Source organism: Desmodus rotundus, chromosome 3 (assembly GCF_022682495.2).
Source record: "Desmodus rotundus isolate HL8 chromosome 3, HLdesRot8A.1, whole genome shotgun sequence".
Lineage (NCBI taxonomy): Eukaryota > Metazoa > Chordata > Mammalia > Chiroptera > Phyllostomidae > Desmodus > Desmodus rotundus.
The window spans coordinates 151,924,225-151,994,260 of record NC_071389.1 but is presented as its reverse complement, the minus strand read 5'-3'; the positions used below and the strand labels follow the sequence as shown (position 1 = coordinate 151,994,260).

General features: G+C 46.6%; 3 protein-coding genes and 1 long non-coding RNA gene across 6 annotated transcripts; all 4 read right to left on the bottom strand.

The window, feature by feature from the left end:
- Positions 1–8,341: 8,341 nt before the first annotated feature.
- On the bottom strand, positions 8,342–13,703 carry KRT6A (keratin 6A). The gene is made up of 9 exons (XM_024575517.4): positions 13,087–13,703; positions 11,956–12,170; positions 11,548–11,608; positions 11,301–11,396; positions 11,013–11,177; positions 10,404–10,529; positions 9,353–9,573; positions 9,094–9,128; positions 8,342–8,983 (listed from the first exon to the last, which is right to left on the bottom strand). The coding sequence occupies exons 1-9, from the start codon at positions 13,624–13,626 to the stop codon at positions 8,748–8,750; spliced, it is 1,695 nt and encodes a 564-aa protein (XP_024431285.1). The 5' UTR covers positions 13,627–13,703; the 3' UTR covers positions 8,342–8,747.
- Positions 13,704–28,233: 14,530 nt separating this feature from the next.
- On the bottom strand, positions 28,234–34,440 carry KRT5 (keratin 5). 2 transcript variants are annotated; one of them, XM_024575711.3, is made up of 9 exons: positions 33,764–34,440; positions 32,966–33,180; positions 32,103–32,163; positions 31,897–31,992; positions 31,162–31,326; positions 30,646–30,771; positions 30,154–30,374; positions 29,348–29,382; positions 28,234–28,904 (listed from the first exon to the last, which is right to left on the bottom strand). In XM_024575711.3, the coding sequence occupies exons 1-9, from the start codon at positions 34,343–34,345 to the stop codon at positions 28,591–28,593; spliced, it is 1,815 nt and encodes a 604-aa protein (XP_024431479.2). In that variant the 5' UTR covers positions 34,346–34,440; the 3' UTR covers positions 28,234–28,590. The 2 variants fall into 2 exon arrangements, with proteins under 2 accessions (XP_024431479.2, XP_024431478.2); XM_024575710.4 differs by having other exon boundaries at positions 28,234–28,907; positions 33,764–34,439.
- Positions 34,441–36,524: 2,084 nt separating this feature from the next.
- On the bottom strand, positions 36,525–45,700 carry LOC123478190 (uncharacterized). Of its 2 annotated transcripts, none has more exons than XR_008426489.1 (4): positions 45,289–45,700; positions 43,016–43,102; positions 40,798–40,839; positions 36,525–36,900 (listed from the first exon to the last, which is right to left on the bottom strand). It is a non-coding gene; the product is annotated as an uncharacterized lncRNA (long non-coding RNA). The 2 variants fall into 2 exon arrangements; XR_006653336.2 differs by lacking the exon at positions 36,525–36,900 and adding an exon at positions 39,660–39,789.
- Positions 45,701–55,048: 9,348 nt separating this feature from the next.
- On the bottom strand, positions 55,049–64,254 carry KRT71 (keratin 71). The gene is made up of 9 exons (XM_024575546.3): positions 63,759–64,254; positions 61,148–61,362; positions 60,388–60,448; positions 59,809–59,904; positions 59,279–59,443; positions 58,964–59,089; positions 57,357–57,577; positions 56,664–56,698; positions 55,049–55,868 (listed from the first exon to the last, which is right to left on the bottom strand). Exons 1-9 carry the CDS (start codon positions 64,203–64,205, stop codon positions 55,657–55,659), a joined length of 1,578 nt encoding a protein of 525 aa, XP_024431314.1. The 5' UTR covers positions 64,206–64,254; the 3' UTR covers positions 55,049–55,656.
- Between the last annotated feature and the right edge of the window lie 5,782 nt (positions 64,255–70,036).

The following is a 70,036-nucleotide window of genomic DNA, read 5'->3' as shown; positions in this document are numbered from 1 at the left end:
ATTCCCCTCCACCCTGCACCCCTCCTCCTACCAGCATTCCCTCACCTTGGTTCATGTCCTTGGGTTGTACATATAAGTTCTTTGGCTTCTCCATTTCCTGTACTATTCTTAACCTGTCTATTTTGTACCTACCATTTATGCTCCTTAATCCCTGTACCTTTTCCCCCATTCCCCCATTCTCCCCCTCCCCACTAGTAACCCTCCAGGTAATCTCCATTTCTGTGATTCTGTTCCTGTTCTAGTTGTTTGCTTAGTTTGCTTTTGTTTTATTTTTTAGGTCCAGTTGTTGATAGCTGTGAATTTGTTGTTATTTTACTGTTTATAGTTTTGACCTTATTTTTCTTAGATAAGTCCCTTTAACATTTCATATAATAAGGGCTTGGTGATGATGCACTCCTTTAACTTGACCTTATCTGGGAAGCACTTGATCTGCCCTTCCATTCTAAATGATAGCTTTGCTCAACAGAGTAATCTTGGATGTAGGTCCTTGCCTTTCATGACTTGGAATACTTCTTGCCAGCCCCTTCTTACCTGTAAGATTTCTTTTGATAAATCAGCTCATAGTCTTATGGAAACTTCTTTGTAGGTAACTGCCTCCTTTTCTCTTGCTGCTTCTAAGATTCTCTCATTATCTTTGATCTTGGGTAATGTAATTATGATGTCCCTTGGTGTGTGCTTCTTTGGGTCCAACTTCTTTGGGACTCTCTGAGCTTCCTGGACTTCCTGGAAGTCTATTTCCTTTGCCAGATTGGGGAAGTTCTCCATTATTTTTTCAAATAAATTTTCAATTTCTTGGTCTTCCTCTTCTCCTTGCACCCTTATAATTCAGATGTTGGAAGGTTTAAAGTTGTCCCAGAGGTTCCTAAACCTCTCTTCAATTTTTTGAAATTTTGTTTCTTCATTCTGTTCTGGTTGAATGTTTATTTCTTCCTTTTGCTCCAAAATTGTTGATTTGAATCTTGGTTTGCTTCCCTTCACTGTTGGTTCTCCATATATTTTTCTTTATTTCACTTTGCATAAACTTCATGTTTTCTTCTATTTTGCAACCATACTCAACCATTTCTGTGAACATCCTGATTACCAGTGTTTTGAACTGCGCATCTGATAGGTTGGCTATCTCTTCATCACTTAGTTCTATTTTTGGAGTTTTGATCTGTTCTTTCATTTGGGCCATTTTTTTGGTCTTACTGCACCTATTATGTAGTAAGGGGTGGAGCCTTAGTTATTCCGCAGGGCCAGGCAACCCGTGTCGCTACGTTGTGGTGCTGTGTGTAGGGGAGGGATCCAAGAGTGAACAATGTCACTTGCTCAGTTCTCCGCCAGCTTTCAGTCACTTACTCTGCTACCCACCGGCAAATTAGGCCCTTTTGGTGCTGACTCTTAGGTGGGTGGGCTTGTGTATGTTCTAGGACCCCATGGGCCCCTCCAACAAATTCTCATGTGAGGCTGCGAGCTTCTGCTGCAGCTGCAACCTCCACAGATTTTTTCAGTCAGAGGTTTTGAGGCCTCATTTTCCTGGGATGGAACCCCGGGTTGCATGGTCTGTCTTGCTCCCCAGTTGTTCCTCCCCGTTAATCCGCATGCAAATATGGGACCACCAGCTGCCACCTAGCCCACCTGGTGCTCCAGCCACTTCCTTGCTGTGAATCCCCCAGCTGCCGGTCTCCACTCCACCTACCAGTCTGGATGAATGTTTCTTCTTTAACTCCTTGGTTGCTGAACTTCCATACAGTTCAATTTTCTAGCAGTTCTGGTTGTTTTTTGATTTAAATGTGTTGTCCTTCTTTTGGTTGTGCGAGGAGGCAAAGTGTATCTACCTATGCCTCCATCTTAGCCAGAAGTTCTGAATCCTTTACTTCTTTTGCTGAAGTATCTTAAAGGAAATCCAGACATTGGGTCATTTCACTTATAAATATTTCCATGCATGTCTAGGTAATAAGGACTTTTTAATCTAAATTTGAGTGTGAACAGGGATTAGATTTCATTAAGAAAGAACTTTATCATGATAAAATAACTGTTATGCAGTTAGATTAAAAATTGTAGTTAGTGACAAGTATGCCCTAAGTCCAATCAGTCTGTAGTCTGACAAAAATCAGGTTTATTGACTCTTTATAATTAGGGGAATCACAAACAGAGGAAGACACAGAAGTAATGTGCCATTCTCATCACATCATATTAAGGGTACATATTGTCAACATGCCTTGTCACTGATGTCAACCTTAGTCACCTGGCGGAGGAAATGTTTATTAGATTTCTCTACTGTAAAGTTGCTCTTTTATCCCTTCTATCCTTTGCAAGGAAGTCAGTACGCACAGCCCACACTTAGGGGGGAAGAGTTATTCTCTACCTCTTCGAGGTGGGAACACCTATATAAATAATTTGGAGTTCTTCTGCATGAGGGTTTTCTATCATCCCTTATTAGTTATTATTCAATCATTTATTCATATTTGTATGGGCCATAAGTATTTACTTTATACTTTGGATTATAACCCAATAATATGTCAACTATCTTTAATTAATTAATTAATTAATGGCTCAGATTGTTCCAATTTGGTTACTAGGAGCTCTTTCAGTGGGTTTTTTGGCACAGTGCCTTACTTTATGGCACTGAAAGATACTCCTGTATAACCTTATATATTTCCCACCCCATTCCTGGAATCAATAATTTCTCCTTTATTTCTAGTAAATTTCTAATGGTATTATGGTTCTCCAGAGAAATATAATGAATAGAAGATATATATATATATAAAATAAATCTATATATAGAGATATAACATATATATATTTATGATAAGAAATTGGCTTATGTGGTTTTTGGAAGTTGGCAAGTCTAATATCTGTAGAACTGATGTCCCAGTTCAAGTTCAAAGGCTGACAAGTTGTTGAAGAACTAGGAAGTGCCCATGTTCTAGCAGAAAAAGAATTTCGCAAGAAACTCTCTCAAATTTAGCAGAGGGTCAGCCTTTTTTTCCATTTAACTAGGCTTTCAACTGACTGGGTGAGGCCCACCTATATTATGGTGGGCGATCTACTTTACTCAGTCTATCAATTTAGATGTTAATTTCATCTAAAGAAGGGTCTGGCAGAAGTAAGGCTTGCGTGAGTGTGGTTGGTGGGGCACGGGAATGTCCCGCACAAGACAGACAGCAGTTTGAACATTTCACCTACACTGTCATATGCTGTGCTTGAGTGTGGTATTGTTATGTTACAGAATCACATGCTTATGATTCTGTAATAAAACATGTTGTAATAAAAAGGACATTATTTCTGCTGGACCATGTACATCCTCACAGAAACATCCAGAATAATTTTTGACCAAATACATGGGCACCTTGTAACCCAGTCAAGATGACACATAAAATTACTCATCACACTAATTGTTTTAGAAGCCAGGATCTAGGTGCTAGATGTGCTCATTGCCATTAAGTGTCATTGTTTCTAGGCACCATTAGGTGATAGAGAAAAAAGTATGTGTATGTTCTAGCCCCTGTATATGCACACATCTATAAATATTATTCTATGTAACCATCTATGCCTATATTAGACTAAATAAAAATTCATGCTAATGTCACCAACTCTAATTCATTACCGTAAGAATCATTTTAGCTTTCTTCTTTGCTTATCTGTAGCCTCAAATACCAACAGTGATAAAGCTTGCTCCAACCATCTGCCATTCATTTATTTAATTTTTCAGAATTATTAAGCCATATCTCCAATGGAAACAACCCTATCAACTAGAGTGCAGTGTTTATGTACAGTTCCTTTGTGCCTTTAGTCTTGTAGATTTCACTCATTTCCAAAACTTCTAAGGTCAGCTTTTTTTCTCCTCACTCCTTTCAGTGAGGTTGTTCCATATATTTGTTTAAAAAAAAGAGAGAGAGAGAGAGGGAGAGATTCTTTTTTTCACATTCTGCATTCCATCCTGGGATTTCTTAACCTCATAATTTATTATTTTAAACAATTTTCGGTGGGGACAGTGGGAAGAGGGGATTGCAGGAACTATTGTAAAGGACACATGAACAAAATCGGGGAGGATGGTGGAGGTGGGGGAAGGAGGTGGGTTCAGCTGGGGTGGGGTGGAGGGATGGGGAGAAAAGGCATACAACTGTAATTGAATAACAAAAAAAAAAAAGAATAAAAATAAAAACATACATACCAAAAAAACCAACAACACAATTTTCAACATTGAGGTTCACCATGTGCTACAAAATTCTAAGTTTTTACAAATGCATAGTGTTGTGAATTCACCATTACAATTTCATACAGAAGAGAATCATCACCCTAAAAAAAAAAATCCCTCTGTGCTGTGGGGGGAGGGGCTCTGCCCGCAGGGCCGCCCCCTGCCCCACCCCAGCTGCCATGGATGAAAATAAGTCTACCAAGACATGATCTGCTTGGGGAGGAAAGGTGGCAGATCTCTCAAAGGAGAAGGGCCAAGAGCCTTTTCCTCAATGGGCTTTTATTGAGTTCAATTTGCACAGGAATACAGGTAAAGCTCCTCAATCATTGTCAGGCAGTAAGGATCGAAGAATAGATAACAAACAAAGAACTCTGAGGGCTTACTCTGAGTCAGGGTCAGTTAGCTAAAGGGCTATAAGACTTTGGGAAACAAACTCATTTCAGGCTTGGACCCTTATCATTTAAATTGAGGACATTCTTAGCAAAGCAGGTTTCATAGAGTTTTATGTATTTTTTCTTAGGCCTGATCACCCTGGGGAATCCGCCCTTTCCAGCACAGCACTGCACCGCCCTCTGTCATTGTTTCAGGCTTAAATTGAGCAGGGGAAGTAAGGCAACCAAGAGATTAGGAGTCTTCTTGCAGACAGAATGAGGACTCAGGCTATGTCAAAGCCAAGGGGCAAGGGTCCATCACCGCCTTTTTCTATAGCCCCCCAAGTCCTTTCCTGTGGGCTTCTTTGCAACCATGGCTGTCTTAGGTCATCCCTCCTATGAGGAATCTTACCCGTCATTGGCTAACTGGTCAGGCTCAGGGCCAAGCAGGGTAAAGTAAAGTGGGCAGAGATGGCGCCCCTGCCAGGAAAACAAGGTTTGTCTCCTTAATGGCTTATAGTCCCAAGGTCTCTGACTCAGCCTTAGCCATGGGGGTTACAGCTTCTGAAACCAGGCAGGGCGGTTCCCAACAACTGTGCTTCACCTATTTAACATTGCAAGTTCTTTTACCTTTCCAAATACACTTTAGAATCAACTCGAATCTCTAGAATTGACAAAAGAGATTGCTGGAATTTCAACTGACATTGTGTTGAATCTTTAGGCTAGGTTGGGAAAAATTGACATTGTAATGATATTGAGTGTTCCAATTCATGAATAGGTAATATCTCTTCATATGTTTACACCTTTGATTTCCGTCATCAGTATTTTATAATTTTCCACATATAGTTTTTGTGCATATTTTGTTATATTTATGCCTCAGTACTTAATATTTTGGGGTTATTATAAATGGTATTGTTTTTTAGTTTTAATTTTCAGTTCTTCACTGCTGATATATAAGAAATTGGTTTTTATGTAGTAATCTTCGTCCTGCTACTTTGCTATACAGTAGTCTCCACTTAGCCACGATTTCGTTTTCCACGGTTTCAGTTACCCACAGTCAACCATGGTCTTAAACTATTAAATGAAAAATCACAGAAATAATTCATAAGTTTTAAATTGTACTCTGTTCTGAGTAGGCTGATGAGATATCATGCTGTTCCGCTCTGTCCCACCTGGTACGTAAATTATTACTTTCTTCAGTGTAGCTACACTAGATATACTCCTGGTCCATTATTAGCCGTCTCAATTATTAGATCAACTATCAATTAGCCATCTCAATTATTAGATCAACTATCACAATGTCACAGTGCTTGTGCTCAAGTAACCCTTATTTTACTTAATAATAGCCTCAAAACCCAAGAGTAGTGATGCTGGCAATTCAGGTATGCCAATGAGGAGCCATAAAGTGCTTCCTTTAAGTGAAGAGGCGTATGCATAGGAACAAAACATGGTGTGTGTGTGTGTGTGTGTGTGTGTGTGTGTGTGTGTGTGTGTATGGTTTGGTACTGTCCATGGTTTCAGGCATCCACTGAAGGTCTTAGATGTATCCCCATGGGTAAGGGAGGACTACTATATTGGGTTGTTAGGTCTAGGTAGTTTTTGATAAAGTCTTTCAGATTTTCCACATAAGCTATCACGTCATCTGAGAATAAAGACAGTTTTATTTCTTCATTTCTAATCTGTATAACATTTATTTCTTTTTTCCCCATTACTGGACTAGTTATAATATCCAGTACAATGTTGAATAAAAGTGGAGAGAGACCAAATACTTGCCTTGTTCTTGATCTCAAAAGGAAACAGTTCAGCCTCTCTCCAGAAAGTCTGATATTAGCTATAGGGGGTTTTTTTGTATATTCTTTATTAAGATGAGGAAGTTACCCTCTATTCCTTGTTTGCTGAGATTTTAAAAAATCATTGATGATGTCAGATTTTGTTGCATACTTTTCTTGCATTGATTAGTATAACAGATGATTTTTTTCTTCTTTAGCCTTTTGCTATGGTGGATTGCATTGGTTGATTTTGAATGCTGAACCAGCCTTGTATATTGAGAATAAACCTCCCTTGGCGATGGTATATACTCCTTTTTATACATTGTAGTATTTAATTAATAATACATATTTTATTAGGCATTTCATGTCTATGTTCATAAGAGGTATTGGACTATAGTTTTCCTTTCTTGAAATATCTTTATCTGGTTTTGGTTTTACAGTAATGCTGGCCTCATAAAATGAGTTGGTAAGTGTTCCTTCTGCTTCTGTTTCCTAGAAGAGATTGTCAAGAATTGGTACCATTTATTTTTTAAGTGTTTGGTAGAATTAGCCAATGAAGATATCTGGGCCTGGTGCATATTTTTTGGAAGGTTTATTCAATTCCATTAAGAGGCATAGGACTATTCTGATGATCTATTTTTCCTTGTGTAAGTTTTGGTGGTTTTGTATCTTTCAAAGATTTGGCCCATTTTATATAAGTTATCAAATTTGTCACATAGAGTTGTTTGTAATTTTTCTTTATTATAGGTTTTAATGTCCCTATACCATAAGATTTTAATTTAAATTTATATATACATGTACTGTTTTTAAGCCTCCTTTTTGTGTTTTTCTATAAGCTAGATAATTTTCCTTGACAATATTTTTTTAACTTTCCATCATTCCTCATGGGTACATGATAAAATGTGTGGTGAGTGGGCTCAGACTTTGGAGGCCAGTCATCACACATCTGCTGAGGGGAGATTCTGGGCAGAAAGTGAAGAGGTACTGAAGTGAGAGGCTCCCTACGTTACTGTTGCAGTGGTTAGAGTTGAACACAGAGAGATTCTGATACAGCAGGATCCAGAAATTCCCTCCATAAATTAGCTAATTCAAGAAAATTTCTCTCTTGGTATGAGAGTCTGGGGATTGGGGACATGAAAAAAAAGGACTGGAAACATGACTGGCCCTCAGGAAGCAAAAGTTGACAGACCACTGTTGCACTGTATCTGAGTTTTCCTTCCCCACACCTAGAAGTCAAAGCAGGCCAGGGTATACCTGAGAGGATGTGGGACCATCTCTCTGGAGCAACAATGACTTGACTCTTTGAGTCTCTGTGATAAGTTTATAGCATAAGCACATGGGAATTTTCATTCTTGTTTTGCCTTCGCACTTCAAGAAATCAACGTCTGAGTTGTATGTCTGAGTCAACTGGATCCTTAATTTGACCAGCTCTGGTGTTTACAATTTTTTCTGCTGTGAAGATTATTGAGATTCACATCCACGATATATAACTTTCTGCATTTGAACTGTTTACTCTGGTACATCAAAAAGTATAATACCAGATCAGGAGTGTGCATATTTAAATTACTCGTGATATATATGTTATCAGGAAAATTTATTGGTCATGAAGGCAACTGTAAGTATAAATTAAATATATTATTCTCTTGTTGATGTTCTTTTGCTCTAATTGGACAATAATATGTTTCTCTGGGCTTGTGGGTGATGACTGGGGCAGGAAGGGGTAGAGGCTGAGACGCAAGGTCAGAGAAACTGATCCGCTAGTACCTGCTACAGACGGTAAAAACAAACTTAACAATGGCATGGACCAAATTCCTACCACTCCCTGTGACAAACACTGAGATGGAATCTGACCTGGGAGGAATCTTGAACATGAGGGTGCCCAAGTGCTATTTATGGAAGTTCTCTAAAGAAGGGGGATGAACCACATGGGGACAGAGTCTCCTCATTTGTGAAAAGGAATTTGTCAGATGAAAAAGCTCAAAGACCACTGGTAACAAATCAAGGCAACATGAAACATGCACTATGTTATAAATCTGCTTTATTCAGCAATACAAGTGAGCAAGGAGGAGAGGAAGCAAAGCGGGGATACAGACTGTACATTATAGAACTTGTCACTTGTGCTTTCATTACCACTGCAAGGCAGGAACCCACGCTGGGAAATGGGGAATTTCTGGGCCACTGGAAAGCAAGGGGAAGTTGCCTTGTTTTATAGTCGGACCCAAGCAACTGCCTTCTGATAGGGAGCAATGAAGCTCAGATGGAGCAAGTATGGGCAAAGTAGAGTAATAAGGGCACTCAGCAACTTCAGTTCTAACTCAAGGATGAAGAAAACTAGGAAGTAGGAGAGAAGAAGCAACCAGAAGAGAGGGTCATGCATCTGGACAGGGGCCCTGAGACAATCTGGACTGGCCGGCCAAGAGGAGGACTTCAGTGCTTGTAGCTCTTCCTGCTGGAGGATGAGGTGGTGGTGTATCTGACAGTGGAACTGCTGCCACCAACAGAGCTGAGGCCACCACCCAAGCCTCTGCCACTGCCGGAACTGAAGCCACCTGAGAGGCCATGACCACTGCCATAGGAGTAGCCACTGCCTCCGCCCAGGGCTAAGCCGCCGCCAACACCACCAGCGCTGCCATAACCACTGGAGACGGTGGACTGCACCACAGCTGTGGAGGGGAGGGCACAGGACACACAGGCATGGTGAGCTCACTCTGCCAGCCTGAGTGCAGTCAGAGGAACTCAAGGGCAAGGGGAGTTGTCAAGCAACGATACTTACAGATGTTGACTGGTCCAACACCTTCTCCACTCAGCCTAGGAAGGAGGAAACACAGGGGCCATGAGACCTCAGACAGCCACTGCTGGACCAGTGTGGGAAGCCTCCAGGTGAGGACAATCCATGGAGAGACTGCCCTTTCATTGGTTCTCAGGGAGTAGCAATTATGGCCATCACTACAGTGCTTGAAACTCACACTCCCTGGCTGGGCATCATGGAGAAGCAGCCAGGTGACTGACTAAGGAGGCTGTGAATTACCCACCTGCACTCCTCGCCCTCCAGCAGCTTCCTGTAGGTGGCGATCTCCACGTCCAGGGCCAGCTTGACATTCATCAGCTCCTGGTACTCCTTCAACAGCCTGGCCATGTCCTGCTTGGCCTTCTGTAGTGCATCCTCCAACTCGGCTAGCTTATTCTTGGCGTCCTTGAGGGCCAGCTCCCCACGCTGCTCAGCATCAGCGATGGCGGCCTGCAGGTTGGCGCACTGGAGGGGGAGATGGACAGAATGAACTTGTAATCTAGTCCTCCAGAAGGGATTAAGCCTGGTTCCTCTTTCTCAGGGAGGCAGAGATCCAGAGCCCAGACTGCATGGAAAAGGAGCTGGCACCATTTTCCTCCAGACTTTGTCCACTCTGCCAACCTTCTCTAGTTTATGAATCCCTTGAGAAAACCCGTGCCCCTTTGGGCTAGCCACCCTGCATGAGGATGTGGGGGCTGAGTGGTGGAAGACACTACAGCAGGCATAGACCAGGGGACCATGGAAGAAATGGACCCACTAGCTTGTTTTGAATCTTGACAGCTTTGGATAATGTCATCTGGTAGCTACACTAACTTGTACAAAATTACAATATTCTCATCGAGGTGATGAGTTTCTTTCATGTCGCATTTGTAGGTGACACAGGTCTTTGTCCTGTGTCTTTGCCTGACTGGGTTTTTTTTTTTTTTCCACCTTGAACCTGAGTGGATTTGCACCAATCTTGCTCACTTGCTTGTCTGCCTTTTCTTTCCCAGTTCCCTGTGTTACCAAATCAACTGTTCTTCTTATGTAATGTCTCTTCAATGCCTCTGACTATATTTTTACAGCTCTGACAGGGGAAACTGGTTTTGTTCACCTGTATGTCTCATGCCCTTGGGTTAGGATCCATCTCTCCCACCTGTGGGAACTCACTAAGGGTGGAAACTGCATGGTCTCCTCTCCCTGCTCTTCCCTCAATCCCCAGGGAGTTCACCAAACCTGGGGATTGACCAGGTATTGTGATGACCACGTGGTGTTCTGGCACGGAAACGATTTTATTTCCTTCGTCCCCACCATACCTGTTTCTTGACGTGGTCGATCTCGGACCGCAGCCTCTGGATCATGCGGTTGATCTCAGCAATCTCCTGCTTGGTGTTGCGCAGGTCGTCCCCGTGTCTGCCAGCCGTGACCTGCAGCTCTTCATACTGCAGACCACAGAGAGACAAAGTGATGTGTAGGCTTTTCCCATGTTCCCAGTGAAATCAGGCTTTTCATACATTAAACCTAACGTCTTCTCCCGAAGAGATGTTAGGCAATGCCGATGTTTCTAGGTCACTGGAGACTATACACCAATCCCAGACCAACCTTGTTAAGAGACCACTGACTTTCTAGTTCTCTTCAGAACCAGCAACGTCCTGCACTAGGTTTCTGAGACCAGCATCATGGTGAGGCTAAAGCCAAGACCACTGAGTCCTTATCTACATCAGCTTTGCTCCTGCTTGGTTTCTTTGACTTACTAGAATTGCACATAAATTCTGTAAACATCTACTCTCTCAGGGCAGGGCACACGCTCTGAGAGAGGACAGCAGCTTCCAAGGAATGCCTTTTCCGTGGGAAGTCTGGTAGGCTTGCTGGTGTTTAGGGAGTGAGCACAGGGATTCCTCAGCAGCTGCCCACTCACTGCTCACCTTGGTCTGGTACCAGGACTCAGCCTCAGCCCGGCTCCTCTGAGCGATCTCCTCATATTGGGCTTTCACTTCAGCAATGATGCTGTCCAGGTCCAGGTCACGGTTGTTGTCCATGGACAGGACCACAGAAGTGTCCGAGATGTGGGTTTGCATCTGAGCCAGTTCCTGCAGAACATAAGATGGTCAGCTCATTTTCTCCTGTGACTTTCACAGAGCCCCCAACCCCAAGATCTCCCACCCTTGAGCAGAGCCCCATTGGAGGGCATAAAGGAGGGTGGAGGTGCTTACTGCCTCGTAGAAGGCTCTTGTGAAGTTGATCTCATCCATGAGCGCATCTACCCTGGCCTGCAGTTCAACCTTGTTCATGTAGGCAGCATCCACATCCTGGGGAATAAGCCCACAAGCCAGAGTCAGCTGAGCCCTCCTTCCCCATCTGCCCATCCTTGAGCCTCCCCACCTCTTCTGCTCTCAGCTGTGGGCAGGGCTCCAGAGTCCTCCTGCAAAGAAACCTCAACCCTGGTTTTAATCAGCTCACCTTCTTCAGAGTCACAAATTCATTCTCCGCGGCTGTGCGCTTGTTGATTTCATCTTCGTATCTAGAATGAGAAAGGGATAACAGGGAACCGAGTCAGTGGTGAAGATGCTACAGAGAAGGCAGCCTGGGGTGAGGACTTTCTATCGTCCATATATCCAAATTGAGTTCCCTGCCAGTAAGCCTAAGAGATGACTTTTGTGGTTTATTAGTTGTTTCCTTCTTTACTCTCCCTATCCACCTCTATGGCCTTTTTGTTTTGAGGGGTTTGTTTCTAGGCAACATCTGTGAATTTTATTTTCATGGATACGTTTATGCCTCCAGGTCATGCTCACATCTGGACCTGGACACCCCATGGACACTCTTGAAGTGTGTGTTTCAGGAACTGAGCCCACTTCTGCCCTAACTCACTTGTTCTTGAAGTCCTCCACCAGGTCCTGCATGTTCCTCAGCTCCGAGTCCAGGCGTCCTCGCTCCCCGACGATGCTGTCCAGCTGTCTCCTGAGGTTGTTGATGTACTGCTCGAAGAGGGGCTCCAGGTTCTGCCTCACGGTCTTTGTGCCCTGCTCCTGGAGCAGGGTCCACTTGGTGTCCAGGACCTTGTTCTGCTGTTCCAGGAAGCGCACCTGGAGAAACACAAGTGGTTATTTGCCAGACAAAGGAAGGAAGATTCTGGACACGAGAGTTGCCAGGTCCCCAAGCAGGCCTGTGTGGCCACCACAGGGCTGGGCTGCCACAGAGCAGGTACAACAATTTATGCTGAGATCCTACTCCCCCAAACTGTTTTTCTTGACACTCCACACATCTCCCCATGAAGTTCCCCTTTGGTCCTTGAGGTGCTCTCACCCTGTAAGTTATGGAGCCTATCAATGATTCTCAGCATTTCTTCTTCTCTTGACACGTGCGATCACAAATCCACATAAAATAGGATTTCCCTGATATATTGCGTAAAGCTTACTTTTTAAGCTAAGTGGTACTTGTGTTAAAGGAATGTTAAACGTTTGGAATCTGATGCTTAAATTTCAATCTCATTATGATTGGAATTTATCTTTCCATTTAGTGCACAAGTCTTTTCTAAAACAAACTCCCTCAATGGTCATTACCTGGTTGTACAAATTTATTATTTCAATGGATATATAAGTGTTTCTGAGTCTTTTTTTCTAATTCGGGCAGAAATCTTTTTCCCCATTTTTCTGTCATTATTTTCCTCTTGCTCATTGCCCTAGAAAAGTTTTCCACTGTAATTTTATTTCTAATGTTTTAGATTCTTCAGAAGGTACAGCCCACCCCTTCAATTTTCTCATTGCTTTTTCTTTGTTCCATCGTTATCAAAGTTGAGAATTTTTCCTGGACATGAATGAGAGATATTTAAGAGATTCAGTAATTCTTAATGATTTTCATCAGATTCTGCCTTCTATCCTACTGGGAAGCCAGTCCGAGTTCCTTCCTCCCTCGCCCCACTCTCCTCCCAGTAGGACATGTGTGGGTCCTCTAGTCTGGGGACTCTGAATCCCCACTGGAGGTCAGGACCTCTTGGCTCACCTTGTCGATGAAGGAGGCGAACTTGTTGTTGAGGGTCTTGATCTGCTCCCGCTCCTCAGTCCTCACCCGCTGGATGGTGGGGTCGATTTGCAGATTCAGAGGAGTGAGGAGACTCTGGTTGACTGTGACCTCTTGGATGCCTCCAGGGGGGCACACAGGGAAGCCAGCACCCCCATAGCCACCAGAGAAGCCAGCTCCACCACCGAGCCCAAAGCCACTACCAGCTGCACCACCAAAACCAAATCCACTCCCGGCTCCACATCCAAAGCCAAAGCCACCTCCAACTCTGCCACCATATCCTCCACTGACAGCACAGCTGCCACCTCCGATAGAAATCCTCTTGGAGCCCCCCAGGCTATAGAGGCTCCGGCTTCCAAAGCCAGCTCCTCCACACACTCCACCGAAGCCACCACTGCCCCTGGAACGGGACACTGAGACGCTGCTGAAGCCAGAGCGGCTGACCCCAGGGACTTTGGCTGAGCTGGCACTGAAGCCACGCTGGCTGCTGCTTCGGACCCTCATGGTGGATTTGCTAGACATGGTTCCTGAAGATGAGAAGGCTGAAGAAGGCTCGAGAGGCTGGAGGGTAGAGCTGAGAGGAGCAGATGTGTGTGATGAGTTTTCTAGCAGTTTATATATGGTGCAAATGGGCTGGGCTCAATCCTGGAAGGTAGGTGAGTTTGCAGATTGGGAGGGGTTGGGCTTTACAAATAGTGAGGTCACCCCCAGCACCTAGAAAGGTATGAAATATGGAGATTGCATTTTTGGCTTCCTTCATTCAGGGAGCAATTCTCCTGCCTTCCAGCCTTGACTTGATCCCCACACAATAAGTCTGAATGTGAATTCACTGAAGTCATGAGTTAGTCATGTTCTCAAACAAAGGAGACAAGACACTGATCTGTGTAAATTGTCTTTTCCTTCTGCTGACTCAGACGTTCCTCTGTGTGTCCCCTTCCCACACAGGTTTTCTCCTCCACTAGCACCACCCTTCCCTCCAGGGTGGGACTGTCTCTGAGGGCTTACAGGCATTTGCTCAATGCCCTGAGCAAGAAGTGGCCTGCAGTGTTTTTTTCCACCACATTTGAACTTGCCCTTTGGGGGCTCCTGGATGTTGTTCCCAGTGTTCTGGCCATGGGTTACTTTGGGGTTAAAACCTTCCTTTGAAAGGCAAAGAGGACAAAAGAGTGAGTTTTTAGGTACAAGAGCAACAATTACTCTCTGTCCTATCTGATAAGCTGCCCAAGTGGGAGGCTGTCCTCTCATCAGTTTTCTGAGAGAACAGGAGACATCAGCCAAATCTACTGGGCCCAGAGACCTGACTTCTGCAGAGAGGTTCTCTCCATGCCTGCACCTCCCTCCCCAATGTGCTTTTCCACTGAGCTGACAATCAGGTCAACTGTTCTTTACAACTGGAATTCATAGACACCATTCCTTTGCTGTTTTGGAATATTCACTTAAAGCTTAAAGAATCTAAAATGAGTAAGACAAAAATCATTAAGAAATTCACTGAATTTTCATTCCCACAGATTTTGACATTTATTAGAACTCAAGAATCACACATCTTAATGCGTAGAGAAAACTGAGGGGCATATAGAAACAGTGAATCATAAAAATGTGCCCTTACAAGCATGATGATGTCACAGGTAAATTTCAAGTGTATATTTTCAATCTCAGTGCTTGACATCTAAAATTCTTACCTATCTGTTCAGAGGAGAGAAGGCTGTCAAATGAATGTGGTGTTCAGTTTAGAGGGAACGAGGTTCATTTTTTTTCATTCCAGACATTAAGTGCTGAGTGCAAGGAGCATTGAATGTAGGCGTGGTGTTCTATGAGAACAACTGGTTAAATGGGCAGCCAGGAGAAGGAACACAAACTCCCACATTGGGATCACCTGAGGAAAGCTCCTGACAATTTCATAAGCTGTGCCATCTCTCCAATGTTTTGGGGGACACAGAATCCAGGAAGGCAGGGTACTCCCCACCCAAAAGAGGTGCTAACTCAGCGTCTGGCTGGAAAGAGACACCTTCTCAAGACAACGGAAGCAGCTCCCCTCCCTCCACCCTGGTTGCACAATGATTGACCAAGAAATGTGCTGTCACCAAGTTCTGGGAAAGCAGTGTTCCTTCCTGTGGCACTGTGTTCTGATCCACACTACTGTTCTTGGGGTAGAGGCTTCAAGCTCAGCACAGATGGTGTCAGGAGGGGTAGGAGGGGTTGGCAAGTCAGGTGGGAGTAGCATGCATTTGCCCAATGTCTTATGTCCACATAGTGTCCATGGCTGCTCTCACACTATGATGGCAAAGTTGGGTAGTTATAATGGGGAGTGTATGGTTCGCAAAGCCTAAAATATTTACTATTTGGCCCTTTCAAGAAAAAGTTTGCCAACTCCTGTGTAAAAGCATAGGCTCTGGAAACAGTGTTCAGGCTCCCACTTGTCTGTGTGAAAATTACTCATTTTTATAGATGTCAGCTGGAGGTGAAAATAGTACCTACCTCTCAATGTTGTGAGGATTATAGGACATGATTAATGTGAAGGCCTTAGCAGTGTCTGAACATAAGTTCTCAATGAAGATGAACTGATATCATTATTATAATAAGTATGAAAAAACTTGCTGTATTCAGAAACCCACTAGAAGTATCAAGAACTGGAACACAGAGGCAGTGTATGTGCGTTGGTGTGTGTGCACGTGTAGTGAGGGGGGTGAGGTGAAAGAAAATGAAAGCAACATTAGTGAGGACCTAGAAGCTGCACATAGGCAGATGCCTGGGCATCACCTTGCCCAAGTTGCTGGAAGGTAATGGTGGTCAGCAGAGGGATGACCAGAGTCCTTGCTGGGAGCCCAGCAGGCTGTTCCTTCTTTCTTTTGGAGTCAGCCTCCCTGGCACTGTCCTGTGTTGAGTCTGCATCTGTTATCCGGGCTGTGCACAAGGGACAAGGCTGTCATCAACCAGCACAGGTGACCAGATCAGTTCCTTCTTCAGTACTGATTTTATCTGTTTCCAGGGTGGGGGTGGACTCCTCTCTGAATGAAGTACATAATTTAATTGCAACAGGAACCTCACATTCAACCTTTCAGCCTGTCAGAGGATAGTTTAACTTTAACATATTCTCTAATCCCAAACTTGGCTTGCATACCAGACGGCACCAGCAATATAAAGTATCACATTCAATTTCCTGACACAAGTAGTTCTCCTACTGGTAGATTTATAAGACATTCTGTAAGATATGCATTATATATTATATATTATACATAAAGATTATCTTTTTTAAAAAGTTGCCATCACCACCTGCCTGGGAATGATGCCCTGGGAACCAATTCCAGTGACCCTGACCATGAGTGAGTTCTGCTGAGAGGGCTTATGAGAGAGGGTGAGGGCCCCTAAGGCAGAGAAGGAAGAACTGGAGAAAAGGGACCCTGTGGCTGATCCATTTCTGATTCCACTCTTTCCTAGTCCCATCACCCTTGAAAGTTTGGCTTTGTACTTGATTCATTTGCCCTTAATTTTCTATATCTTTCTTTGGGTGTAGGAGACACTCGTGTTTCTTAATTCACTTTTAGACTGACCCCGTGAGCTAAGCTGTACTTCTTTCCTCCTCTAGGGTCCAGCCTTCTGTTCTGGCACCCAGGACTGGGTTGTGTTCACAGGTGGTGGGGTCACCCTGGATGGTTAGAGAACTGACCTCTCAGATGAAATCTTGCCAGTGACCCTGAATCATGTTCTATGGTGGAGCCCAGAGGAGTTATATTTTCCCAGAGGAACAGGGCGGGGAAGGCTGGACCTTCATAATAAGGTTAGAGCAAAGAGTGATAGTTCAGGCAACTATGTGAGAGAAACTGAAGCAAGCAGTGTGAGTAACTCCAGTGACAGCTGGCCTCCTCCCCAGCGGGTTGCTAAACCCAGCCTCTACTCTTCCGGGAGAGCCTCCTTGCAGTCCGGTGCTGTCTCTGATCACCAGGGAATGAGGAAGGCATTTGCCCCAGCATGGCGGAAGGCAGGAAGGAACCCCTGACACCAGAACCCGTGGAAAATCTGCCTCAAGAGGATTTGCCTTGTCTTTTTGCCTCCCTGGGTGGAGCTAGTTGATGAGAATGAAGGAAATAAGCTTTTGTCATCACCTGTCAAAAGCTTAAATGCCTAATCCTGCAAGCCCCAGCACAGGGTGATACTGTTCAGAGGGAATCCCATAGACATAGACCTGTCCCTGTGGAACACTCATTAAAAGAGAAACGTGCAGCCACATGTTTTTAAGGAGCATAGACAGTAGCACCAAAGTTGGAGTGGTAAAGGCAGCCTTCTATGATATACAGAGTGGTTAAGAAAGTATTGAAACTTTCAAAATTGCTTTACATAGTAACTAGGCTGTTTATGACCATGTAGTATGCACTAAATTGTAGCATTTTCCTATATTTCTCACATGGTCCACCCATTTTTTTTCCACAAAACATCATGATGGGGTTGCACCTCTGGACATGATTCCTGAGTGGCTTTGTGTACAGCTGCAAGAAGTTTCTGACAACTCCATTCTCAAGAGGGGCAGGGTGGGGGGGCTCTACTTTAGGCAAATCATAGGGTCTAGAGGTCTTTGAAAGAACACCTTCCACAGTGCTCAGTGAATGACCGGCTCAAAGCATTGTTCTGCTTCTGAAGCAGGTCCCAGGTCTTCAGACGTCACTCCATGTGGCTTCTCGTGTGGGTAAGTCAAGATCCTCATATTTGTCCCACCTCCACCTCATAGCCTGGAAGAGAGGAGGGAAGCATTGTGGCTGCCATTTCAACCAACGACAATATTCAGCAAAAGGTCTGGGATGAATTGAAGTACAATTACTTATTAGCATACAGTATGGAAACATGCCATGTGTGTTGAGGGACACAAATTGAACTATCTTTTGACCCAGAGATTCACTTCTGAGAATATATGCCAAGAATCCCAAAACACCAATTCAAAAGAATATATACAACCCCTCTGTTTACAGCAGTGTTATTTACAAAAGCCAAAAGCAGGAAACAGCCTAAGTGTCCACCAGTAGATGAGCAGATTAAAAAACAAAACAAAACTGTGGTGCATTTACACAATGGAATCGTACACTGCAGTAAAAAAATAAGGAATTCTTACCCTTTAGGACATTGTGGGTGGACCTGGAGACTATTATGCTAAGTGAAATAAGCCAATAAGTGAAAGACAAATATCACATGATCTCACTTATAAGTGGAATCTAATGAACAAAATAAACTAACAAGCAAAATAGAACCAGAGGCATAGAAACATGGAACAGACTGGCAGCTGGGAGAGGGGAGGAGGGAGGAAGGGACTGCTTGAAAGAAGGGGAAGGGATTAGCCAAAGAACATATATGCATGACCCATGGACATGGACAACGGTGTGGGGATTGACTGTGGGAGTGGGGGGATGGGCTGGGTGGAGGGGCTAAAGGGGGAAAATTGGGAAAACTGTAATAGCATAAACAATAAAAATTTTTTTTAAAAAGAACAAGGGTTGAAGAGAGCCAAGCCAGGACTCCAAAGGGGCCAATAAAATCCCCACGAAGAATCACCAGTGAACTGGTGTCTTTTTCTCTCCACTGCCTCCCTCAGATCCCCGCCTCCCTTCTTACTCCTGTCTCTACTTTGACCTTCTGGTTTCTGCCTCCTCACCACTGAAGGTCCACTTCACTCTACTATGTCATTTTTAAAAAGTGTAGTTGGGTGAAAATATACTCCAACAGTCCTCTAATAAGATACACAAGTGCCTGACTTAAATAATTTAAGTGATCGAATGAGCTGTAGGTTTACGACATCTCACTACATTTGATTTCTGGTCAAACTCCCTTTATTTCAGTAAAGGGGAAATATCTGGTTAATTGTGAATGTACTGGATGACTCCCCAAATTCAGGGTGATTTGGAGTAATTTCTACCCTAACAATTCATCTCAAAATCATTTTATTCTTAGAATATGGATATCCTAGAGAATAAACATGTCTCAAACGGTCTCCTCTGAGATTTCTTGACATTGAGTGGCCTGTTAATCCTTCATAATCTCACTTTTAGCCTAGGGTTGGTGTTCGTAACAGACCATTGATAACAGACCCTAGCGCAAGTCTGTGGAACTAATGTTGCAAAGGAGGCCTCAGGGGGATCTAATATGCTTAGCTTCCCTCTGATTTTTTTTCTGGCCTTCCCTCAGCCGATTCTGGGAAATAGCCTGGATTTTTCACATAAGCACAGAAGAACACTCAGTACGGTTAGGGAACATTGCCCCCTGTGGCAGAAACTGTTGATTGGCTAATCTCCATTCCATTCCCAATTAACTTTTTTCTTCTCCATCTCTACTATAGAAACTTGAAAAGCGAAATATTCTTTCCTTTAAAAAAAAATTGCTTATTGATTTATAATGTATATACAGTGAAATCACAGATCTTAAGTGCAGAGCTCCATCCATTTTGACAAATTTATATACTTCTATAATCCATACAATATCAAGACATAGGACACTTTTATTATTCCAGACAATTCCTTTGGGTCCTTTCCCTATGATCCCATTGCTCCCATTGTTTTGATTTTTTTCCACCTTGGATTAATTTATTTGAGAACTTTACATACGTGGAATCGTACACCATATTTTAAATGTGTGTTTGTGGCTTTTTTCACTCAGCAAAATGTTTTTGAGTTTCATCCAGATCGTTGTGAATTTTAGCAGTTTATTCTTTTTTTATTGCCGAGTGGCATGCCATTGTATGAATATACCATAGCTTCTTTGCCCATTCTGACTGATGAGTTTCTAAAATAGTTCCAGGTAGGTGTTACGCCCCATAAAACAGCTATGAACATACTTGTGCATCTTTGTGTGGAGGTAGGCTTTCATTTTGCCCAAATAAATACCTAGGAATAGAGTTGCTGCATGAAGAGTGATGTACAGTCAGCCTGGTCAGACACATCTCACAAAACCAGAGCCGTAATAAATTTCATTTCACACTCACATGCACGCACACACGCACATGCACGCTTATTAGTGTTCTCAAATGGTTACACCATTTAAAAAGTAAATTTTAATTTTTGGAGCTGTTTAGGTTCACAGCAAAATTGAGCAGAAAGTACAGAAAACAGAAAGCTCCCATATATCCCCTCCCCCTGCTCACAACAGCCTCTCCCACTATCCACATCCCATAGCAGAGTGTACGTTTGTCACAGCTGATGAATCCATGCCGCCATAAACATCGCATGGAGGGTTTTGTGTGATCATAAGTTTTCAGCTCATTTGGGTAAATACTAAGGAGCACGATTGCTGGATTGTATGGTAAGAGTATGTTAAGTTTTGTAAGAAACTGCCAAACTATCTTCAGTGTGGCTGTACCATTTTACATTTCCCACCAGCAATTAATGAGAGTTCTTGCTCTACATCCTCACCAGCCTGTGGTGTCAGTTTGGGATTTTCACCATTCTAACAGGTATGTAGTAGTATCTCTCTGTTTTAACCTGCACGTCCCTAATGACATATGATGTGGAGCATCTTTTCATGTGCTTATCTGCCATCTGCATATCTTCTTTGGTGAAATGTCTATTAAAGTGTTTGACCTATTTTCTAACTGGTTTGTTAGTTTTCTTATTGTTGAGCTTTAAGAATTCTTTACATTTTCAGATAGACGTCTTTTTTCTTTTTTACAAATTTTTTATTGTTATTCAATTACAGTTGTATGCCTTTTCTCCCCATCCCTCCACCCCACCCCAGCTGAACCCACCTCCCTCCCCCACCTCCCCCTTGATTTTTCCATGTGTCCTTTATAGTAGTTCCTGTAATCCCCTCTCCTCACTGTCCCCTCCCCGTTTTTATTGGATCTTTCATCTATGTTTTCTCCAGTCACTGGCTTGACTTCTCATACTCTTGATAGTGCTTTTAGCAGAACAGAAGTTTTTGGTTTTTATGAAGTCTAACTTATCAATTATTTCTTTCATGAATTATGCTTTTGGTGTTGTATCTAACAAGTCATTGCCAAACCCAAGGTCCTTTAGATTTTCTCCTATGTTACCTCTAGGAGTTTTATAGTTTTGTAGTTTACGTTTAGGTCTATGATGTATTTTGAGTTAATTTTTTATGAAGGATGTAAGGTCCCTGCTTAGATTCATTTTTTGCATGTGGATGTCCAGTTGTTTCAGGACCATGTATTTAAAAGACTCTCTTTTTTCCATGGTATTGCCTTTGCTCCTTCGTCCAGGACCAGTTGTCTATTTGTGTGGGTCTCCTTCTGGGCTCTCTGCCATATTCCTTTGACTTATTTGTTCTTTCACCAGAACCACACTGTCTTGATACTGTGGCTTTATAGTAAGTCTTGAGGATGAATAATGTCAGTCCTACAACTGTGATTTTCTCCTTCAAAATTGTATTGACTATTCTGGATATTTTTGCTTCTCCATATAAACTTTAGTCAGCATAAACAAAATAATTTGCTATAATTTTGTTTGAGATTGCATGGAATCTATAGATTAAATTGGGAAGAACTGGCATCTTGACAATATCGAGTCTCCCTATTCATGAACATGGAATATCTCTCTATTTATTTAGTGCTTCTTTCATTTTGTTCATCATAGTTCTGTAGTTTTCCTCATATAGAAATTGTACCTATTTTTGTTACATTTATAGTTAAGTATTTTATTTCAGGGGGTGCTAATGTAACTAGTATTGGGTTTTTAACTTCAAATTCCAATGGTTTGTTGCTGGCATATAGCAAAGGGATTGACTCTTAAGTATTAACTTTGCATCCTGCAACCTTGCTGTAATCTCTTATTGGTTCCAGGAGTATTTTTTGGTCAGTTCTTTTGGGTTGTCCACATAAACTGTCAAGTCACTTGTAAATAAAGATAGTTTAATTTCTTTATTCCCAATCTATATATCTTTTATTTCCTTTCCTTGTCTTACTGTATTAGCTAGGAATTCCAGTACAATATTAAAAAGAAGTGGTAAGATGGGACATTCTTGCTTTGTTCCTATCTGAGCAGGAAAACTTCTAGTTTCTCACCATTAAGTATAATGTTAGCTGTAAATTTTTTGAAGACGCTCTTCATCAAGTTGAGAAAATTCTACTTTAATCCTAGTTTGCAAGAGTTTTTATTGTGAAAGGGTGTTAGATTTTGTCAAATGCTTTTCCTGCACCTGTTAGTGTGACCATGTGACTTTTCTTCAATAGCCTATCAATGTGATGAATTATGTTAATTGATTTTTGTATATTGAACCAGCTTCACATACCTGTAATAAACCCTACTTTGTCACAGTGTACAATTCTTTCTATATATTGTTATATTCAATTTACTAATATTTTATGGAGGATTTTTGTACCTATGTTCTTGAGAGACATTGGTCTATAGTTTTCTTTTCTTGTAATGTCTTTGTCTAGTTTTGGGATCAGTGTAATGCTGACCTCATAGAATGAGAAATTATTCTCTCTGCTTCTGCCTTATGAAAGAAATTGTGGAGAATTCATACAATTTCTTCTTTAAATGTTTCATAGAATTCACCAGTGAACCCATCTGGGCCTGTTGTTTTCTGTTTTGGAAGGTTATTAATTATTTATTCAATTTCTTAATAGATATAGGTTTATGGAGATTTTGTATTTTCTCTTGTGTGAATATTGGCAGATTATGTTTTTCAAGGAATTGATTCTCATCGTTTAAGTTATCTAATTTGTGGACGAGTGACAGATGACACTCAGATCAGCAGGAGGTGGCTGTGATGGGGAATATTTTCCGTCGGTGATGAAATATCTACAAACCATTTTCAGTGTAAACATGTATTCAAATTTTGACCAGCAAAAGTAGATTTGAAGGTTCATTCAAATATCAGCATCAGGGTTATATTTTGACTTTTAGACAGAAATGGACTTTTAGGCCATGTTTATACAAGCTTATTCTAGAGTCTAGCTAATCAGACATACCATACCTGTTCTTATTCTGTATGCAAAAGAATAGAAGTAAGGAAAATTTTCACAAGAACAGTAGTAACCATGGGACTATAAAAATATTTTGATAATTTGTGGTTCACTGCCCTAGATTATGAATCAAGTTGCAGTCTAGCCCTTTCCCACGGTTGTTCGCAGGTTGCTAAGGGTCTTGTTGCTGAGGAGGTCACTAGGCAGCAGGTTTGGAGCTGGGGGAGGATATTTTTGAGGATTAGTGACCTCCCTACCCTTCTATTATACAGCTACAGGGTTTGAGACCGAGGGCTTGGTGGAAGCAGATCTTAGGGACTGCCATGCTATCCAAATCCCAAAAGCTAATAAGGAAAATTCCCAGTGACCTAATCTCAGACATTGATTATGTCCCTCCACATGAGAAGCTCCATGAGAGTAGGTTATAGGCCTCTTTCACCACCCTTTAGTGAAGGCCAGGTGAGTACCCATTTCTATAGAGGCCAATTACCTGCCAGCAGGCTTGATACTCAGAGCAGACATCACTACCTCAGTCACCTAAGAATAGGGCCACCCAGGCAAAATAGAGGATTCCCTGTTAAATTTCACATAAAAAATTTTAGTATTAAGCATGTCCTAAATATTGCATGGAACATATTTATGCTAAACAATTATTTTTCATTTCTGGAACATATTTATGCTAAACATGTATTTTCATTTATCTTAAATTCAAATTGAACTGTGCATCTTGCATTTTTATTTGCTAAATCTGGCAACTCCACCTATGAAGTAAGTACAGCTGCCCTCATTTTGAACTACAGACAAGGGCACTGGTGCTCGGGCTGCTTCTTCGAATCTCTGTTGTAAAGGGCAATAAGCAAGGACCAAACTCAAGACACTTTCCTCTAACTATCCCCTCATTAACTAACCCTTGGGTTACTTAAAAGTATTTAGTTTAGTTTCCAAATAAGAAGGATTTTGAGATATTTTGGTTTTTATTTCAAATTTAATGTACTATGGTCATAGATTATACAGTGTATATAACTTTAGTCTTTTGAAATTGGCTTAGCATGTGGTCTCTCTTTGTGACTGTCCCATGTACACTTAAAAACAATGCTGTTGTGGACAGTGTTTTGTAGTTCTTAGGGCATTCTGCATGCAATTTCTTTGAGAGATATATTGCATTGCAAATCTCCTTTCCTTGGTTGGGTTTGCTGTTTTGCTCTCTTCTTGTTGTTTTGTGAGCAGAAGTTCGTACTCTCTTATAGTAAGCAAATTTTTATGGTGTTTAAGAAAGTTTGCCTCCCTGCTGGTCATCATGATATATTCTATTTTCTTCTAAATACATTATTCTTTTACTTTCACAGGTAGGATTATAACACAGCTGAAATGGATTTTTGAGCATGGTATGAATTAGGAGTCATGACCACAGGGTTTTTTTTTTCCCCATGTGGAGATCCAACTGGCCTGACACAATTTGCCGTGCAGAGTTCTCCCTTCGCTCTTGCACGACAATGGCACCATTGTTGTGAATCTAACAAGTCTATCTGTGGTTTGCTTCTAGGTTCTATGTATTGTTCCACTGGCCCACTTTTCAATCATTATCTCAGTACCACATTTTTAAAATTATTATGTCTTTATAATAAGTCTCAATATCTGAAACTGTAAGAACTTTGTTCTTCTTTTTCAGGATTGTTTTGACTGTTTCAGATCTTTTTATTTCCATACAAATTTTAGAAGAGGTATATCAATTTTTGTAAAATACCAGCTGAAATTTGATTGAAATTGCTTTGAATCAATAGTTCAATTAGGGGAAACTGACATGTTTACAAAATAAGTTTTCTAATTCACAAAGATAACACTTAACTATGTAACTGGGATTTTTTATGTTTCTTTATTCATTTTCAATAAGATTTGGTAGTTTTCTGTATGCAAGTCTTTTATATCTTTGGCTACATTTAGTTCTAGGTATCAGATATTTTTCATGCAACTGAAAATGGTATCTTAAATTTTATTTTCTAATTGTTTCTTGCTAGTATACAGAAATACAATTAATTTTATATTGATTTTCTAGTTACCTTGATAAATGTGCTTACTAATTCTGATAGTTTGGAAAACTTTTGATTTTATACATAGGTAATTATGTGATATGTGAGTAACCATATTTCTTTCTTTCTAATTCTTAAGATATTTATTTCTTTGTCTTGTCTTATTGCACTGGCTATAATCATCAGTATAATGCTGAATAATTGTGATTATAGCTATCTTTGCTATCTTCCTGATGTCAATGAGAAACTTTTGATTATCACTTTTAAGTATAATACATGATGTCTGCTTTTGAGGGAAAGATGATCATTTGATTTTTCTTCTTTTAATTTGTTAAAGTTGTGCATTATATGATCAGGGTTTTGTTTTGTTTTTTTTTTTTTTCATGTTAAACCAAACTTACTGTAATGATGTTTGACATTTCAGGACTTGTAAGCTCCACCCCCCTTCCTCTTTAACCCACATCTGAGACAACTCATAAGAAAGCCTGGATAATCTCTTCTTTGAGACTGGTGGGAACTTCAAACCCTGTGTGGGAATCCTCAGCCTGGCCCCACCCCAACCACCATAAAAATTCCACTCTAGTCTCCTTCCTCTGTTCTTTCCCATATTGGGCCAGCTTGGGGACCTGTCTTGCTCTCTTCAGAAAGCTTTATTATCAGAGTAATATACATTTTCATACCATCTTGGTGTGGGTGCCATCATCAGTTTCAATGGCTGAACCAAATTTTAAGTGGAGATTCATCTTGTCTCTGTAGAGTAGTCGCAGTAATTGGTGCCATGAACAGAACGTCTAGGTGATGATTGCTAACGCTCGGGTCTCTCTTTTCTTGCTTTGGCTAACAGTCTCGCTCTGCCGTCTGCTTGTGAGCATGCATTTTGAGCTGCTGCTTTCGGGCTGGTGGGTTCTCTGAGCTGCGTTGCTGCCTGACGTCAGCCTTACACCTTGAGCTGTTCTGCTTTGTGCTACATTTACTGAATTCTACCAAGGTCTCTGTTACAGACTTAACTGACCTGAATCAGAATTTTCAATAGTCACTTAGAGGCAGGAGAATGGGTTGGGGCCCTTCTCAAAGTGACATTGGGTCATGTGTCACAACCCCAACGAATCCATGTGTCTTATATTGAATTATGTTTCTCGGTTCCTCTGTAAGTAATGACTGACACTAAGCTCAAGGGAATAACTCTTACCTTGTGAACACTGGTGTGTGTCTGAAGCAGGTATTGATAACCTGTGCAATATATGGTCCTATCGGGTGATCACTCATGTGGACGATGGGCAGTTACTATGTGGCATGCAGAGGCCACACTCTTAAAGGCAGATGGTTTACTAGGACCCTACAAAATGCCTTTACTACTGCTGCCTATGCCTCTGTTGCGGGGGGGGGGGGGGACCCTCATTCTTAGGGCTCTAGAGGAAAATACATACAGCACCTTAAGGTATAACTAAGGGGTTTATTAAACTATTTTTGTGGAGGAAGCCCCAAAGTCTGATGATACTGATTTAATGTTCTAAAATTTATAGATATGAGTGGGTAGAGAGAATCCCCCTCTCCCACAAGTATCCAGGAACCACAGAAAAGATAAAGGAGAAGCAAGGGAGAAAGGAAAGAAGGAAGGATGAAAGGAAAAAGAAAGAGACAGAAAGGAAAGAAAGAAATAGGGGGAAGAAACAAAACACTAAAACATAATTTCTTGCAATTGGAAATCCAAAACTTATATATCAAAAAGATTTTTTTTAAAAAAGAGATGTGGATTGGCTTTGCATAAGGCCTCTACCATAGAGGTTCTGAATTAATTTTAACATCTGATGAAATACACCAAATGGCAAATTTTCATGGCCTTAATCCATACTGGAGCTTAAATTATACTTATGTCTAGGGATCTCATTAAATTTAAACAAGTTATCCTACAATTTGGGGGGATTGACTGAACACAAAATAGAGAACAAACAACTACTCCTCACTTTAGTTGTCAGAACTATTAATTTAACTACATTTCGCATGATCACACCATCAGTTGTCCCCTAAAATATATTGCAGTGGTCATGGACACTGTGACCCAATGAAAAACAAATGAAAATTAATTAAGGCTTTGACACTTACAAATTGGCTTGACAAAATGGGACTCCATGGACCTCAGCCCAGTTAAAATAGTTAATATGTCCAATGTAAATTAAAACACAGCCTTCAAAGAGTAAAACCTTAATATAGGGGATATATGAAGAGAAGGAGTGATATGTCCACTGTGTCTCCATTTGGCAACTCAATATGACTTGTTCTTAAATTCAGAAAGAATAAAGATGACTCGCAGTGGACTACCACCACCAATGCCATGGGCTCACCTGTTAAGGTTCCCTGCCCAATATTACTGAAATTGCTGACTCTATCCAATTAGCAACTGGTAAATATTTTGCTTTTACGAATTGGGTCAATACACTTTGGTGGCCATTTCAACAAACTGTCAGTCACAGTTTGCCTTTACCTTTGAAGGGGCACAATAAATCTTTACCCAGACACTCCTGGAGTACCTCCACAATGTCACGGTTGCAGAGTCTTTGCAGACAAGATCTTAGGTGCATTTGACTTTCCCTGGGAGTGGAGTGGTGATATTACATTGAGGAGTCCTCTGCCAAAGAGAGTCACTAGACACACTCACTCAGGACAGACGAATATTCACAAAGGAGCCCACTTCCATGGTGCAAGTTCCAGTCAACTCAGTTAAATTCCTGAAATTATCTGGCAGTGTGAAGACCACTCCATCCCTGACACTGTTAAGAAACAGCTATGGGTCCTTTCAGTACCCACAATATTAGAACAGGCCCAACATCATTTAGGCCTTTTTGGGTTCTGGAGATCACATATTTCTTATATAAATTTTACTTAAGATGACTTATGCTATTACTTGCAAACTGGCCCACCTTGAATGGGGACCCCCCCCCCCCAAAAGGCTCTACAATCTGTGCAAATTGCAATCCAATGGACACTCCCATTCATGCCCTGCAGAGATCCCTTCATTCTAGAGGCTTTAGCAACCTTCTTTCATGACTCCTGGAGTTTCCGGACCACTCAGGATGGCCTCCTCCCTTCCAGGTCATTCCATCCTCCCTGAGAGTCATCAAAGGAACCAATCACATCTGGACATACTGAGCCTCAGGAGCTCTCTAGGCTGGTTGTAGACCTTGAATAAACAATTCTATAGAGCAGTTATATTATAAAAGCATTTTATTGAACACACTCTGGAGGTAATCAGAACCAGAACAAAATTGGGGTTTGGGGTGGGAACTGTTTTCATGGTTTGGATACTGGAAAACTTTGGATTTTTCTCTCATCAAGGATCATGCTGTAGAAACTTAAAGGCGGATTTGAAGCAGAACAGAGGATCACGGCATAGACTAGACACTGGGCGTCCGGCCTTTTCCGGGACCGAAGACTGTGGTTCTGCAATCAGCGTGGTCTAGACTACACTCCAGTAAAAGAGAAAACTTGGCTTGACAACCGCCTAGAAGAGGCAGTCACCAGGGGCCGGTTGCTGCCCTTGGGAGGCAGACTTGCAGCAGGCTCTTAACTCTTGTAGCTCTTCCGGGAGGAGGAGGTGGTGGAGACAAATTTGACGCTGGAGCTGCTGCCCCCACCGCCGCTGCCAAAGCCCACCCCCATACCTCGGCCACTGCTAGAACTGAAGCCAGAACCCCCTGCACTGAGCAAACTGCTTGTGCCGGCGCCCCCACTGCTGCTGGAGTGGTAGCTGCCACCTCCGCCGAGACCGCTGCCAAAGCCGCCGCCCATACCGCCGCCAAAGCCGCCGCCCAAACCGCCGCCAAAGCCGCCGCCACCACCACCACTTCCGTAGCCAGAGGAGACGCTGCTCGTGACAACTGCTGCAGAGAAAGGAGGGAGAACTTGGTGAGACCAAACGTCAGATTGATCCTACTCGTCCAATTTATTTGATCCTGCTAGTGTTATCGCGGTACCTGGGCCCTTTTACATACAGAGCAGCAAATGAGGCTCCGAAAAACTAAGTCATTTACTTAAGGTCCCTAATAGAAAGTTGGTGAATATAGTAGACAAGGAATGGTGCTAAGTTGGGGGTGGCGTGCAGGGGGGCAGGGTGCAATAAGTGTAAGATACCCCCACCCTTCAAGAGATAAGACATGAGCCACATTGCTTCCAGTCTCAATCTGTGTCCTTTCCCCTCCTCTGAGTGTATTAAATACCATATAGTGGGACAGGAATGTCTGGAATCTAGAAACAGCAGGATTCTGAGTTGACACCAAATAGCATATATTATCATTGTTCATGTCTGTTTAAAGTTACTTACAGATGTTGACTGGTCCAACTCCTTCTCCACTCAGCCTGAAAGGGGAGCAATTGGAATAAGAGTTAAAAACTCCCCCAAAGACAATGTCTATAGTCATGTTTAAGGCTTGATCTATGAATCAAGGAGCTTGCATACACAAAAAAATATAAATAAATAAAAAATAAAAAATAACCTGCTTAAATGAGAGAAAGAGCTGGCTCTCTGAAGGGACTTTGCAAAGAAGAGGCCCTGACCTAGACACAGGTTATCAAAGGGAGATTATAATTCCCATTCTCCTCCACCCATTATATGGAAAGCAAGAGTAAGAGACTGGGAACTATGAATATGTCTGAAGCAGTTTTTGCCTTGCAGGAGCTTACATTTTATGGGAGGACTTGGCATGGACAGAAACACTGCTAATAGAAAGTAGGCAGTGAGCAGTAGAAGACTGAAGAAAATAGAGTAGTTTGAGAACCCAAAGGCAGGTGAATTTAACTCAGCTGGAGTAATCATGAAAGGCTTCCTGAAGGAAGAGGAACCTGAAGAATGGAGAAGACATGTGTTAAGTCGCCTAGTTGTTTGAAGGAGAGGCAGTATCCAAAAATACTAGTGGTGGGAATAAGGTTAGAAAAGTGAGTTGGGACCATATTATGTAGGTCAGCTGTATGCCCAGGTATCAGATTGACTCCAGATTAATGATAGATAATTATCATGCACAAGATAGTGGTCACTTGTGTGTGTGTTTGACACCTGGTAGTGGAGAAGAAGCTCCACTGATCAAATGTGAGGCCATCCCATACTTGTGACGTCAGCCCTATGTTGCCCACCTGCACTCCTCGCCCTCCAGCAGCTTCCTGTAGGTGGCGATCTCCACGTCCAGGGCCAGCTTGGTGTTCATCAGCTCCTGGTACTCCCGCAGTAGCCGGGCCATATCCTGCTTGGCCTTCTGCAGGGCATCCTCCAGCTCAGCCAGCTTGTTCCTGGCGTCCTTGAGGGCCAGCTCCCCACGCTGCTCAGCTTCAGCAATGGCGTTCTGCAGGTTGGCGCACTACAGAAGGAAAGGAAGAAAAGTCAGGACAGTTTAGCAGTGAGCTTGGCCTGCAATATCTCTTTCTGAATTTCCAGAGAGAAGCCAGAACATTTGTTCTGGCCACTATGGATGGGAAAACATTGAAATGCTGGTACTTGTTTCAGCTTTGTGTGTGTGTGTGCGTGTGTGTGCCTGTTTAGAAGAAGTGAAACAAAGTAGGTCTCCCTTTCAGAGCTCAGCCCCCTCCCACTCACCCCCCACCCCCTGCCTTCTTTTCACTTCTCCTTACCTGCTTCTTGACATTGTCGATCTCTGCTCTCAGCCTCTGGATCATCCGGTTCATCTCAGAGATCTCATGCTTGGTGTTGCGAAGATCATCACCATGCCTGCCAGCTGTCTGCTGCAGCTCCTCGTACTGGGACCAGCAGGAAAGAGGAAGGGTTCCATTTATATGATGATGGAAACACTTTCCCAACATTCACAGGCAGGAGCTACCAAGAGGTGGCAAGTGGTATAGTTATCTGAGGCCTGGGGCTGGTTTTGACTTTGTCAATGTGGACCTGATCTTAGATAATTTCCTATTTAGTGCCTTTGCTGTCCTGGAGACACTGATGTGATATTCAGGGTGAGATTCTCCTTAAGGTTCTTAAATTTATGTGGCAAAGGCACAAGTGAATGTTCTCATAACTCAACCCAAGAGGCTTCCACAGGTTTCATTAGCCCCATCATTAGCATTTTGTTATGGCCTGGAATCCTAGACATGTGCCCATCCCCTCACTCAGGACACATTCACCATGGCACCCACCTTGGTCTGGTACCAGGACTCGGCTTCTGTCCGGCTGCGGTTGGCAATGTCCTCATACTGGGCCTTGACCTCAGCGATGATGCTGTCCAGGTCCAGGCTGCGGTTGTTGTCCATGGAGAGGACCACAGACGTGTCTGAGATGTGCGTGTGCATCTGGGACAGCTCCTGCAGGGAAACCGGAAGTCAGTCATCTGATTCCGTGCTGTCTTATGTCAGGTCCACTCCAATATTCTACTCATGGCGGTATGTCAACTTGAGAAAAAATAATAACCACCTACATCGAATGGTTAATAAATAATCAAAACCATTATTAAATCTATTTTAAAAACTTTAACAATGCTGAACCTCCGTGAAATCCCTATTTTGTAACCTCTCAAATGTGAATCTTCTTGGGTCATAACTTATTTCAAAAGAATCTAGTGGACTGCTCTGCCACGCTGGGGTGAAACAGAGAGGGGAGGTTCAGGAAAGGTGTACTTGCATCTTGAATAACTCACTCTAAACCTCACTCAGCAAAATGACCACTGAAGAAGGCTTCTACTTTAAATCTGACTTTGTATTTTTAGGGATTCGCTTTATAACTAATAAAGTGTGAGTAGTACTAAAGAGATAGGAAAGACGATGATGTGTCCACAGCTTAGGAGCCAGTGGAAGTCATTTCATCCTGGGTACCCTAATCTCTGGTGGTGTCCCAGTGACCGTCTCTCTGGGACCTGAATGGATGGCATTTCTTACCGCCTCAAAGAACATCTTCAAAAAGTTGATTTCATCCATCAGTGCATCAACCTTGGCCTCTAACTCCACTTTGCTCATGTAGGCAGCATCCACATCCTAGAGAAACAGGGATGGTTGGCTCTGTACGCGAGTTCCACCCTGACTTAAATGAACGACACCTTAAGAGAGCATAGCCATAGGCAACAGGTTCTCTTCTACCCACACACCTTTTTCAGCATCACAAACTCATTCTCAGCGGTGGTACGCTTGTTGATTTCATCTTCATACCTGGGATAAAAGGCATAGGAAGTGCATATTAGAAGATGAGGGACAGGTGAGGCCTGGGGTCTTTATTGCATAAAGTCAACTGTGAGCCTACTTTCTCAAGGGGAAGGGGCTTCTCTTCTCACACCATGAAAGAAGAGAGGGAGGTGGCACTGGTGTTGTGAGCCCCTGGGGAAGGTCCTCACTCACTAGGATACTGTGTTCTCTTTAACTGCCCACCAGATAATCATTCTATTATTGCTGTAATTCAGTTGTTTGAAGAATAGTCCTATAGAACCTGTGCTAGTTCTTCCCAACTGCACATCTAGTCTATTTCTCTAATGCTCTTTTTTTTTTTTTTTTTTTTTGGCTTTCACAGCCCTTAAAAAAGGAAAAAAGAAAAAGAAAAACCAACAACCCAGTTGCTGGTTCTTAAGGACTAACGGAATTATTTGAGCCACCAATCTGAGTTCTGTCATCAGTTCCCACTTCAGAGGGAATCCATCAAAAAGCCCATGCTGTGTACTCAGTGCACTGGGGAGGAAAGTCCGAAAGAGCAGGGATTGCACTGCTTAACTATTTCCCCAACTGGTACCAGAGGCATCAAGCTTGTTGCTCTGGCTGGTGGCTAAGGGCCTTGCACAGGGGCTGAGCTTGGGGCTGCAACTTTCTAAACATAAACCTGGATTTTATTTTAGTACTTCAGGGGTCCATGGGAGGCATATGTGTCTAGTCCGTGGGGAAGGCATAAGCAGTAGTCTGGTTATAAAGTACATCTGGGTCCAAGAATATCACCAGCCTCTGTCTCCACTCCACCCCAACTCACTTGTTCTTGAAGTCCTCCACCAGGTCCTGCATGTTCCTCAGCTCCGAGTCCAGGCGGCCTCGCTCCCCCAAGACACTGTCCAGCTGTCTCCTGAGGTTGTTGATGTACTGCTCAAACAGAGGCTCCAGGTTCTGCCTCACGGTCTTGGTGCCCTGCTCTTGGAGCAGGGTCCACTTGGTGTCCAGGACCTTGTTCTGCTGCTCCAGGAAGCGCACCTGGAAGGGACAGAGTTCAAAGATAGGGGAACCTAGATTTCATGTTTTGATAATCATCACCAGTTTTTCTCCCTTCTCATGCTGTCCCCCTAAATCTTTCCCTTGTGCAGTACCTGGCCCTGGGCCCTGGGAGGGGAGGGGAGGTACAGAGTGAAGCACCTAACCTCTCTCTTCTGGGGAGACAGAGCACTTATCCAGAGCACAGATAGCACTGGGCTCAGCTGGGTGGAGTGTGGCCCAGTGTAGTGGCGGCTGCGAAGCCACTCAGGCTACTGCCTGATGAACTCATCCACCTTTCTATGCAATCAGCCCCATTGCATGGAGCACAGAATTCGTCTTTTTGTCCAACAGTAATCAAGGAACCCTTATTGGGTAATCGCTGAACAGGAAGAACTAAGACCTTGTCTTCCAAGCTGCCATTCTAATTAGGAAAGCAGCTGCAAATCTGGGACAGAAACAAATAGAAAAACATTAACTGCAAACTATGATGGTAGTTGCACAAAGTCAGGAAATGTTCCTCTTCCTAACTTTTTGTTATTTGTTCCATGCTCATAGTAGTTTTTCACAAAGGATCATGGCTCACCTTGTCAATGAAGGAGGCGAACTTGTTGTTGAGGCTCTTGATCTGCTCCCGCTCCTCAGTCCGCACTCGCTGGATGGCGGGGTCGATTTGCAGGTTGAGCGGAGTCAGGAGACTCTGGTTGATGGTGACCTCTTGGATGCCTCCAGGAGGACAGACGGGGAAGCCAGGGCCCCCAAAGCCACCTCCAAAGCCAGCACCTCCACCACCAAGCCCAAAGCCAGCACCTCCACCAAGCCCAAAGCCACCACCACCAGCTCCACCGCCTAAGCCAAATCCACTCCCGGCTCCACCTCCAAAGCCATAGCCACCTCCAGCACCGGCACCAAATCGGTTTCTATAGCTGCCACCACCAGTGCTGATGGAGATCCTCTTGGAGCCCCCCAGGTTGTAGAGGCTCCGGCTGCCATAGCCACCTCCTCCACCAGCACACCCAAGGCTGATCCTGCCAAAGCCACCACCACCACCCCCAGATCGGGACACAGAGGTGAAACTGGTGCGAGAGACAGATGGGGTAATTGCAGAGGCAGCGCTGAAGCTACGGCTGCCCCCACTCCGGAAGGACACACTCGACTGGCGAGACATGATGGCTTGTTCCTGGTGGAGCAAGGCGATTGGGAGGTGCTGGAAAGAACAGAGCTCAGCAGGATGCAGAAGGTGGCTCTGTTACCCAGGACCTGCAGTCCCCCCTTTTATCCTCTAGAACAGGGCTGGGCGGGATAGTTGCCGAGCTATGAAGTGATTAAGTGGGCTGGGCACGCCTGGGGGGCAGCTGTGAGCTCACCGTCACACCTGCACAGTGGTGTGGAGTGCAAACACTTTCTTCCTGGCAGGCTCTGATCAGTTAGGAATAACCTTGCCTTGCAGCACTGATGCCTTGGCAGCAATTCACACTTTCCAGTGGGGGCTTAGGGTTGTGAGCAGCCCAAGAAGGATGCCAGGGAGCAAGGGGGCATTTGGCCAATGTCCAGAGGGATCCTTACAGGACGAGGGATGTTATCAATCATCCCAGCACAGTATACACTGTCCGTGAGTGGAAGACAAAGTGAGTCCCTGCTGGCAGTGATCTGCCCTTCTCACTCTTCTAGACAGGCGGTTGCTGCAAAGATTTTGAGTTCTTGGAAGGTAACTAGGGCTTGATAGCTCAGTTATGAACCAGAGGGGAAAATATACCAGTCCTGTACTGCAGAACTTCCTTTCTTGGGGAGGCACAGTTATCCCCAAGACCAGGGGAAGATTCTCCTGCGAGGTTCGGGCCAGAAAGGCTCTCTAAGTCCCAAGCTCCAGAAACAGAGAATGTGGGCACACTCAGCCCCTGGTCTATACCACTCTGCTCTCTGCAGGGGCACACCTATCCTTCCACAGCTCCTCCTAATTCAGCATTTTCTGTGGTGTTTGACCTTTTCTCCTTGCACTTGGGCCTGGGCAGGACCCTGCAGGGATGAGCGAGTCCAGGGGTCCCTGCAATCCCTCCCAAAAGTCCTGAGACTCAACCCGACAGCCCTGTCCCTCTTCAGGGGGAGTTGCTCTGCCCATCCCCCAGCCCCCAGGTGTGTTCCAGCAAGCCCTTGGTTATTCCACTAGACAAGAAATGAGTCATCGTGTATCTGTTGATACAGGCTGAGGGCTGCCACAAACACATACCTGCAGGAGCTTCTAATCTCATCAGGAACGTGTTGAGAATCCACAGGCCTGTTATAACGGAGAACCGCCCGCTCCAAGCAGCGGGAACTGCTGTGTATTCTCTGGGCTCTGGCCCAAAGTTTCCTTCAGGGCCAGGGGAATGGAAAACCGAATCCTAAGTCTATGGATTGGCCTGCCAGCGAGACTAGACAGAGCAGGTTAGGGGGACTGGGGAGCTGGTGTAACAATCTGCCCAGTTGTTTTAGGGAGGCCCCTTGTAAGATCCTCTGCAAAGCTTTCTTGGGTGGGCTGTGATACCAGGTGGAAGAGAGGGGGGTCTGGTCAGGCTTTGGCAAATGTCTGCTCTAAACCTCACCTCCTCTTCTTGGCTGCAGACTTGAGTAGAGTCACCTCTTTACCTCCCCCAAAAAAGGAGCAAGACTCTCAAGCAGCACTTGAGCCATCAAGACCTATGGGAGGCACCCCTGGGCTAGGGCTGGAGGTAAAGGTGGGGTAGGAATGGCTTTGAAGCCTCGGGGCTGAGGGGCTACATTCTCAAGAGTAAAGGAGTGAAAACCCAGCCTGAGCTCTGGGATCTCTAGTCAGGGCCTGTCCTTGGCCTCAAGGAAGCCGCGGCTGTGAGAAAATGACTGGAAGCTGCTGGGGATTTGATTGCTCACCAGAGGCTGTGCTGAGAAAGCAGTGCACAGGTAAATCCAGACAGACAGACAGATTGGTGGCCAGAGCTGGCCTTACAGCTTTTGGGCAATATGGTTTGGGAGGCTTCTGAGACTTTCAGAGATGAATTTTACTGAGTTCACCAATTTTACACTTGATGCCTGTCAGGGAACAGACGTGAGTGTCTTGGGGGCCCCTCTGTTGGGGAACAAACAGATCCAAGCTTGAGGCAGGTGTCTTGGGATTCCTAGCATGAGTTTTCCCTCTCCACTAGAAGATTGACATCAGTGTATGTCCCCTTGCACACAGGGCTGGGGTATAGTCTCCACAGCCCTTGGGAAAGCTCCACCCTTCTTGAGATACTGGGACATTGTCTTCTCTCCAATCCCACTGTGTTGTGGAAGAGAAGGACTTGGTGGAACAGGAATGCATTCTGGCTAGTCTGAGAATCACTAGAGTGTGCCAAGCTCAGATTCAGATGTCAGGGACCATCTGGTGTGTAAGTGGCAAGTAACTGTAGCAAGGAGTGTTTGGGTGCCTTCTAAGGGGGAGCACTCTTCTGTCCAGCTTTGTAGGAACCCTCCCCCAGCAGGCAGGGCAACCCCTCCCACAATGCCAGACCTGGACAGCTATAAACAATAGAGGTGCTTCCCTGGGGGAGCCAGGCACCAGCACGCCACAGTGTGGGAGAGTCCCACCCCAGCCTGGAATGTCACTGTGGCGGGAAGAAAGGGGATCACACAGAATTCACTGAGCGTTTCTACCGAGTACCCACAAAGGGAATTACCAAGACTTGGCAGGACACATTACTCAGCTTCACCGGGCATGGTTTTTCCCATCTGCAAAAATGAATGCAAGGTGAAGTGAGCTGGTGGTCGGCCCTGCTGGTCTCCCTGGCAGAGGGGTGACAGGGAGGACTGCCCTGGCCTCCCTCACAGAGGTGTGCAGGGATGGAGATAGGGACAGTGTTTCTAAACAGGGATGTACCTCCCAGACCAGGCAGGGAGCAAGTGGGGCCAGGTGCCCCTGGGACAAGGATTAGGCAAAACCTGCAGTAAAGCCCAGGGCTCCCTCGTAGGAGCCCCCACAGAAATCTGCATGCCTTAATAGAAGAGCTGTAGAATAGAACATATTCAGTAACACACCTACTTAATAGATGTTTTGCAGATGTCTTCTAGGTCTCACAGGAAAATACATTTCCCAAGGTTAGGAAACATACCCGGCTCACCCTCACATCGCCACACACGCAGCCCAGCCTTGCCCACTGGAGGTGCTCAGCAAACCCTCTTTGAATTAAACTGACAGACATAAGGTCATTTCCCTCTACTCCTTCCTTCCCTAGATCTTTGTGTGAGGCCCTCCCCAGCCGCATGCTGATTTCCAGTCTTGTACCCCTGCTTCTGTCCCTGACTCTATGTCTAGAGGGCAAGTGTCCTGTCCCCTTCAGCCTGGGTACCCTCTGATGACAGAGTTCATGACTCTTTATTCCCTGGACTTCCTTCCATTCCTCTCCCCCACCCCCAACCCTGCACCTGAGCCCACGAGTAGTCCCCATCCCTGTCCCAGCCGCCACGTCTCCCTCCAGGAGAGAAAGAAAGCTGCAGTGCCCTCATCTTTGCAGACTTTTTATTCCGCGTGTTCAGCACGAAAAGTGGGAGCCATAGCTGAGGCATGAGTCATCTGTTCCCTGCGTGATGGTTGGCTGTTCCCCATTCCAGTGTTGAGCCAGGCTCCGCAGAGGGGGAAGGGCAGGTGAAGCAGCTCAGCCCTCTGCAGCTCTTCACAAAGCCCTCGCCCCAGGGAGGAGTTGGGGGAAGAATTCTTCTGCCTCCAACAAACCCAGCGGGAATTCTGCCCACACCCAGCTCTGGGTCCTGGCTTTGATCTCAGCAGGATTCTCAGGGTGTCAGTGACATAGAGAAGACTAGCCCTCTGTGGACTGGGCAACTAGGTACCCCAGCCCTCCCTCATGAACCATGTCTGGCCAAGGTTGCCATGTGATTCTGGGAACCCCATCAGCCTCTCTAGGACTTCGAGACCCATGTCTGAATACAAGACTGGGCAAAAACATAAATATCCACAGTGAAGCAACCTGTGGGGGCCCTGGACACAGCCCAACCTCTCACTGCAGTTTCCCACCCCAGTGCTGAGAGAGAAGCAGTTTGCACATGCAGAAGGAAGGGGCCTGGGCTCATTGAAGGAGGACACTCAAACTGGAATTTTTGTTTGGAGCTGGCTGGGCTTGGGCAGGAAGGGTGGGGTAGACATGCAGGGGGCTGTGTGGAGCAGCCTTGGCCCCCACCCCTCAGATTTATCAGGCGATTGGCACTTGTGGGGCGAGACTGCAGAACAGAACTCTCAGCCTCCCTCCAACAGGTCCGTGCAAGCCTGTGGAATGTTCCTTTCTCATTTGAAGGTGTTTTGCCAATGGCATACCAAAATCTTTGAAAATCCCCCTTGGTTGATTGAAACTACGGGCTGGAAATCAACAAATACTTTAGCCAGAGAGACTTTAAAAAAGGATATACAGCAAATATCTCAGCTCTTTGCTTTCCCTTGGAGGGTGGTTTGATTTTTTTAATTTTTTAATTTAATCTTTATTGTATTTTTCCCCATTACCATTTAGTCCCCTTATACCCCCTGCCCCCAGTAGTCACCACACTGTTGTCCATGTCCATGCACCCTTTTTCCTTTTTGCTCAATCCCTCCACCCCCTAACCTCCTACTCTCCATCTAAGTCTTGCTTATTAGTCTCTCTTTTGCTTATTAGTTCAGTTTGTTCATTAGATTCCACACATGAGTGAAATCATATGGTATTTGTCTTTCTCTGACTGGCTTATTTCACTTAGCATAATGGTCTCCAGGTCCATCCATACTGTTGCAAAGGGTAAAATTTTCTTCTTTTTTATGGCTGAGTAGAATCCCAGTGTGTAAATGTCCCATAGTTGTTTTATCCACTGATCTACTGATGGGTACTTGGGCTGCTTCCATATCTTGGAGATTGTAGGTTTGATTTTTTAAAAATAAACACTTATATAGGACTTGCCACATGCCTAGTTATGTTCTACAGACTCTGCATCTATAAATCTAAAATGGTGAAGAAGCAAAGGGTTTTTACCATTTTCTTGGCATTTGCTTTGTTTCTTAAACATGGTTGTGAGTGTGCCTGGTGCCGTGGTAATTTGCAGCTTTTCCCTACAATGAAGAGGCAGGGACATGATTCATTTATTCCAAGTTTTTATGCTTATGGTGTCGGAGGTAGGCAAGGGAGCACATTTGCATTCTTAGCCTGCTCCTGTTCCTTTCGCTCTGCCCCTTTCTACAGCCACACGAGCCACAACTAGGGATGGGAAGGTGGAGACAGAGACTGGAGCTGCCCTCTCAGAGTCTCTGCTTGGCGTCCCATGTCCTCGTCCTGAGTAGCTAGGACAAGATACAGGGGATGGAGTCTGGTTTCCATCTGACTTTCTTTTCAGCTTTGGGTGAGCTCCAACTCCATGGGGTGAGTCAGTGCAGGCAGTGATGAGACGATGAGGAAGGAAAAGAGGCAACTGCGCTGACCACTCCCAGGACCAGCCTCAGGACACCTGGAGGCAAACGAACAGCTTCCCGGGTTCAGCTGCACCTTCCTCTCCACATCCCATAGGCACGCAGACCACTAGCCTTGCTCACTGTTCACTGGGACCAATAGTCACAGTCGAGGGCTTGTGAAAATAGGTTAGCTTTTTCTAAGAGAGACACAACATCAAAGGCAACTGAGGTAAGAGAGGTGTGTTTTCAGCAATTGTGGAGTGCCAGGCACTGAGCTGCCACAGTGGGGGTACATTAGTGAAGGGGACAAGCCCATGGCAGGTGATGAAGGGTCTGAGGACAGGGCTGGATTTCCTCCTTGATCTCCTTTCCAGTCCCGGCACAGTAACCCACACCATTTGCCCAGTGACGGGGGTGGGCATGCAAAGATTTGTTCTGACTTGGTTTTAGGAAAAAACTCAGTGCCCAAAGCCATCCAAGACAAGCCTTGACCTCTTCCCTATGGGAATCTTCTGATTTTGATTCCTCCCCACCCCCTCCCAGCCATGTCCAGATGTCCCTCAGTGATTCATTCATTGGGAGAAGGCTGAGTTCAGAGAGGTAAAGTCCTAACCCCAAACCCCTCAGCAAGGCAGGGTTAGAGCCAGGACTAGGTCTGGTCCTGTTCTGCACACCATCCATTGCCCTGCAGTGCATGGGCTAGAAAAACCCTTGCCTGGGTTTTTCTAAGCAAGAGCCACTCACGTCCCACTTCAAGGCTGCATGTCTCTGTCACCTTCGGAGAATCATTTCCCGAGGTCTGTGTGTGTCAGGTGGCTGACCAGTGGCTGTCATGGGTGATGTGGTTTCACTGTTCCCCCTCTCCCTGCCCAAAGCCCTGAGAATTTCTGGCATTGACCCAGTCTTTCCAGGGTGGAGACTAGAGTCTGAGGCAAAGTCAGCACCAAAACCCTTTCCTCCAAGATGCTTGCCTATACCAGGCCACCAGGTCCCACCAGGTTGTGGGTGCTGAGACAAGTGGGAAGAGGAATGGGGTGACAGGAATCCTCTTTGCCTTGCCCCTCTCCCCACTCCCTAATCCCACCAATTGATAAAAGGAGTGATAATTGATATGACTCCATTGGCCTCTTTCTGGAGCCCCACCATCAAACCCAAATCCTCTGAAACAGTTTTCAAGGGCTCCCATCATCCCACATTCCACTTACCAGTCCCTGGGTTTTCATGGCTGGTCAGCCTCGGCTCTGCACCTGTAGCCAGAGGGATCTATTCACACCGCCACCCCAGGGCCTGCCCACTCCCTGCTTTCGTGCTGGGCAGGAGGGTGGTTATTCTGAGTGCTGGCTCTGTCTCTCTGTCTGTGTTTCTCACTCTCTGTCTTGGCCTCCCTGCCACAAAACATGAGGCAAAGACCCAGAGGCATTCTCAGGCACTCTCTTCCAAATGGGTGAGGAGGTGTGTCTGACAATGGCTGGACAGGGCACCTCTCTGAAACTCTGGACTTCCGTCTAGTAATCCCAAAGCAGCTTAAGACATGGCATGGGTCAGTGCCCAGCATGTGCTTTGTGGCATGACAGGAGACAGCAACAACAACCATTCTCACGTAGTTCTGACAGTGTGCCAGGCATGGTTCTGGATATACTAACTCATGTAATCTTTACAACCTCATGAAATGGACCTGTTATCATCCCTGTTTTACAGACAAGGAAACTGAGGGCAGAAAGGTTAAGTAGCTGGTAAGTGACAGAGCCTAGAAATGAACCCAGGCAAGTGTGGCTCCAAAAGCCCTTGTCTTCACCATTGTTGACAGTCTGGTTGTGGACCCTTGACCCTGACTTGACCCTGAGGAGAAGGACTTCAGCAGTGGCTCTGGACTCCAGCCAGCCTGGGAGGGCAGCAAACACAGAGGGCTGTGGATGCCATTCAGCATCAGTGTATCTCAGCATCTTCCAGCAACCCTGAGGGACAAGACACTTTACCTTGAGTGAAGATAGGGGGGTGGATCCTTGGGGAGACCTCTCCCCTTTCCAGATGGTCAGAACTCATGGGCTCTGGAGAAAACTCTAGTGGATCGGGGTCATTCTATACTACGTTTCTGGGGGATGAACATTGGGGAACATCTACTGCCACTCCTCTCCCTGCTCTGCTGGCACCACACGCAGGGCAAAGGCCTAGGTGCTTCTTCCAAGTGGCCAAGAAGTATCTGATAACTGCTCCCCCAACACTTCACATGGTCCAGAATCTTGGTTAAGGCTTCAGCTTTTCTTTCTAGTTCTCAGTTTCTAGTTCTCCCCCTATCTCCCCCTTCTAGTTCTCCCCCTCTATGGCCAAGACATCCAGACAGGGCCCCACAGAACTTTGCTCTGGATAAGCAGAGGCCACGAGCAGGAGAAGATGATATGAGATGGCCCAGCCTGAAGGTTATTTGGAAGTTTTGGTCCTTTGGGATGGGCCAAGCTACCCAGTGCCCTCAAAGGGATTAGACCAACTCCTTGCATGAGTTTGCACCCACTCAGAAAAGAAATTAACCCCATTTCATTCATACAGGCAGCCTCATTTTGGGGGTAACATTGGGCCTGATTTTCTCCAGCCCCTCTTTGAAATAAGTGGCTATGGGAGTACTTACTGTGTGCTTGACATTGTGTTCAGGTTTAACATGCATTGTCTTATTTACTACTCATATTAGCCAATGGTAATAATGCATTTTTATTATCCCTATTTTCTGAAGCTCAGAAAGAATGTGTCTTATCTAAAGTCACAGAGCTAATGTGTTGGACCTGATATTTGATCCCAGATCTGGCTGTTCCTAAAGCCTATGTCCTCAACTAGAACATAAGTGGTTGGTGCCCAGGGCACCTTGTGGAACCCAGCACCCCAATAATCTACACCAGCAGCCCACATACCAAAGCCTCCTCAAGCAAACAGACCACCTACATGAGAAGAACAATGTGCTTGCTCCTCTGCAAACCAGCTTTGAAACAGGTCTGCCACTCCATCGCCTCTTTCTAACTAGATCCTAACCTCTAAATCCCAGGCCCTACCCATGAAGAAATTCTGGAGGTATCACTAGGGCCATCAACACCACAATACCCCCCCGCAAGATGGAACTTCATACATCTCCAGATTTCTGAGGCCTGAGTGTTCTCCGCTTAGCCATCAGCCTTCCCAGGCAGGGCATGTACCAAAAAGTGAACAAAAGCTTCATTTACAGTGACCTTCTTCCCACAACCCACCCCCACCTTGCCCTGCTTCCTTCCTCAGCAGCCCAGGGCTCCCAACTGGTTTCTGAGTCTTTCCAAAGGCCTTGTCCCATCCATCAGCCTCCTCACCCTCCAGATCTTCCCCAGAAGAGACAGCCTCACCGTCCAGAGCTAGGAAAACCCTCAGTGGCTATCCATGCTTCACAGCCAAAACATCATGACTTACCCAGCTTCTTGGGCACTCTCCAGCCGCCAGCTGACCTGGGCATCCCTGAGGGCTGGCACGAGCAATGGCCTCCTACAGGTTGGCACACTGCCCCCAGCAGAGAACAATAACACGTTATGGTCTGCGAGACCTCAGACATAACATGGCTTCATTGTTCTGAGTCTGGAAAATGATCTCACATTAACCCTGAGAACTGAGGTTATCTCCAGTCCCTCGGTGAAGCACAGCCTCCCTTTGCTCAAGAACACATAGTAGCTACCTTTTAGTTTTATACTCACCTCTTCATTCCTCTGGGTCCCCATTTCTCACCATCCCTCCTACCATCTATGGTAGCAGAATAATGGCCCCCAAAGATGTCAAAACCTAATTCCCAGAACCTGCGGGTATGTTTTGCTACATGGCAAAGGGAAATTGAGACTGTAGAAAGAATTAAGGTTGCTAATCAGCTGATCTTAATTAAAATAGGGGAATTATCCTAGATTATCTAAGTGGGTCCAGTGTAATCCTAAGGGTCGCAGAGGAGGTCAGAGTAATGCCATGTTTGAAGAACTTGACTGTTGTTGCCAACTTTGAAGAAGGGAGAAAGGGACCATGAGCCAAGGAACGCAGGCAGACTCTAGGAGCTGGGAAAGGCAAGAAAACACATTCTTCCCTAGAGCTTCTAGAAGAAACACAGCCTTGTCAATACCTTGATTTTAGCCCAGTGATATTTGTTTCAAATTCTGATCTCCAGATCTCTGAGATAATAAATTTGTGTTTTTGGTAATTTGTTTGCGCAATACCAGGCAATAAATGCATCATCTCTAACCAGAGTCTGCTTCAGCCAACGGAATCTACTCTGTATCCTCCACACCCAGGTTACTCTCTCCCCATTTTTCTTCCCTGCCTCCTCAACTCAGCCCTGCCTGCCCCTCCGTCTTTCCGAATTCTGCTCCTCACAGCTCCCTTCCAAAAGCTGCTCACTGCAGAGGCTTACCTTCCATCTCATGTATGTGCCCATTCCATATGTTGTACCACCAGTCTCCCTGGACCAGGTCCATGGAACAACAGTGAAGAGGCTACGTTCTCCATCTACTGGGGACCTTCTGCTGGATGCATGTTTTCCTGCCCTAGGGTCTGTATGCATTCTGGGTTTTTGTCCACTGGTCTCAGTGGGAGAGTGTTCACTTTGGATCCGGTCCCTGAGTCCACCTTCCTCAGTACTGACCTTGCCCTCCTGACCCCTCTGAATTTCCCCGCCCCATGGCTCAGCAGGAGCAGTGTCCATTATGAACTGACAGGCCCAGGTGTTCCCTCATTGGCTGAGGGTGGGAAGAACTCATACTGGAATAAGACCCACCATTTGGTTACTACTTGATGACAGTGAGCCATCAAACTCATGCCTGCTCCATCCTGGGGCATGGCCTCTTAGGGGGGACCCAGGCTACTTAACGAAGAGCGCTCCACTTTGCCAGGCCTCATTCTGTTTGTCTAAGGGGACTGGTCTCTTGGTGGCCTCATTCTCTGGCCATTTGACTTCACCCATTGTCACTTTTGTCCACCTTGGGTTCTCCCCCTATTGTTTGTTGTCACCTATAGGTCTTCATGCTGGTGAAGCCAAGAAAGGCAAGATGGTAAGGAATGTTTCCTGAATGTGACACCATGATTTGTGTCTCTCCAAGGACCTTGGCCTGGTGAGCAAATGCTGACACTTCCCAGTGGTCTAGCTTCTTGTGAGTGAGGCAGTAGAAACCAGCCTCACCCTTTCCCCAGACAGTCCCCAGAGGGCTTACCCCAGACAGAATGGGCTCTGTCCATCTTCCTGAAGGCCCATAGCCTCCTTGGTTGGCAAGAACAGAGAGCACCTTTTGTGTTAGAATTTTGACAAGGTCTATTCTTGAAGAGAACAGATACATGCCTAATGGTTTCATCTCATAACGACCTCAGCTGGGAGAACAAACTAAAGACAGCCCTTCACCTAAAAATATCTCTGAGCTGTTCAGGAATTCTGCCCTCCCCTTCACCCTACACCCTCATGAGGATTCCCACGGCCTGTGACCTCTCCACGTCCCTCCAGGGAAATAAGCATGGGTTATGCTCTCTTACTGGCAGTGGACAGCCCCAGCAGGAAGTTGAAGGAGCAGAGTAAGTGATATTTGGGGTTTGCTCCCCAAGAAAACCAATTCAGCATGGATGTTCTAACACCCAAGCATCAGGTTCAGATTAGCCAATGGGGCCCCACCTTGTGAGTCAGTTGGGCAGGCACTCCCAAAGCCTCCAGCTCCATCAATTACCTGTCTCTGTCCTGGTACCAGGATTTCAGATGGGTCTCAGGCTGGATGGGAGGTTGGTCACATTCTTCACTCTTACATGCTCAGATCCAAGCGGTGGTTGTTTTCCATGGACAAGATTCCTGCCATGGTGGAGGCAGGGTTAGCATCTACAAATCTCCTGAGAGCTGAGGGAAGGAGCACCTTCTCTCACCGTTCGGGATCATTCACCCCACTCCTGGCAATCAGAACAGGCCTTCAACTGGACTGTTAAGCATCTTGCCTAGGGCACGTGGTTGGCTCTGGGAGCACTGGCCAGCAGTCATAGACGCCCCTATCAGCCAGTCTCTGAGAACAATAATTGTCTCCCTTCTGCCTTCCCTCAGTAGAAGGTCACACTGCACTTGCTGGGAGGAACCAGACAGGGCTCTCTTCCCCAACCCTACTGGAGGTCAGTGAGGGGAGCTCTTCTCTCCCCAGATGCACCAGCCCATTTTCAGACAGTTCTCATTGGGAGAAACATCTTCCTCATCATGAGTCGAAATCGGCCTCCCTCCAACATTCGCTTCTGAGTCGTGGTTCAGCTCTATGGAGTTATGCAAAAGAAGATCAATTCCTCTTACCCTTTGGCAAAGTTTTCTATGTTTGGGGACATTTCTTAGTCCTGCCCCTTCTCTGACTCAGAGGACACTGACCCTCAGGGAGAATAATGGGGGTATATTCCCAGCCATCCACTCCGCAGCAGCTTGTCCCACCGGCCCTTCTCACAGCCTCCGGAGCTGGCTGCAGGCCTCAAAGCCGGCCCAACCCCAGGCTGGGACTCTGGCTTCTCCACCCAGTGCCTCTTTGCCCCTGACTAACATGGATACAATTCCTTAACTGTTTCCCAAACTATAATCATTCAAGTGCCACCGTCATGATTTTGCCCAAATCTACAAATCACCTGTACTGTTATTTTCTTTAACATTTTTTAATTGGCTTGCGTGTATACCTAACATATTTATTATTACAAGACAACTAAGACAACTTGGTTAACTACTGAATGACATCACTTCAGATGCACATCCATAAAGTGCCGAGACTATAACACAGGCTGTGATAGGGCGTGAAATGACTTCCTGTGCCAGCAGTGCTGGTCGTGTCTGCTTTGGGAAGCGCAGCTTTGGCTCGTCTGCAGGAGTGAGCTGTGTTCCAGGCTCCCTCTCTGCTCACCTGTTCCCCTCTTCAAGCCTCTGCCCCAGACTCCTTCCTCACGTGCCTCCTTCCAGAAGCGTGGGGAATAGAAATAGAGACTGTTTCCTGTCTCCCAGTGTCCATTCTCTAGCCGCAAAACCAGTCCTCGCTCTCCGCTCTCAGACCTCATTTCCCACCACACAGAGCCCCCTCTGCCACACTTAGGAGGGGCAGAAGCAAGGGAAAGGGGCAATACTTGGGCTGTTTTTATCCACATAATATACAGCCACACACCTGACCAACAAGTACACCTGACCCAGAGTCAGGGAGGTGGCAAGTCCATTTCTGTAATTATATCATCAAGTGTCTGGAAACCACAAATAAGCACTTAGAAAGCCAAATTACAGTCCTTAGTGTTGAGTGTAGCAAGCGGCAGCTTCTGACTGGGCAGTCAAAACGACTGGAGCTGTGGGCGGTTTGGCCGAGGTGTGTGTCAGAGAAGAGGAGATAGCTGAGTCCCCCATCCCCACTCCACCTGTGATAGGTAGCACCTACTTAGAGACGTTGAAAACCACTCTCTCTATCCTCAGGCAGGACTTTGGAGAAATTCCTGAAAAGTTCCTCACCTTGAAGTATTGCCCCCTACCCAGTGCACCAGGCTCAGGGCCACACTGGCTACTCCTTAAGGATGGCCATGGCCACATGGACATTTGGACCTTTGAGTGGCCTTGACCTTGTCTGGAAGTCCTGTCCAGTCCACTCTTTGCCCTCCTAGACCCATATCATTGGTCCCACATAGTCTTCAACTTCTCTGGGACACCTCTGCCAATACCAGTGTCTCGGATCTGGCTCCTGAAGACAGAGCCCAGCCTCGAGGAGACACGAGGGAGCACAGCAACATTTCCTCTCCTTCTGCCATGCACTGTACGCCCCACTGTAGGAGAGAATGTGGGGTGGGTGACCATAGTCTCATAGTCTCTCTGGCCCTTAGTTTCCTTATTTATATAGAATGGGGGTCCTAATCAAGTTGTTGACAAGAATTTAATAAGAAACATTAAATTGCCCTGGCCAGGCGGCTCGGTTGGTCGGAGCATTATCCTGTACACCAAAAAGTTTGTGGGCTCCATCCCCTGGTCAGGGTACATACCTAGGTTGTAGGTTTGATTCCTGATCAGGACACGTAGAGGAAGCAACTGATTGATATTTCCCTCTCACGTCGATGTTGCTCTTCTCTCTCTCTCCCTTCTTCTCTCTCTAATATCAATGAATATATACTTGAGTGAGGATTTTTTTAATTTGTAAAGAAATATTAAATTGAAAAATTAACTTAGCCCAAGTTCTGTCATATGGCATAACCTCAATGAATGTAAAATATATCATTAATAGTTTTTATATTGATAACATGTTGAAATCATAACATTTTATATACACATATATTGGGTTAAGTATGATACAATATTAGAAGTAATTTCATCTGTTGTTTCTTAAAATCCTCATCAGAGGATATGTTTATTGGTTCTAGAGAGAGAGGAAAGAGAAGAGAGAGAGAGAGAAATAGAGAGAGAGATTGTTGTGAGAAAGAAACATCAATTGGTTGCCTCCCATACACTCCTTGATCGGGGATTGAACCTGCAATGTAAGTATGTGCCCTAACCAGGAATCGAATCCACAACCTTTTAGTTAACAGGATGATGCCTCAACAGCCAAGCCACTCGGCCAGGGCTCAGCTGGTTTTTTTAAAAATATGGTTACTAGAATATTTAAAATTCTATGTATGTTTGCATTGCATTGTACTTCTGTTGGACAACCTTGGTCTAGATTTAATTAAGTGATGGAGAAAACGTTATGCAGATTAAACTTAAAAGTATGTTGTGTCTGTAGCCAATATATTGTGAACAGGCAAAAGAAAAAAAAAACCACTATTCCTGCATTTGAAAACTATTATCTGATTTAGCAAAGAAGCCACTCACATCACTGAGGAATGAGGGGCGTTCCAACCTCCGTCTTCACTATTTCACTTTCAACTTAATTGTTAGGATGAATATCAGAACCAGCGTTCATGTTGGAGCTGTACTATACTTACTTGTCAGTTGTAACCACAGGCTAGCTATGGCTGTAAAGCTTAGCAAAAATCAGTTGAATGCATTTGTGAGACTCAGTTGGTGTTATAAAGCTTACAATAAAGAGTAGTGTATATTTTATTCTTTGTAAATTGTGAGCTATGAATCTTATATCCAATACAACTTGTAACAAACTTATGTATATGCATATAAATATATGTGCATACATATTTACATCTATGCATATGTATGTGTGTGTTTACACTGTATACAACCATTTTTCAGAGAGCTGATTGCTAAGCATTCACCAGCACACCACTGCCTCTGACCTTCCTGCTGCCCCAGCACACTCCCCAGACCCTAGCCATCCTAGGCGCTAGTTGTCCCTTCCCATCCTTCACTTTCCAAAGCTGCAAACCTCAGAGATGTGGAATAGAGGCCCTCCACCTCCTTTCTTCCCCACCCTTTATTTCACTCAGAAAGGCTTACTTCAGTCCATTTCTCTTCTCACCCATCCTGGCTCGAATCCCAGTTTCCTCACAGCAGCCCTAAACAGTCAGTGTTGGTGGCATGGAAATTCTATTCCTAGGCTTGGCACTGAGCCAGAGCTCCGCCTACCTGCTCTTGCCCCGAGACCCTCGCAGCTAGAAACCAGCTTTGCTGGTGACTACTGGCACATCTGGCCCTCAGGGATATCAGGTGCTCATTCCCAGCTCCATCAAGGGTAGGTCTGAAGGGAGACAGGGATGGCTGAGCCACGGAGAGGGGTTTGGTGTGGGCGAGTGGAGTTCAGAGCGTTGGGTATACAGCTCTGTAGGTTTCTTGTATCCACCGTTATCGACAACCAAGTCAGCATGTGGCAGTTCTGTCCTGAACACCACACAAGAAAGCACCTCCCAGGCTCTGCCTACCAGGGACCCCTGGAGGAAACAACATGTAGACTGAGACTACTGAAAGGCACAGGGACTTGGAGTCAAACTAGCAACTCTGTTTAAAATAAGCCACAGACTTAGCAACATACACATGTCAGGAGCAAGTCATGGATTTAGGAGGAGATTCCAGGGGGTTGGTTCAGGGAAAAGTACAGGGGCTAAAGCTCCACTGTGGTTGGGAGAGACTGAGAAGAAAGCTGTGGTGGGCTCTGAGGATCTGGGAGAGCTCCTTGGAGAAGGCAATTTTAGAAACCTGAACTCAAATATTCCCATTGGGAGTACAAGATGAAGAAAGGGGGTGACAAGCACTCTTGCTGCTGGGAAATCAAATCAGGATCAGAGTCTCCAAGGAACCCCTAAAAATCACTCATGGTTTCCTAGGTGGTTCTTATTGTCTCTAATAACAGAAATAATTATAATACAACAATAATAAAAGCTAACATTTATTATGGGCCTGGTATGTCATGTCTCAACCACAACAATGCCAGGAGGTAATTGCTATTATTCCCACTTTTGCAGAAGAGGAAACACACAGAAAGGATAATGAACTTGCTATAAGGCACAGCCCAGCCAGATGGAGCCTGGGAGCATGTCCTCACCCTTCAGCCCCCATGGCATTGCCCCTGCAGGATCGCCATTACTCCTTCATTCCGTAGCTCATGCTGCGTTTCTTCAGGCTTCCCCTCCACTGTTCCTTTCACCGGTTTTCTAAATGTTGAGTGGTTGACTGAGTGGTTTAATTCCCATTGTTTAGATGAGGACACGGAGATGAGGACAAAGAGGGTGCACACTAAATGTTGAGATAGGAACCGCGTTAAATCAGTTTTCACTAATCTGGAGCTAATGGAGAAAAACAAGTGTGGCTACCTATATACTTTTAACTATCTTTAATCTAGAGGACTGAGCTTATTCTGAGTGTCCTTCCTGCTGTTAAATTGTCCCCTTCTTTTATGAAATGGCAAAGGCAGTAGATGGTAATTTGTGCTTTTTTAATGTCCCATTTTAAGAAAATAAAAGGTTTGCAGTTGTGGCATCTGATTTGAAATCCTAGTCAATCATGGACTCTACACGTCCACCCTATCGGCCTGGAGCATGGGGGCTTGCTTGCTCAGTGCCCACCTCACACCTCTCCCAGCCAAAGCATTTACCCTGGGGCATCTATGCTGCTAAGATAATATGAAGGATGCCCAAAGGGTGGTGCCAACCTGCCTCCAACCAAATTGGGAAGATGTCCTCCATAACACCTGACCATGGACAAAGGGGTCTCAGAGAGCTCTGGGCCTGGGCTGACTTGCCTGCTGAGGATGTGCAGAGGGAATACCCCGTCTTTCTGGCTTCAGAGGGTGGAGTGTCCTCACCAACCTTCTATTTCAAACCATCTCACTTTTCATGGGGCCCCTTTCCCTGACACTCTACCTGTTTGGTTGGAGAAGAAAGTCAACAGGAGTCTTCCCACAACCCACCCTTGTCCCATCCATCCGTCAGGTAGTCAACACCATGATTCAGTCACCTTTTATTTGTTTTGAGGATTTGCCATAGCAACCGATTTGCTCTGGCTGAATTTCAGGATCTTCAAAAATCTATTCCAACCAGAAAAAAATCAGGACCCAGTGAGGGGAGCTAGTTCCTAGAAGATAAATATTTTCTACTTCTAAATGAATCCTTGGATCATCTATGCTTCTGAATGATGTTCTGTGTCCTCACCTTCATTTTTGGATGGCTTTTTCTCCCTCTTCCACGAGCACTGGCTATGGACAGTGATTATATTCCAGACTAGAACAGGAGGAACAAGAAACTGCTCAGGCAGAGAAAGGAAGAGAATTGGATTTGAAAAATATCTTCTCTCATTGAGCTGGTGTTGTGATAAGGCCACAGTGAATGAGGGAACATTAGAGAACTGGAGTCAGGGTACATGACCTGAGAGCCTCCATCCCTGAGAAGGCCGTGGGTGAGTGAGGCAGGTAAGAAACCATCTTTATTGCTGGGCAAGGTAAGGCATGTGTGACAGGGAGTCAAGGTCCTGTGTAGCTAGAGGCTGACAGTCAGACATGACACAGAATTTTTCTAAGGCCAGGCTGTGAGACATGAGGACTCTGGAGTCTCCTCAGAAGGTACTCATGAAGTGGAGACTGCTCTGTCAAGGGTGATTGCACAGGTGGCTGGACTGGCCACCACACCAACATCTAGAGAAAGAACAGTGCCCAGAGGGCCCACTTGCATGCCCAAGGCCATCTCCTTCATGTTTCTCCAGACCCTTTATGCTGGTCTGGGATTTCATTTTGACGCTTCTGCTCCAAGAGCCCAGCCAGCTTCTCAGGATAAACTGCCATCCTGGTCTGTTTCAGCCCAATTTCCTCCAAAAGTGTCCCTTGCCCCATACTAACTCCACTCCCCAACCCACCTCCCTGCATCCATCCTTTCTCCTCAATCCCTCCTGCTCCTAGCTGGGGCCAACACCATCTACTTGACTTATGTGTTGTCCTCATGCCCTCACCATTGAGAGGTTGGTTTCTGTGACTGACAGGTGACAATGGGACCACAGCCTCTCAGGTAACCTGCGGTAGGGAAACTGGAGATCAATTACATGGCAACCAGGGGGAAAGGGAACTCAGCCCAGAGCCTAGGAATCAGAGACATCAAGCTTCAGATGATGGAATATGATGGATGGAAGTTCCAATAGATACTGGGCAGGGATCCCACAAGATGTCAGGGCAGGGTGGAAAGGCACAGCAGCTGAGTGGGCAGGGACAGATGGTTCCCAGATCTGAAGCAGGGTGGCAATGTGGAAAGAGTGTGGGTTTTGGAGAAAAGGGCCTCATAGAATCCTGGCTCCATGTACTGGCTCTTTGATCCTGGGTTTAGCACGTTTCTGTCTTAGGAATAACAACATCCACCTCAGAGTGGTGACATGCCCAGCCCAAGGAGCTTCTGGTCCACAGTAGGCACTCCATAAACATCAGTTTCTGTTCCTTCCCCTCAGACACCTGCATGGTACTCTGGGCCCGGAGTGTAGGACAGGGCCATAGAGATGAGGCTTCACAGATGGAGAAAAGGAGTAGAGCCTTGGTCAAGGCCAAGAGGCTTCAGCCTGCTCTAGTGGGCCCCCAGGTGCCTATGTGGACCTACTGAAGCAGAAGGTGCCTGATAATAAGATCCCAGAAGACTGATATGCAAATTAAAATTTGAGACGCATTGGTCTAGTCAAACCATCTGTGCAGCTCCTGAGTCCCCTGTAATACCCATCAAAAGTTGTTGAGTGTGTTCTCGAACACCTCCAGTAACAGCAGGCACGCTATCTCTTAAAGCAGTCCTTCAGTCCTTCAGTCCTCCACCTCACCTTTGTCCTCAGCTTTCTCACTTTTCATCTCTTATTTTCACCCAACCATGGTTACAGAACTCAGTACCTATAGTCAGCACCCTAAGATGTACCCCAACCCCAAATTCCATAGAAACTCACTCAGAAGGTCATGGGTCAATCCCATTTCTGTGAATTTTCCTCCCAGATTTTATTAATCTTCCTGCCTGGTGTCTTTTAAGCCTGGATTTCAGTACTATAGACTTTTGTCCTGGGCTGTCAGAAGGCAGAGGGGGGCAGCCCAGGAGCACTGCAAAGCCCCTGGTCTCCCAAGACCTGGGCCTGGGCCTGGGCCTCCCATGTCTAGACCATGCTCTCCTCCTGGGTGTACAGCTCATAATGATGCAGCCAGATCCAGGAGCACTTGTTGCCAAAGGACAGGAACATGGACATGTCTTAGGCCTAGGTTTGCCATTCGTTCCCTCCTGCAAGACGATGGGAAGCTCAGCCCCAGGCCAACAGGCCACTTTCCTAACATAGCAGCATGAGGAGCTTCCTGAGTTAGGGCGGCACTTCATGCTTTGGATGCACAGGAGCAAGCCTTTGCCCTTTCAGTCCTGATGTAGCTGGGTGTAGGATCCAGCAGGAATTGTTATGACAAGTAGTAATGTGCAAGGAGCAATGGATTTGAGTCAGAGGCCTGGGCCATGCTCTTTCTCTGACCCTTCCTGAGGATTGGTTTCAGCACAGCTGAGTGGGAATTAGGCCTGAGATATCCAGCCTCTGCATGTGTTCCCCAAATCACCACCAAGTCCTGCCTGGTCTGTAATCCACATCCAGCCCTGTCACTCTGGGACCTGCGAAGGTGACAACTCAGGTCCTTTCTCCTGCAGGAAGTTCTACTCTGTTTCCAGCACCTTGGCCCACTGCTCACAGAAACAGACTCAGAACTCAGGAAAATCCTGCCAACCTCAGAGACCTCCATGGGCCTCGGGCACAAAGGGATGTGGGAGAGTTCTCCACTCCCTCCCTAGGTCTGGTGATGACCCAGCAGTCTCCAGAGAAGCAGCCTTCATCCCCACACATGAGAATCTAACATTTCTTCTAAGCTTCTTGCCTGGAAAGTTTGTTCTGCTATCCCACCTTAGTCCTCACTGCTGCAAAGGGTACAGGGGAACAGAAACAACAGGTGTGTATGGAATCTTTGCTAAGGAAACAGCAATGTCTCTACTAGTTCTGAAAACACACATACACACACACCCCTCCCCTTGTCAACCAGGGAAACAAACTTGCTGCTGAGTCTTGATCTGCCCTCCTTCTTCCACCCACACCTGCTAAAGGGTGATGTTGACTTCCAGGTTGAGGGCAGCCAGGAGACTCTGGCTGATGGTCACCTTCTGGCTGGTGGGGATTGAAGCCTGGCTCTGTGACCTTGTCTTAGGCCCTGGTCACTTACTCTGAAGTTCTATCCTCCAAACCAGCCCATCCATCCCTTCCTCCAGTCTCTCCACCTCCATCTTTGGAAGACCCCTAGAGCTCCAGGGACTTCCTGGCTGACATTTGCAGGCCCATGCTGGTCACCAGGGAATCATCCCATCTGTCCTGCTTACTTTCCTCCTCACCACAAGGCAGGACTGGCCACCACCACAGTGATTTCAGAGTGAACAGGTGTTTGGGGAGGAACCAACTACAGTCACTGAAATTCACACTGTGTCCTGACTCCCAACTCACTCCACTCCAGTTGAGCCTCAGGTTTCAAAAACGTGTTCCCTATCTTAGCTTTCCAGCAGAGAGGCTCAGAGTGTGGGGTCCCACTAGCTCTATTCCTCCTGGGCAACCTCCCCCAACCAGGAGGCCAGGTCTCTGATCAGAGAGGAAAGGGTTGAACAAACACAGATACCTGTCTGCCAAGCTCCCATCTTCCCTCTAGGAAAGGCCCCATTCTCAGAAAGAAGCCAAGGTCCCTGTCGGGAGCAGGACCAATTCTGACATTGGACGCAAACCAGGATGCACACACACCCTTCCCAAGTTTCTCCCTTCTTCTCTCTCAGCCCTTCCCCCTTTCTCCTCCCAAACTCTGCTCCGTACTCATCTCCCGGCCACCCCAGTGGTATTCTCAGCCCCTTTGCCATGTCTGCTCTGAGAGCTTCTTCTGTTTCTGCTCTGCAGGGAAAATTAATCCAGAAATATGGGCCACACAAGCAATATGCAGCAGTGTGCTCTATGTGACCATAGGGGTCTGTGCAGTGTGTGGTGCCTGCTCTTATGAGCATCTTAATGGAGTCCGTGTACACACCTTGACCACTCAGAGAGACCAAGCCATCAGACTTTGCTGTTTATTGAGGATGCAATGGGAGGGCCTGCAAGAAGAAAGGGAAGTGAACGGGTCTCCTCTTCTCTGTTTCTGGGTACAGAGAGTGAAAAAAGAGACCCTGAGTCATGCTTGGTTTCACTCAGAATAAATGGTGAGTCTGAGCCAGGGTGGGGTGAGGACTAGGCCTCTCTTGGTTGTTTGTCTTTCAGTCCTTCTTTTCTTGGACAGAAAGCCAGCTCCTAGCATAGTCAGGAACCAGGACAAAGGCCTTATGTGAGAAGGGGCCTTGGTCTGAGATCCAGGGGATAGACAAGGTAGTTAGTGACTGAGCCAGAGGCTGGAGCCAGGGGCTGGGCTGGTGCCAGAGCTGGGGGACCACAGCCAAGGAGGTGAATGCTGGGTGTGTGCAGGGAGGAATTTCACCAGGTTTAGTCGTCCACACCTGTCCAGGCTCAGGAAGACACAGGTTGGGAGAAGTGAGGTGGCCAAGGCCAGAGCCTGAGGTACAACATCAGGGCCTACAGGATGGGGCTGAGGGTTGGCTAGGGAGAGCACATGTGGGAGCCAGAGCCCCTGCTTGGGACACAGGGGTGGCCGGAGGGCATCAGGTCACCCTCTCTACCGACTAGCTTTCTTGGAGGGAGCACCCAGGCTGGAGCTCTTCCCCAGGGTATCCCTGTAGTCGCTGGCACTGCCTCGGCTCCGGCCTTCCCCGCCACGGACGCTGCACACTCCAGAGATGCAGCTGCTGCTGTTGGCCACGTAGCCACCACTGACAGAGCTGGGCCGGAAGCCATAGCCACTGCTGCCGCTGGTACTACTGATGATGGCTGCAGAGGAAGAATGGGTCAGCACCTCTCAGCCAGAGCTGGGGGAACTTCTTGGAGCAGTAAGTTGAGTGGGGGCTCTAGTCACAGATGACCCTGACCTCAGGAATACTTTCCCCTGGCTGACAGTTTCAGCCATGTCCTGCCCCTGACTTGCTCAGCTTACACCCAATCTGGCTGATTCTTAACTCTCAAAGGCCCATTTTTTGGTTCAGGCACCAATGTATCCACCTGTCATTCTTGACACCTACCCCCTGCCCTATCTATTAACTTTTTTTTTTTAATTTCCATCCTGCAACCTCTCCCTCCTGATAATAGCCCCACAGATAGCATCTTTCAGAAGTTCTGGTTTAACACTCTTAGCCCCACTGAGAAATGCAAAGATCCACCACTGTCAGCTCAATAGTCAAGGTCCCCTGCTCACTAACTCCAGCCCCCTCTAAGTCCCCAGGCCAGGCCTGATCACAACTTGCAGATATGGTTCTTCAAGCCTCACATACACCCGTACTCACTTTCTTACAACATGTCCTTTGTTTCCCCATCCCCATGGCATGTCTCCCTGTTCCTAGCTGCCAGCCCTTGGGAACAGGGAGACAGAGTGGTAAGGAGCAAGGAACCCTGGACTAGGAGTCAGGAGGCCTGGTTTCTGGCCATGCCTCTGCTATCTGGCTCTATGATCTCAGGCAGAGTTTTTCCTCTCTGGTTCTTAGATTGCTCATCAACACACACAGAGTGTGACAAAGACCCTTTCTGTTCTGCAGATTCTACGGCTTTAGGTCCAAACATACACATACTTACAGATGCTAACAGGGGAAGGATACTCTCCGGACATCCTGTTAGGGAGAGAAATAAAATAAGAGTAAGAAATCATGCAACCCACAATTTATGAACCTCAGAGCTAGTACCACCACTCGCCTGATTTGGGCTTCTAAACCCAATGGGAACTTTTGGAAATTCCAGCTCTTCTTTGGCACAAGCAGAGCCTGAGAAGTTGGGGGGCTACCCCTGAATTTTTTGGTAATCAGGCAGCAACCTAAGTCAAAAAGTAGTTCGTATGAGGTGCACATGTCGGGGTGGTACACACATTTCCCAAGGGTCAGGCCTAGGCACTGAGCCTTTCCGTCTCCCAAGAACATTGGGGAAGCCAGAATGGAACATCTCCGACAAGCTCATCTTATACCTGGTCAGGTAAGGAAGATCAAACAAGATCTAACATGGTAATGGTTTTTTTGTGGGGTGGGGGAGAGTGTGCCTAGGCCTACCCAGGGAAGTTGTGAAGATTGGATGAGTTAATCCACATAGCACAGTGCCTGGTATGAAGTAAGTACTCATGCCTATGTAGGAATTGTTAATAGCTATTATTATTCCTGTCATCACTGCCTTTTCACTCCCCCAAAACTCATCTATTCTGGATTAGGATGTGTTAGGCTTTCTCCTGAGGTCCTCCCCAAACTCTTGGGACTTTCTTGCCAGAGCACATCTCCCCCTCACCGGCACTCCTCGCTCTCCAGCAGCTTCCTGTAGGTGGCGATCTCCATGTCCAGGGCCAGCTTCAGGCTCATGAGCTCCTGGTACTCCCGCAGCATCCGGGCCAGCTCCTCCTTGGCCTGGTGCAGGGCAGACTCCAGCTCGTCCAGCTTGGCCTGGGCATCCTTCAGGGCATTGTCTCCACGCTGCTCAGCATCGGCAATGGCCGTCTCCAGGTTAGAAGCCTAAATGGGGAATTAGAGAAGTTGGAAAACTTGAAGAGGTCATTGGAGACATTCATGTCCAAATACCACTCATTCTTTGAGATTCTGAGAAGAGTAGCCCACCTCTACCCTTCACACTCCTTGCTTTTCTTCTAGGCTGCAGCCCATTCTGGCACTCCCAAGTCTTTCCTTAGCTCTATCTCTACTCCCTTGTGTTTAGATATTGGTGGTAAGAACAAATAGTGCATCCTGCCCTCCTGAGATGATGGCCTATTCACCATCAGTTCAGTTATCATGAAGACATTTACTTGGCCTTCCTGTGACAAGGATACAAAATGAGTAAGAGTCAGATTGGCTTTCTGCTCTGGAGTTGTTTAAAGTCGAGAAAGAAAGATCACTGGAATATGGTGTTATAGGTACAATGACAGTAGCTGACCAGGTGCATAGACCATGGATGAGAGGCACAGGGAAGGAGATTCCCCAGGACCAAGTCTTATTTCCCAAGTGCTTACTGCCCACCTGAGAGACACTTGGCCCTTTACCCACCTTTTACTTACCTTAGCTTATCTAGTCCTTACAACACCCTGTAGAGTGAGGACAAGTGACTTTCCCAACATCACAGAGCTACTAAGTGTAAAGCTTGTGTGAGAGCAGAAAGAGCACTGGACCAGGAGTCAGGAGACCCTGGATCAGATCGCAGCTCTGCCACTCACCAGCTGTGCAGCCCACTTAACCTCTCTGAGCCTCAGTTTCCTCATCTGTAATAATGGGTGACACTTGCCTCAGAGTCTTTGTGAGGATTCAGTATGATACAATGATAGAAACTGTAGCTACTGTTATTATATATATGCATGTTATCTTGCCACCTACTGAGGCTGAAGACTGACTGTATAAGTCTATAATAATTATCCACAGAAGGCACTTTAATGGGTGCTCTCTGAGCCCACTTCTCCTCAATCACTTAATCAAGAAATGTTTGTTAAGCTGCTACCAGGTGCCAGGCACTACACTAGATGCTGGAAAAACAATGGGGAACCAAGCAGCCAGCTCCCAGCCTCCTTCCAGTCCAGTGGAAAAAGGGACAGGCAGGTGCAATTATAGAAGTGTGACAAGTACAGGAAAAGCACAGGTGCCAGGAAAGCACATTGATTGGAACAGAGGGACAGAGGACTGTGGTCTGAGCCCGGGGGGTGGGGGGGTTTGAGAGAAGGCTTCCTTGAGGACGGACCTCCTAACCAGAACTCTTTGTTCTGAGGAGGTGTTGGGGTACTCCAGGGAGGTCTGATCTAAATGTTTGAGGCCCCTTTGCTCTCATGGGCAGAGATTGGGAGGTTGCCATCCTTGGCCAACTCATCTCCCCTTCAATTGTCCCCACATGTCCCAGGTCACAGGCAACCGGACCCTTACCTGCTTCTTCACATTCTCAATCTCTGAGCGGATTCTCTGGATGAGCCGGGTAAGCTCTGAGATTTCGTTCTTGGTGTTTTTGAGGTCGTCCCCATGGCGGCCAGCTGCCAGCTGCAGTTCTTGAAACTGGGGACCCCAGAGTACAGAGCCATGGATGAGCATGATAAACATGTCATGGGAATACATGATGTTTCAGGTTGGTGATGTCACGGGGGCAGGGCACATTGGACAGTTAACTGAACATTGCCTCTGTCCTGGGAACAATCAGGTCCAGCCTTCACGCTGGCTGGGGTTGCCTCCTCTGGCCCAGCTCACCTTGGTCTGGTACAGGGCCTCAGCCTCAGCCTTGCTCTTCAGGGCAATCTCCTCATACTGGGCCCGGACCTCATCAATGATGCTGTCCAGGTTCAAGTCACGGTTGTTGTCCATGGACAGGATGACAGATGTGTCGCTGATGTGGGACTGAATCTGAGTGATCTCCTTCAGGGAAACAAGGATAGTCTCAGGATTTGACTATCGAAGGCTAAAAACCTTCCCCAAGAAAGGTGAGCAGATCCTGGTGATGTCAACTTTGAGACTTCAAACCAAGGGTGTTGCTCCCTGAGCATGGTGAGTTTCCACTGGGTACTGGACAGATGCCCGCCACCATGGGGCCAGAACCTGGTCCATTTCCTTCTCACCCAAAAGGGGGAGATTGAGGAGCCTCTTGGGACTGAGGTGGGAGATGCATGACTAACCTGGGGGGCCTCCTTGAGGGCAAGGGCCTCCATACCTCTCCCAGCCCCCAGAATAGAGTTTTACCCACTGGCTGCCCTCAGAAGGGTGCGGTGGAGAGACAGACTTACGGCTTCAAAGAGACACTTGAAGAATTTGATCTCCTGGTCCATGGAGTCCACCTTGGCCTGAAGCTCCACCTTATTGGCATAAGCTGCATCCACGTCCTGAAAGATGCCCCAGCCACCACTTGGTCACTGCCAGTGCAGCCAAGGAGGCAATAGCTGCCCCATCCTGGGGGCCCTGAACAGGTATGTGGCCACCTTCTTCTCTTTGAGGGGCCCATGGAAAAGGAGAGGAAGGAGCATCCTGAGACTCTGCTCCATCAGCAGGACAGGGGCCCCTCAAAGGATGGGAACCCCAGCCCAGCTATTGTCAATCATCCCTATGATGTCTAAGCAGACCCTGAGGCTGCAGGGGAACCGTTAGTATGTCCTCCTCTGCTGTCCTTCACTATGGACAAACCCATTCACATTGAACATCCTCCCTGCTTTTGTATGCTCTTTTCCGAATAGTTTTTCATCATGGTTCGCTGCCTTTACCTCACTAGCTCTGAATCAGCTCACTTTCTCTAAGAGCAGAGCACACTGCAGGCTCAGCATCTCCTGGTTCCCAGGTAGACCCAGACTCAGGGCCTGTCTTCCCCTCACCTTCTTGAGCAGCACAAACTCGTTCTCTGCAGCTGTCCGCCTGTTGATTTCTTCCTCATACCTGTGGGAATGCCAGTGCTTGGTTGGTTAATATGTCTCACTGAGAAGCCTCATTTGCCCAAGGAAGACTCTGAGTGAGGGGTAGTGTGCCCATCAGAGGGCACAGGTGATGAGAGGCTGTGGAGCACGGGGTGGGTGAGGCCAGCCAGGCAAGGAAGGCTTCCTGAAGGAAGGGACATACTAACCAAGTTTGTAAGAAGGAGATTGTTGAAGATCCAGCTTCAAAAATGAGGAGAGAGCAAATAGAGTGAATGTACTATGGTAAAATTCAGAGGAAGCAAGAAACAATTTCCTCCCTCAAAATTTGAAATAAGCCTTACAAATGAATGAGAGCATTTCTTGAGTTACTCCTCATAGCAGTTTTGGGAGGTAGATGGATTTAAGCCCCTCTTTACCAATGAGGACACAGAAGCTTGGGAAAATTTGGTGGTTATCCAAGGTTCCCTCCACTCCATAGCTGGAGTTAATCCTCTGACCACAGTCCAACTAACTGAACTGGACATTTGTCATAAGTGCCAGGCCAGAGGCTGGAAGGGCAGAGAGCAAGTTCCAGAGTTTTGTTGGGGTAGCTCTTCTTCATATGATGAGAAACACTGTCCCCCAAAACTTTAAGCTGAGGTAGCTGCCAGGGCCCCAAGGGAAGGAGGAATCCAGAGGTACGGGGAAGTTGTTGAGCTGCAGGAGTCCCTGTCTCACTCACCTCTTCTTGTAGTCCTCCACAACGTCCCGCACATTCCTGAGCTCCGAGTCCAGCCTCACCCTGTCCCCAGACAGTGTCTCCAGCTGCTTCCGCAGGGTGCTGATATAACCCTCGTACACGGGCTCCAGGTTGTTCTTGCAGTTGTTCAGGTCCAGCTGCTGCAGCAGCTCCCACTTGGTCTCCAGCACTTGGTTCTGCTGCTCCAGGAACCTCACCTGGAACCAGAATCCCAGAAACTGTTGAGCCCCCACAGAAAGAGTCACATCTGTCACTCACAGGCACTGTGCAAAACTCTCTACCCCTCACAAGAGCTGCATGAGGTGGGAAAGTCCTTAGCCCTATTTAATGGAGAGGAAACTGAAGCATAGAGTTTAGCTTTTCTCCAAGACCTGATGGTTTAGTAAGTGGTGGAGCCCAGGACTGAACCCAGACATAGGTCTCCATAATGCATGTGTCCAATCATTCAGCACCCACCACGACCAAACCAGCACAGTGCCTGAAGGTGCCAGGACAGAGTCAAGCTGGGTCCATCTTTGGGAAGGTTGACCTCTCCAAAGAATGGGTATGGTATTCATTTTACAGCACGTCAAGCTCAACGAGGCTCAGTGCACCAAGAGCTTTGGCTATTCTAAATACCTGTAAGGCCCCAACTCCACTTTGCTCATGGCCTCTTCCTCCTCCCTTCATCTTGCTCCTCAAAACCATCTTCTCTCTGGACAGATGGGGTTCCCCATGCCACTGTGGCCTCACAGGGTTCAGGACCCCTGAGGAGGTGAATCTGTACATACCTCTCTTATTTAATTTGGGTGGGGCACTACTGTTTAAATGTGGTTGTCAGAAACCATAGGATACCCTAAAGTCAGAAACACAGGATATTGGAAAACTGTCTGGGACAGTTTGGGGGTTATTGGGATGGGTTAGACACCAAATAGTTTACCTCCAGCAGATCAGCCAGCATTTGGTTTGGTTTAACCAGTCCTGACTTTTTTCATGTATATCTGCAAGGCTGAGCATTAACTGCAGAGTAAATCCTGGACCCAGAACACCATAATACACATCTGGACTACACTACTAGACACATCTAGATCCCTGATAGGATGTGCCCATCACACAACCTTCTATGGCTGCCTGGTTTATGGGATTTTATTCTTCTAGAGACTAAAATGGTTTGGGAACTGTCCATGACTTCGAGCCTGCTTCCCCCTCACCCCATTCAGACCACCCTTGTTCGTAGAATTAACTTGTTCACCCATAGAAGGGTGTTCAAAGAACACCCTTGTGTTCATCTTTCTTTCCGTGTCTCCAGAATTCATCCTTTAACGGGGTTTGGCCAGCCCAGTCAAAGGACAGTCCACTCTTATCCCCTAGCCCCAAACCTCAAAACACCTTGATCTTCCAGAAGTGAAATGACTGAGAGGAGTAAGAATCCACAGAGATGGTGTTTGCCCCTGAGGTGAGCAGGGGTGGGAGGGAATTCTCCTCTGAACAAGAGTTGAGAATTGCAGGGAGTTGGGAGTGGGGGGCGGTGCGGCTAAGCTCTGATGGCTGCTGACCATATCAAACATCAGCTTATCTTGGGTTGACCTGTCCTTGGTGCCTCACTACTACATAGCCAACATAGCCCTCCAGTCCCCAGTACTGGGTTTGGAAGCATGAGGCTGAACATCCAACCTCACCTTCTCTTCCCCAGATGACCTTGGGCGTGGTCTTCACCTCCATGCTTTTGCTGACTCATAAAATGGGAGCAATAATTTCTTATCTACTGAGAGTCTAGGGCCTGTCTGGACTGGATGATCCCTTGAGGTCTGTTCCAGACCTTTGATGCTCTCCTTCTCAACACTCTTCCCTTAGCTCTCTAGAGATTAACGTGATAGTAACAATAACCACCTTTGAGGAGTATTTAGTATGTGTCTGGCATTGTGACAAGATCTTCACCAGCATTTTCTTTTATAAGCCTGACAAAAATCCCAAGAGGTAGGTTATTATCTCCATTGCAGAGATGAGAAAACAGAGGCACAGACAGGATAAATAACTGCCCCCCAAGTGCACAGATGGTACATGATGGGCCAGGGTGGAAGACAGGTCTAACTTCCCACTGCACTATTCTGTCTCTCAAGAAAGCCCTCAGCTGACTGAAACAAATGCTCTTGGCAGAGCCACCCAGGACTGACCATAAACTGATGCCCTGAGCCATCAGTCAAGTGACCAGTGGACAAGATCAGCTGGCCATGGATGGGAGGACAGCTTCCCTGGTCACTCTGGGGCAGATTCCCTCTCACTGGCTTTTCTTCACAGTCTGCATGGGCCCAGGCTTAGCAATGGTACCAATCTTGCCCTTGAAATTAAGAAGCAGGGCTCTTCCCTTAGGTGCTCCTGCCACTCACTAAATCTCCTGATAAGCCTCTGTCAGTAGAGGCTGACCTGCCTGTGTCTTTTCTGGGGAAAGGCTACACAAGGACTCTTACACCAGTTATCCTAATGATAGAAAATACCTGTCTTATCCATAGTATGTGCCTCTCCATATCTAATCTCCATCCCTCATGCTGTAACAAAAGCTCACATTCCAAGAAGTGACACTATTCACAGGTTCCCCAAGTCCTAACAGACCCACCTTGTCAATGAAGGATGCGAACTTGTTGTTCAGAGCCTTGATCTGCTCCCGCTCCTGGGCACGCACTTTCTGGATCTCGGGGTCCAGCTCCACATTGAGGGGGGCCAGGAGGCTCTCATTGACGGTGACCTGGTGGATGCCTCCAGGTGGGCACACAGTTGGGCACACAGGTCCCAGGGTCACACTGCCAAACATGCTGCCAGCAAAACCACTGGCCCGGCCCCGGCCAAATCCATAACCTCCGCTCTTTCCACTGCCACCAGCCACATTGAAAGAGATGCTCCGGGTGCCCCCCAGGCTGTAGAGGCTCCGACTGCTGAAGCCCCCACTGAGCCCTTTGCCCCCTGCCCGGTAGGAGGACGTGCTGCTCCCAGAGAGCACAGCCGAGCAGCCACTGAAGCCCCCCTTGGTGGCAGCTCCTGACTTGCAGGTGAATTGGCGGCTCATGCTGCAGTGCAGGTGGAACTCAGTCGCAGGAGGAGCAAAGGCAAAATCCCACACGGGTTCCACAGGTTGCTGTGAGGACTGACAGGTGCCCCTCCTTATATCTGCTTGGCACTGGGGCTTGTGGATGGGCAGTCGAGAGCTTAATTCATGGGTTTGGCTTGCCTGGGAGCAAGAAGTCATTTTCTCTATGCTGAGCTAAAGACTGAGCCCTCCCCACCTCTGAAACAACATGAAACCTTCAAAGTGCTGGTCTTGCAAGCCTTGCTCATGTAATTTGGGTCTTATCTAATTAACCTGCTGTTATAGGGTAATTTGCCCCAGGCCCAACCTCTCCAGAGGGGTGTCACTGGCCCTTCACCATCCCTATCTTGATTCATCTTCTCTGGTCTGTGGACTTCCTCCTGGGGGCTCAGGAGGGTGGGAGGAGGTAGCCTGCTCTGGACAGAGTGGACCAAAGGGTAGAGTATCTGGGGACTCCAACCATAGCTGCGTCCTCCTCCTTCCCAGAAAGGGGCAGATTATTCAGGCATTCACCCCTCCCCCACTCCTCCTGGAGGCATAACCCACCGATGGCCTCTTCTCCTATCCCATGGAAGACAGCAGCTCTCTCCGCTGGGCTATAAGGGGTGGAGTGACCCTCCCCCTGGCATGGGACATGAGCAGCTCAGGCCAGAGTCAGCCATGGACGCCATGGTGGGGAGGGCCACAGGCTTCTGCAAGTTCCCTAGGGAGAGGGGTCTCACACTTCACTTCTCTCAAACTGCTGTAATAAGGCAAGGGACAAGTGATGTCCAGTCCTTCAAGCACTGGACAGAAAGAGGAAGAAAAGGAGGATGGAGTTGGGGCAGGTGACCGAGAAATTCAGGGAGTCAACTGGGAGGACGGATGGGATGACAAAGAGAGGCTTGCTCAGGGCCTGGAGGTTTCAATGAAAGACTCCAGGGAGGGGATCCCATTTCATCATTTCTGTCTTTCTTCCAGTGTATGAGTATATCTGCCAATAAGACTAGGGGCAACTTGAGGACAGGATCTGTCTGTTTAGAGTTCAAATAAAAGAAGCTGCTGTCAAGGTGAGACGGAATTTTTGTTGCCCCCAGGAGTGCGGGCGTCCCCAAGAAGATGGCCCAGTGAGCATGGTGTCATCCTGCTCCAAACGGTCCTGTGGTCCCTGCGATCCCTGCCCCAGATTCTGCCTGCTGTCCCCTCCACCCTGTGTTCCTGGCTCTGGGGATGGGTCCTGGTGCTCCCACATAACAGCCATTGCTGCTGTGGCCCCCTTTTCTCCTATGGCTGACACTATCCCTAGAGATCACCCTTGCTCCCAAACCCCTGCTGGGACCCTATGGTGTGCTGTGACTCTGGACTGGTTGTGGCCACAGGAGGGAGGAGAATTTGGAGCAAGGCTGGAGTGGGGCTTTCAGTCACTTTGTTTAGGGGTTGACCCAGAATCCATTCCTTCCCTGTCCCCAGCTCCCCTCCTCACACTTTCCCCTGCCATTTTGTCTTCATGGTTCTTATTGAAACCACCAGAATTTCTCTTTCCTACCTTCTCTCTCCATCCCTTCTCATCCCTCCTCTCCATCTTCCATCAATCCTTCCCCTTCTCTTTTGCCTCCTCTTTACCTATTGCTTCACCACCTGCTTTCTTCCCAGGAGTCTTCCTAGGTCCGCACAGCCCAAGTGTGACCTCCTCTCACCTCCCTCAGCCCTTAGCATGTTCTCAGAATGTGCTGGAAGGGCGGTGACTCTGTGGTCAGCTCCCACCAGGTTACTCTGAAGGCTGTGTCACATGTCATTTTAGTTTTTATTTGTAAATAAAGTAAAAGGTTCTCAAGATCAGAGACCACCTAGTGTACTCCTCCCTCCCTCCCTTAGGTTCTCCCTTCAGTAAAACCTCTGTTGAGCATCAACTGTGTGCCAGGCACGGTGCCCCATGCTGGGGACAAGGAACATGTGGTATAACACTAAAGGTGTTTCACAGCTCTCAGAACCCAGTCCTCACTCTGGATCCCCTCTAGGGCTTCACTGACTGTAAGTCCCCCTGACTTGCATGACAGCTCCCCAGCCCAACCTTCAATGTCTGCAGCTGCTGCCCCACCCTTGCCCCTGCATGTGCCAAGGACATCTCACCCACAGGCCTCCTCTTCAAATACCTCCAAAATTTTACCAAACTATTCCTACCCAGCCTGGAACACCTTCTCTTCCCATATCTTCTGATCCAATCCTTCTGCTCTTTGAAAATCTTGTTTAAAACCCTGGATTTAGCCCCATCTCCTCTCCTCCATGCCCTGGTCTTCTCTGTCCATTGACACCTGTGTGTAGGCTGTGTGTTCCGTAGGGCCTGGGCCTGGGTGAGCACTTCATGTCCCCCAGCTGACTCCTCCCTCTGTGCCTTTGCTCAGGGCCCAGAACCAGTCTCTCGACACCCCCTCCCCAAGTGTGGGAGGGCTGGCAGTTGTTGGGGTGGAAAACAAACAGCAGGGAGAGTGCATCTTCAAGAAACTGCTGGGCCGGCCCCCACCTAGAATGGCACCAGGTAGGAGCCCAGGCTCCAGAAGCTGCCCTGGGGTCTGAATTCCACTCTACCACCCAACAGTGTTACTTTGCTTAACCTCTCTAAGCCTCACCTTCCCCAACTCTAAATGGGAAGATAAAGGCCTGTGGGGTAGTTGTGATGATTACATGTGTTAATCCATGTAAAGTATTTGGTAAGTGCCTGGTACATATTCAATGTTCAACAAATATTATCAATGACTAAAAGTAGAGAGGAAAGCAGAATTTAGGAATCAGCCTGTCTTCTCCTCCTCTCTGCTTCCTCTCTCCTGGGGAGGGTGTCTGGATCAGCCCATTCCCATGAAGTGCCATCTGCTGATAGAGGACAAAGAAGAGTGTTCTTCCCAGAGGTCCCAGGCTCAAGGAATCTCTCCATTCAGACCATTACTGATCATGAAAAATTGTCTGTTAGGAATAACAATAATAAAGCCACTCTCTAACAACTGCTTGCCAAATACAAAACTCAGTAGGAAGCACTTTTCAAGCATTAAGTCTCTTGGTTTAATCCATTCATCAAATATTTACTGGGCACTTACCAAGTGCTGAGGGGGGGACAATGCAAAGTGTCCTGCCTTCAAATTTTCTGGATCCCTTCAAATACGGTGTCCCTGGGAAAAAAAAAAACAAAACAAAACAAAAAAAACACCTCATCAAGCTATTAACAAGTCATTAATGCCTTAACGTGAATTAGTTAATCAGATACTGGCCATTAGGTATGAAACACTCAGTGTTGTTGATGAGAGTGATGATAGAACAGAAAGGAAGAGAGTTCTAGGCCACCCACAGGAAGGGTGGGCCCAGGTGGGGCTCCTGGAATGGTTGTATTTTTTTGCTGGAGGGCAAGAAGGAGGGATTGAAGGAAACCAGGGCAGGGCCACAGTTCACCGAGGTTGTGAAGACCTTTCCCCGGCCTTAACTGAGATTTGGGGAGACTGAGGGAAGAAAGAGGCAGAGCCACTTGCTTTGAGAGGGCCCTCATGCTGGCTGGGGAGACAGGATGTGATCTACCAAACCTTAGCTTCATTTTCCCTTCATGCCCTTCCATGGATCTCCCAGCTTTCTAGTAGGAATGAAATTCTGAGCGATGCTTGGCCAGACGTGGAAATCTGAGCCGCAGTTTTACCCATCTGTGAAACAGTGGAAGGAAGTGCGTCAGATCAGAGTATCAAACCCCCAAGCTCCCCAGAACATCTAGCTTGGGCGTTCAAGAAAAAATTTAAGTTGTATATTACATAAATAAACATTTTGTATGTCTCTTGGTTTCATAGCCAAAAGGTTTTATTTGGTTCACATGAATTTGTGGATTTCTTTGTATTTTTGTTCCTATGTCTGTGGTGATGATCACTTTGACATGTTTGTTGTGATCCCTTGGCCCCATTTGGGACCCACTTGCCCCCCCACTCAGTGTTCTGGGGTCTGATAAGCCCCAAGAGAAGGTCTCAGAAAAAGAAGGGTGAGAAAATCTAGTACAATCCAAGATAATACTTGCTGAATGGGAAGAAAAGGGAATGCCCAGTAGAGAGGTAAGACCCAGGGACACTAGCACCACAGGGCCACCTAAAGGAGGGGGTTTAAATTCGAGTTGTATACAAGAAGAAGGCTTGGGTGGACTGGCAGTGAGGAAATGTGACAAGAGCCCAGGCTGGCAGGAGGAAGGGCATTGAGGAAAGGGCCCCCTCCAGGCTGAAGCAATCATGAGAGTGAAGGGTGACCAAGGGGGAGAGACCCCAGGTCCCAGGCAGTGCACAGGATAGAGCAAGTGGCAGGGCTCATGAGCCAGGCAGAGTCTGGGCCATACACTCTGGGAAGCAGAATCTAGCTACTGTTGGGGGGAGGTGTGGTGGGAGTCGGGAGAGGCTGGAGGCGCTGAGAGAGGCAGGTGGCTCTCTAAGCAAATAATTGTCTCCAAAATTAGGGAGAATAAGCTGGGCTATTTGGATGACATCAGCTCAGGTCCTGACAGCCCTCCTCAGCAGACAGACCCAGGAAATGAGCATGTTGTCTGTGAACCCCCACAAGTCCCCCTCCTCCTCACACCCCCGCATCTTCCTGTAGTTTCAGGCAGACAAGGGTGCTCAGCCCCAAGCCAGATGGATGGAGCACAGCCCCTAGGGGACTTGGCCACAATCAGAACCACTCATCTGGGGGGCAGAATGACTGTTCAGCAGGTTTACAGCTGACAAGACCAAAGGTGAGCTCACCCCAGAGGAGTTGGATATAAAGGTCAGAAGAGGAGTGTGACTGCCAGAGGGGTGCCTTCCAGGGCAGCCCCATCCCCTTGCTCAGCTCCGTGGCTGGAAGCTCCTCTTTTGAGGTTTGCTGTCCATCTCCTTCATCCAGGCTCACCCCAAGCCTCTGGCAATGTGTATACCCTTGGGGCTCTGAAGACCTGAGTCCTGGTCCTGCCGTGTGACCATGGGCAGGTCTCCCAGCTTTCTAAACCTGTTTCCACATCTCTAAAAAGGAGGATACTAATACCTACTCCCCAAGTTGGATGACAGGCAACTTGTAAATAATGATGATGATGATGATGATGATGGTGATGATGATGATGATAACTAACACACAGTATGAGCTCTGCCAGGCACTGCTCTGAGCGCTTCACCTATATTAACTCATTTAATTCTCACAACAGCCTTGTGAGGCAGGTACCATTATTATCCCCATATTAAACATGAAGACACTGAGGCACAGGAAGTTAAGTACTTGACTCAAGGTCACACAGCTAGTGTGTGAGCCAGGATTTGAGCCAGGATTCAATCCAGGTGGCCTGGCTGCAGTATGCACTCTCAGCCTCTACACAGTCCTGGATTTCTCACGCACAAATGCCCAGTGTGGATGCACATGCCCAACTCTAGCCTCCCACAAGCTCAGAGTCCTATTTCCTGCTGTTCCTCCTACATCTGCACACTGTGTGAAAAACTGAGCTCACACTTCCTATCCCACATGGGCTCTACCATGCAATGAATGCCATGGTCCCATCCTCCCAGGTGCTCTTCACCCTCAGGAAGTCACCTGCCCTCTCTTGCCCCAGCTCCTCTGTATCTATGACCATTGCCATGGCCCAGGGTACACCGTATCCTCTCTCCCTCTGGATTTCCCGCAGTAGCCTCTTGGGCAGTCCTCTCTTGTCTGCCCATCTGACCCCTTCAACCTATCCTGGAAGTCCATTTCTGACTTCTCCCACACCCTGGCCAGCCAGATCTGTCCCCTTGCTCCCCGTCTCAAACTTCTTTGCTCTTCTGAAGAAAATTCATGTAATTTCAGTACTTGGGTGA

Excerpts from the sequence above, each read along its gene's own strand:
- KRT6A (XM_024575517.4), bottom strand. The coding sequence starts at position 13,626 with ATGTCTAGCAAATCCACCATGAGGGTCCGAAGCAGCAGCCAGCGTGGC. Across the intron at positions 11,609-11,955 it reads GTGGAGGACTTCAAGAACAA|ATACGAAGATGAAATCAACA; the intron begins GTGAGTTAGGGC and ends TTCTCATTCTAG. Across the intron at positions 8,984-9,093 it reads TGTTGGACCAGTCAACATCT|CTGTGGTGCAGTCCACCGTC; the intron begins GTAAGTATCGTT and ends TCCCCTCCACAG.
- KRT5 (XM_024575710.4), bottom strand. The coding sequence starts at position 34,345 with ATGTCTCGCCAGTCGAGTGTGTCCTTCCGGAGTGGGGGCAGCCGTAGC. Across the intron at positions 32,164-32,965 it reads GTGGAGGACTTCAAGAACAA|GTATGAAGATGAAATCAACA; the intron begins GTGAGTTGGGGT and ends CTTTTATCCCAG. Across the intron at positions 29,383-30,153 it reads CTGGAGGGCGAGGAGTGCAG|GCTGAGTGGAGAAGGAGTTG; the intron begins GTGGGCAACATA and ends CTCCCCTTTCAG.
- KRT71 (XM_024575546.3), bottom strand. The coding sequence starts at position 64,205 with ATGAGCCGCCAATTCACCTGCAAGTCAGGAGCTGCCACCAAGGGGGGC. Across the intron at positions 59,444-59,808 it reads TCAAGTGTCTCTTTGAAGCC|GAGATCACTCAGATTCAGTC; the intron begins GTAAGTCTGTCT and ends GTTTCCCTGAAG. Across the intron at positions 56,699-57,356 it reads CTGGAGAGCGAGGAGTGCCG|GATGTCCGGAGAGTATCCTT; the intron begins GTGAGGGGGAGA and ends TCTCCCTAACAG.